General features: G+C 41.8%; 2 protein-coding genes and 1 pseudogene across 2 annotated transcripts in view; 1 reads left to right on the plus strand and 2 right to left on the minus strand.

The window, feature by feature from the left end:
- Positions 1-21,572: 21,572 nt before the first annotated feature.
- LOC100950124 (cytochrome c oxidase subunit 5A, mitochondrial-like) lies at positions 21,573-22,214 on the minus strand. Its single transcript, XM_012807856.2, has one exon. It carries the CDS (start codon positions 22,208-22,210, stop codon positions 21,758-21,760), a length of 453 nt encoding a protein of 150 aa, XP_012663310.1. The 5' UTR covers positions 22,211-22,214; the 3' UTR covers positions 21,573-21,757.
- A 12,328-nt stretch (positions 22,215-34,542) lies between these two features.
- Positions 34,543-35,264, minus strand: LOC100941994 (annotated as a pseudogene).
- Positions 35,265-61,671: 26,407 nt separating this feature from the next.
- GALNT17 (polypeptide N-acetylgalactosaminyltransferase 17) overlaps positions 61,672-66,823 on the plus strand; it is a 457,848-nt gene continuing 452,696 nt past the window's right edge. The window contains exon 1 of the mRNA XM_003794210.2: positions 61,672-61,909. Coding sequence (XP_003794258.1) covers positions 61,672-61,909 — 238 coding nt within the window. The remainder of the gene's footprint in view (positions 61,910-66,823) is intronic.

The following is a 66,823-nucleotide window of genomic DNA, read 5'->3' on the forward strand; positions in this document are numbered from 1 at the left end:
ACATGATAATTCACATTATATAAAATAAATATATATTACATATAATAATTCACAATTTACAGATGAGGACATGGAGTCAGTAAGAGATGAAGAGATTCGTCCACAGTTGGGTAGAGAGGGAATCAGGAGAGGAACACAGGTGGTCTTATGCTACAGCATTCTCCCCTCTCTACAGATCTTGTATTTAGCCTTAGCTTCTTACTCTTGAGAGAAGTAGGAGGACTTCATACTTTAGACCCTGTTACAGTGATGTAAAGGAAAGCTCTGGAAGGTAGTAAAGAAGGGCAAGGGTTTGCAGCAACTGAGGATTCTAATTAAGGGCCCAGGCAATGCCCACCTGAGAAATGTGTGAACCAGCAAAACCTGCTGCATGATTGAGATGATGCCTAGCGTGTGTGCCCCTAGGTTGTGAGTGGCAGTAGCAGCCGTGGCTCTGAGAAGTCAATCTCCTGCAGCTCAAGGTTGGAGTTGGTCAACGAAGATGGGAACAGGGCACAGTCAAGGGCAGAGGCAGAAGTGACAATAGTTACAGCATCCTGCACAGGGTGACCTGACTCAGGTAGGCTGGAGGGCTCAGTGCCCACGCCCTTGGGCAGGAAGGCATTGGCGAGCCCTCTTGTGCCTACAAGTTGGCATTTGGATTGCATCTGTTCCCCTCTCCCCACTTGTCTATGCCTACATGGGCTGCATTCCTGGTGTGCTGCTTGCATTTATCTGGGCTACTCTCACTGTGTAGTGATCACCACTTGACCCTCAGCCATAAACATTAATGCTGTGGGGAGTGGTTATTAATAGCCCAGAGTTGTCACATGGCTAATTTAGGGGAGATAAATGACTTGCAGCTCTCATCTTCCCCAAATGAGAGAGAAAGGGGAAATAATGGCAGGTACCAACATAGATATTTGGGGGTAACAGCTCCTAACATGAGAATGATACTGAAATTTTTCATTTATTTTATATGCTATAACATCAAATTGTTTACAGGCAAAAACAAACACATTACTGAATTAAAGAAAAACACCCCCCAGGTTATTAATAAAACAGTAACTCTTTATGTGTATCTGGCAAAACTAATTGAGCTTAAAGAATGCGGGGGGAAACATGACTTTTATGTTTCAGAGGATGCTAGGCCTGGGATGGATGGTGTCTTTTGGGATAGATGGGTCTAGAATGCACCATCTACCCACATTACTCCTGGGCCTCAGTCAGCTATTTGGCCAGTCAGCTCATCACCTGCCACAAGCTGGCGCTAAAGAATCCAGCAGGATCTTGCCATGGGGTAGGGACCCTAATCCATTACCTGCTAGAGGCTCTTCCTCTGAACACTGTATGCCTTAGTTGCCAATGGGGAGAATATTTTTTCCTTGAAGAGAGAAATCAATGCACATGAGCTATGTGAATCCACAAATGACCCACAGGAGTTTGTTATTTCTCATTAGAGTGGCGACCTTCCTGTTTTTGTGTTCACAGCTTGCTGCTGTAGGCCCTGTGGACGACTTAACCCACCTGCTCCCATTTGCTTCCCAGGAAAATAATTTACTCATTAAAATGAGAGAAAGAAAGAATGGGTATGGCTGACGAGACAGCAATAGGAAGTAAAGGGGGTTGAACTGATTCATTTCTGAGAGTAAAGATGGGCATGGCCACATTTTAAACACAGACGGTGTTGCTGGGTCAGGAAACAGAAAGCACAGCTATCTTATTATTTCTAGACTTTTCAGCAGGAATGTGATATATTCCACAGGACTCACTTTAGAGAGCAGATGAGGGGCTTGCGGAGGACTTTCATGGGCAACTGGGTTCTGCAGGCATCCTGTGATCTGTGTGGTGTGCAGTCTACACTGCTGCAGGCTTGTGTAATCACCTCTCTAGGGTCTTAGTTGAAAGTCTTGAGATGTGAGCCTGTTTCAGACGTGCCCACTATGGGAGCCAATTCTGCCAGAGCAGATTAAAGGTGTGAGTAGCAGAACAAATCTCTTCTCCTATTAAAGCCATCTTATCCTTGCCTTTGGAAGATGACATGTCCAAGCCACAGCCATCAGCATGTAAACTAAGAGCTGTTTCCCAGGAGTGGAAAGGATTTATCCTGATATATCCACATGCTCTGGCCTGCTGCTCCTATAAGAATTATTAGGCACCAGGCCAACATCAGGAGACTGGGATATAGCAAACTGGCTAGGGAAGGAAGTGACGCTATGATGCCTTCTGCCAGCCAGGCTCATCAAATCCCAGCAGTGGAGGGGAAGATGGGAAAAGGGAGAGCCCTTCAAGAAAATACTATCTAGATTTGCTTTATTGTAAAGTTCTCACAACAATTCCTTTTAATCACAGCATTCTTTACGTGGTTTTTAATCAATGGATCTATTCTTCCATTTAATAACATTCTTAGCACCGTCTCTGGTGAGAATGCTAAAGAGATCGAAGAATAGAGAGAGATGCGATGTTGCTGAATGCACAAGACAGTCAGCACTCAAGAAATATAGATAAACAAATAAAATTGTACACATATACAAACACACAGCCCTCATGCCTCATTCTACATAGGCTCTGAGAAGGCATACAAGAATATAAATATTTTGATAAATAGGAAAGAACTGTTAAATTATGACATAGGAAAATATAGAGACATAATAAAGAGATACATCTGGTGGATATCCAAGAGCTTTATATGGTTCAATCAGGCAAAAGGATAGCTATTAAAACTATAATGAGGGAAGTGTCCTGGGTACCAAAATAAATCAGGATTGTGGTTTATTACAAATACTCATTGTTGTTGTATATTCAAACTATATTAATTCTTTAGGATAAACCAAAATTTTCTGGACCAATGAATGTAACGTTTTTTTCTTTCACATGGGCTTCATAGAAAAGACAAAACAATGGCTTTCATACCATGCCTCAGCACAGCAGGAGAAGTGTCTGCATAGACATTTCTTACAGCATTCCTCAATGTGAGGGGAGCAGCTACACAATACGGAGCTCCCAATACAGAGCTACACAATACACAGTGATTGCATTTGATGGTCCTTAAGCTTTGATATAGATTAGAATTATCTGGGGAACTCATTAAAATATAGATGCTTAGGCTCCTTGCCATAGACATCTGTATTTTTAATAATTTCTCCAAGTGATTATCTTTTTTTTTTTTTGAGACAGAGTCTCACTGTCTCACTCCTGGTAGAGTGCTGTGGTGTCATAGCTCACAGCAACCTCAGACTCTTGGGCTCAAGTGATTCTTGCTCCAGCCTTCCAAGTAGCTGGGACTATAGGTGCCTGCTACAATGCCCGGCTATTTTTAGAGATGGGGTCTCACTCTGGCTCAGGCTGGTCTTGAACTTGGGAGCTCAGGTGATTCACCCACCTTGGCCTTCCAGAATGCTGGAATTACAGGCGTGGGCTACCACACCCGGCCCCAAGTGATTCTTGTGTCTGCCAAAACCATTGTTGACTTTGTTCCCATGAGCCTTGCCATACCCCTGGGTCCATCAGCCAGCATTCTTTTCTAGGGCTTCTTTTTAGATTTCTTTAACATGTTGAGATACATTAGGCAGTTGCTTATAGGGATGCCCTACTGGACTTCCCCAAGTAAACAACCAAATCAATAATCTCCAGACATTAAAGCTTTATCTTTATATACCAGATCAGCAAGTGCAAGGAAACTTCCCCCTTGTCTTGGGTTTTAACAGATTTCAATTATATAGCATGAATTAAAGTTGTATTCATTAAGCACCAGGAAGGTAATTATGTCTGGGAAGATGTAAGTGCTTTCCCCTGTGGCTAGGAAGGAAGGCATATTAGCATCTCTACTGGATTCATTCCCCTTTCTCCCTGTAACTTTTCATTTCCCAGGATGTTTTGTTTGTGTCTACAATTTCGCTAAAATAGCCGATTGAAAATGGGTCAATTTGGTTAACAAAAAGTTAATTAAACTGGTGACATCAGCGAAGTGACAGAATAACTTTCCAGCTTTTGTCCTCTCACAGAAACATTAATTTGAACAACTATTGACACACAGAAATACCTTCATAAGAGTTAAGGATGCAAGCTGAGAGATTATAACACCTGGGAACAACACAGCAATAAGAAAAGACACATTGGAGAGGATGCAAAGGACAGTTTTACATTACCCACATCACCCCTTCTCTAAGCCTGGCAGCATAGCACACAGAGAGAAATATCCTCTGCATGGGAAAAAGAGTGAAGTAAGCACCAGACTTTTCTTTGGACTTCAACACTGGGTCATTCCAGTAAAATGCCATGTCAGGAAGACCCCCGCAGCCTCAGGCTCTAGGCTGGTCCCATATATTTTGTTTCGGGGTCCACCACAATGCCACCTTAACCCCCATAGACTCAGGTTCTAGGGCCCCCAACATCAGGCTGTCCCCCCAGACTTAACCTGTCCCATTGGAAGGCCAGCCACTGAAGCCCTAGGTTTCAGGTCAGCATCCACAGACTTAGCCTCCATACTTGCTCACAATGCCAGGCCAACCTTCAAGACTACAGGCTCAGGATTGGTGGCACCATCACTCCGAGACTGAGTTTCCAGGCCCATCATAGCACCAAGCTGGCCCCAAAGACCCAGGCTCTAGGCCTCCTGAAGGATCCAGGCCCACCCCACTGCCAGGCCAGTCACAGAAGCTCTGGTATTCAGATTATCCCAGCAGTAGGTTAGCCTGCACAGTAGCAGACTCCAGATCAGTATCCACCACAATGCTAGGTGGCAACTGCAGAGCCCAAATCTAGGCTTGTCCCCATAGACACAGCCTCTAGGTTGGCCACTATGGCCTCAGGGTGTAGCAGACTTAGGGTTTAGGCCTGACCTAGTAGGCTACAGCACTGGTCTGGCTCACCTTAGAGCCATGCCAGTCCCCTGGGCTCCTGGACACATCAACCCTCATGGACCTAACTTCTAGGATTGTATGTGCACACCTAACCTCTAGCCAGGCTCCTGAAGACTCAGACTACAGGTCTACTCCAGTGCTAGGCAAATCCCTGTGGACTCAGTTTTCAGGACTAAACAAAGAATTCAAAACAATCATCTTAAGCTAAATGAGCCACAAGAGACTACATATGGGCAAGTAAACAAAATCAGGGAAACTATGCATAAATGAGAAATTCAGCAAAGGGATAGAAAAAAACATAAATAAATTCTGGAGCCAAAGAATATAACAACTAAACTAAAAATTCAACAGCAGACTTGATCAAGTAGAAGAAACAATCAGTAACTTCAAAGGTGAGTCATTAAAATGGCCCAGTCAGATGAACTTAAAGGAAAAGGAATGAAAAAGAGTGAGGAAAACCTAAGGAATTATAATACATCCACAAGTGAACCCATATACAGGATGGCCATAAAGTTCATGTGCAATTTAAAATAGTGACTATTTTACTATATACTCTGGTATCCCAGAACATAGAAAGATAAAGGGAAGATAGCTTACCTAAAGAAATAATGAGAGAAAAGTACCCAAATGTAAAGAGGGAAATAAACATCCAGATTCATGAATCCCACAAAACAGTAGTAGATTAAACATAAAGAAATCTGCGCCAAGATATAATAAAATGCTCAAAAGTCAAAGACAAATAGAGAGGTTTGAAAGCAACAAGAGAAAGACAACTGATCACATATTTCATAAGACTCCTCAGGGGATTTCCCAGCAGAATCCTTCTAGACCAGGAGAGAACAGGATGGGATTCCAAAGTACTGACTAAAAAATAATGCCAACCAAGAATGCAATACCTAGTAAGTTTGTTCTTCAAAAATGAAGAAGAGATAAGGACTTTCCCACACAATCAAAACCTTTGGGAATTTATCACTGCTACGCTTGCTTTATAAAAAAATGCTAAAGGGAGTTATTCAAGATAAAAGAAAAGGACATTAATAATATAAAACATACAAAAATATAAGATTCACTGGTAGAAAAGTAAGTTCATAGTAAAATTCAGAAAACTTTAATACCATACTGGTGATATGTAAATCCCTCATATCTTTTTTTTTTTTTTGAGACAGAGTCTCACTATATCACCCTTGGTAGAGTGCCATGGCATCACAGCTCGCAGCAACCGCAAACTCTTGGGCTGAAGCAATTAAGTGATTCTCTTGCCTCACCCTCCCAAATAGCTGGGACTACAGGCACCTGCCAAAATGCCCAGCTGCAGTTTTTCTGTTGCAGTTGTCATTGTTGTGTAGCTGGCCTGGGCTGGGTTAAAACCCTCCATCATCAATGTATATGGCCAATGCCATAACCACTGTGCCATGGGCACAGAGCCAATCCCTCATATCTTTAATAGAAAGGGTAAAAAACAAGATGATTGTATACCAACTAAAGCAAATAGAAAACCTTTGGAATGGGAGATGATATTTGTTTGCTATGAAACTGACAAAGGGCTGATAACTAGAATTTATAGAGAACTCAAATTAAGAAAAGAGCAAAGAATCCCTTTTATAAGTGGGCAAGAAACTTAAACAGAAACTTCTCTGAAGAAAACAGACAAATGGCCAACAAACACATGAAAAAAATGCTCATAATTTTTAATCATCAGAGAAATACAAATCAAAACGACCCAGAGATATCACATAATCCCAGTGAGAATAGCCCATATCGCAAAATCCTGAAGCTGCTGATGCTGGTGTGGATATGGAGAGAAGGGAACACTTTGCACTGCTGGTGGAACACTTTGCACTGCAAACTAATACAACCTTTATGAAAAGAAGTACGATGAATTCTCAAAGACCTTTCATTTGATCCCACAATCCCATTGCTAGGTATCCACCCAGAAGGAAAAAAATAATTTTACCACAAGGAAATTTGCACTAGAATGTTTATTGAAGCTCAATTCACAATTGTCAAGATGTGGAAGTAACTCAAGTGCCCGTCAATTCAGGAATGAATTAACAAACTGTGGTATATGTATATCATGGAGTACTATTCAGCCAAAAGATGGAGACTTTACATTACCTTTGTATTTACCTGGATGAAGTTGAAACACATTCTTCTTAGTAAAGTATCTCAAGAATAGAAAAGCAAATATCCAATGTACTCAATACTAATATGAAGCAAGTAGATGATCTGATACATGCCCGCATAAAGGCAAAACTCAATTCCATTAAAGTTGGGGAAAGGGGAACAAAGGAAGGGGGAGAAGGAAGGAGAAAGGGGATTGATGTGCTCCCACTTAATGCACACAATGTAAGGGTATATAGCACACCTTTTGGGTGCAGGACACAACTACAAGAGGGACTTTACCTAATAAATGCAAATATTGTAACCTAGTTGTTTGTGTCCTCATATTAACCTGAAATAAAAAAAAGAATGGAAAAGAAAGTATCCAATATACTCAATAATAATATAAAACCTATATATATAAACAATTACATGCCCAAATGAAAGAAAGTCACAAGTATATTTAAGTGAGGGGGAGAGGAGAGGAGGTAAAGGGGAGGGGGAAGGGGGATCGGCACGTTCTCACCTAATGTGCACAATGTAAGGGTATACAGCACACCTCCTGGGTGAAGGGCTCAACTACAATTTGAACTTTACCTTGGAAGCAAAAACGATGTAACCTCAACATTCATACCCTCATATTAATCTGAAAAAAGATAAGACAATTAAAATAATAGGTACAAGAATTTGTTCAGGGATATATAATATAAGAAGATGTAAGTAGTGATATCAATGTAAAATATGTGTTTTTGTGGGTAAAGGTGTAAGAGTTTTTTTATGTAATCAAAGTTAAGTTGTTATCAGATTAAAATAGTCTATTAAAACTATAATATGTTTTATGTAAGCTTTATGGTAACCACAGAGCAAAAACCTATAATTGATACATCAAAAATAAAAAGCAAGGAATCAAAGCATACCACTACAAAGAATCACAAAGAAAGACAAGAGAGGGAGAAAAGAAAAGAGCATTGGCAAAACAACCAGAAAATAATGAAAAATATTTCAGCTATATAAAATATATATAAAAATATTACAGCTATAATAAGTCTGTGCCTATTAATAACTATCTTAGATGTAAATTGACTAAAGTCTCCAATCAAAAGACATAAAGTAGGTTAAAAAACAGAATCTAACTACATCCTTCCTTTAAGAGACTTACTTCATCTTTACGGACACACATAGATTAGAAATAAGGGTAAGAAAAAATATATTCCATGCAAATAGAAACCAAAAAAGAAGCAGAGGTAACTATATTAGTATTAGATAAAATAGACTTTAAGCTAAAAGCTATAAAAAGAGACAAAGAGGTCACTATATAAGGATAAAGGGGTTAATTCTTCAAGAGGATGTACCCAACATTGAGAGCACTTAAATATATAAAGCAAATTCTAATAGAACAGGAGGGAGAACTAGACTGAGATGTGGTAATGGTAGGGAGCTTTAATACCCAACTTCCAACAATAAACAGATAATCCAAACAGAAAAATCAATAAGGGAACATTACGCTTGTACTATGCTTTAAACCAAATAGACTAACAGACATATTCCAAACATTCCATCCAACAAGAGCAGAATGAATGTCTTTCTCAGGTGCACACAGAACATTCTCTAGGATAGAGAATTGTGTGTTAGACCGCAAAACAAGTTTTCTTAACACATTTGAGAAGATTAAAATCATATCAAGTGTATTTTCTAAACGCAATGGTATAAAATCAGAAATGAATAATAAAAGGAATTTCAGAAAATTCACTAATATGTGGAAATTAAATAACATGCTCCCTAACAACCAATAGGTTAACAATAACGTTAAAGGGGAAATTAAGAAATATCCTGAGGAAAACGGAAACACAACACATTGTACCAAAATTTATGGGATTTAGCAAAAGCAGTTATAACAGGAAAGTTACAACACCTATATCAATAAAGAAGAAAGCTCTCAAATAACATAATACCACAACCAAAGAAAAAAAAAAAAACACAAGCTAAAAAAAAAAAAAATAAAAGAAAAAAAAAAAAAAAGAGCAGAAAAAAAAGAAAGGAAAAAAAAAAAAGAAAAGAAAAAAAAAACTGAGTTTTTTGGGAAAAGATTAACACAATTAACCAACTGTTAGCTAGACTAAGTCTCCAATAAAATAAAATGAGGAATGAAAAAGAAGACTTTACAAATGAGACCACAGAAATGCAAAGGATCATATGGGGCTACTATGAATAATTATATTCCAAGAAATTGGGTAATCTAGAAGAAATAGATAAATTCTTAGAAACATAGGATATACCAAGACAGAATCATAAAGAAATAGAAAATATGAACAAACCAATAATAAGTAAGGAGACTGAATAAGTAGCAAACAACATCTCAGCAGAGAAAAAGCCCAGGACCTGAGGTCTTCAATGCTTTAAATATCTGACCAAATATTTAAGGGACTAATACCAGCCCTTCTCAAATTACCTCTATAATAGGACGGAATACTTCCAGATTCATTGAATGAGGCCAGCATTAGCCTGATATTAAAGCCAGGCAAGAACATGAAGAGAAAATTACAGGCCAATATCCTTGATGAACATGCATGCAAAAACCCTCAACAAAACAGTAGCAAACTGAATTCAACAGCACATTAAAAAGATCATTCCCATGATCCAGTGGGATTTATCTCTGGGATGCAAAGATGGCTCAAGATCATGTAAATGTGATATACCATGTTAAATGAAAGGAAGGGCAAAAATCATACAATCATGTCAATAGATGCCAGAAAAACTTTTGCAAAATTCAGCATCCTTTGAGGATAAAAATTCTCAAAGCATTAGATACAAAAGAACTACATCTCAAAACAGTAAAGGCCAGTTATGACAAGCCCACAGCTAACACCGTCCTGAATGGTGAAAAACTGAAGGCTTTTCTTCTGAAATCAGAAATAAGGCAAGGACGTCCACTCTCACCACCTCTATTTAATATAGTACTGGAAGGCCTACCTAGAGCAATTTGGCAAGAAAAAATAACTATTAGGAGTAACAAATTGAGTAGAATTATAGGACACAAAATCAACTTCTAAGGAGCAATAGTGTTTATATACTAACAATAAACTATTCAAAAAAGTAATAAAAAATAATCCCATTTATAATAGTATCAAAAGATAAAATACTTAAGAATAAATTTAATCAAGGGATTAAAGACCTATATTCTGAGGGCAGCACCTGTGGCTCAAGGAGTAAGGGAACCCCATATACTGGAGGTGGCGGGTTCAAACCTGCCCTGGCCAAAAAAAAAAAAGAAAGATCTATATACTGAAAATTATAAAACATTGATAAAAGAAATCAAAGAAGACAAAAATAAATGAATGGAAAGATATTTTGTATTCATGGATTAGAAGAACTAATACGGTAAAATGTCCACACTAACCAAAGGAATCTACAGATTCAGTATAAGCCCTATAAAAATTCAAAGCAATCCCCAAATTCACGTGGAACCACAAAAGACCGTAAGTAGCCAAAACAATCTTGAGCAAAAAGAACAAAACTGGAGGTATTACATTATCCTATTTCAAAATACACTGCAAAGGTATAGTAATCATATCAGCATGGTATTGGCACAAAAAAGGACACACAGACCAATGGAATAGAGTGTGAACCCAGAAATGAGTCCACTCATATAATGTCAATTGATTTTTGACAAAGATGACAGAGCACAGGATTATTTGGAAAAGGATAGTCTCTTCAACGAATGGTGCTGGGAAACCTGGATGTTCACATAAAAAAGATTGAAATTAGGGGTGGTGCCTGTGGCTCAAAGGAGTAGGGCGCTGGCCCTATATGCCGGAGGTGGTGAGTTCAAACCCAGCCCTGACCAAAAACTGAAAAAAAAAAAAAAAAAGTTTGAAATTAGGCACTTATCTCACGTCCTATTAAAAAATCGATTTTAAATGAGTCAAAGATTTAACACCTGAAAATGTAAAATTATTAGAGGAAGGCAAGAGTAAAAGCCCCATGACATTATTCTGGGAATGATTTTTTTGGATGTGACCACAAAAGCACTGGCAACAGAAGCAAAAATAGACAAATGGCATTGAGTCAATTTCAAAAGGTTCTGGGGTTTTTTCTTTCTTTGGTTTTTTGAGACAGAGTCTCATATGTTGCCCTTGGTAGAGTGCTGTGGTGTCGCAGCTCACAGTAACCTCAAACTCTTGGGCCTAAGTGATTCTCTTGCCCCAGCCTCGCAAGTAGCTGGGACTACAGGCGCCCGCCACAATGCCTGGCTATTTTTATGTTGTAGTTGTCATTGTTGTTTAGCAGGCCCACGCCAGACTTGAACCCACCAGCCCCTGTGTATGTGGCTGCTGCCCTACCCACTGAGCAACAGGCACCAAGTCGAAATTCAAAAGCTTCTTGCACAGTAAAGGAAAACAGTCAACAGAGTGAAAAGATCACCTATGGAATGGGGGAAACATATTTGAAAACCATATATATCATAAGGGGTTAATATGCAAAATATATAAGAAACTCAACTCAATAGCATGAAAACAAATAACCAAGTTTAAAAAGGGGTCAAGGAACCTAAATAGACATTTCCCAAAAGCAGACATACAAATGGCCAGTATGCCTGCATGTAAAATAGGCTCAGTAGCACTAATAGTCAGGAAAATGCAAATTAAAAACACAAAGAGATTTCACCTCACATCTGTTAGAATGACTGTTACCAAAAAGGTGAAAGATAATTAGTATGGGTGAGGATGTGGAGAACAGGGAACCCTGGTACACTGTTGGTGGGAATATAAATTACTACAGCCATTATGGATAATAGTATGAGTTTCCTCAAAAAATTAAAAACAATACTACCACAAGAGCTAGCAATTTTACTACTGGGTATATATCCAAAGGAAATAAAATCAGTACGTCAAAGAGATTTATGTACTTACATTCATTACGGCATTATGCATGATAGCCAAGATACAGAATCAATATTAAGTGTCCAGGAATGGATGAATGGGTAAAGAAAATGCAAAATATATATTTCTCTATATATATATAAAATGTGAATACTATCTAGCCTTAAAAGAAAAGAAAATCCTCTTACTCGTGTTTGTGACAACTTGGACAAACCTGGAGGACATTACGTTAAGGGAATAAGTTGGACACAGAAAGAGAAGCACTTCGTGATCTCACATGTGGAATCTAGAAAAGTCAAGTTCATAGAAACAGAGCAGAACGGTGATTACCAGGGCTGCAAGCCGTGGGAGGGGAAGAGAAGAATTGGGAGATACTGGCCAAAGCACACAGATGTCACTTGGACGGGAGAAGTAGTTTCAAGAGATCTGCTGTACAGCATGGTGACTAAAGTTCATAACAATGTAGCATGTACTTGAAAATTCTAAGAGCATAGATTTTAAGTGTTTTCACTGCAAATAAATGAATGGTAAGTGTGTGAGGGAATGCATATGTTAATTAGCATGATTTAGCCATTGCACAATGTGCACCTATTTCAAAATGTCATGCTGCGTTCCGTAATTATATACAATTTTTGTCAATTAGGAATCAATACAAATAGTAATAATAAAAACGTTAATTAAGTTTATTGCTTATTAATTACATAAACAAATGCCACATATGTTTAACAACAACTGGCCTTCTAAGCCTATAAATTTGCTTGCACATATGCACACAGTTTATTCAATGAATCATTAAATGTGTCAGCAAATACATTTAAATGCCCGTGAATAAGAGGTGGCTAATTAAATTACATTAGCCCCACAGGGTGAGCTACTATGCTATCGTTAAGGCTAATCCATTCACCATAAAAAAAGAACGAAGAACTGATACATGTGACAACATGGGAAAACCTCCAGAGTATTGTGCTGAGAGAAAGAAGCCAGGCACAAATCACGAAATCACGGATTTTATGATTCTATGCCTGTGAAATGTTCAGACTAGGTAGATTCCTAGACATAGAAAGCAGATTGCCAGGAGGGGGAGTGACTGCTAATGGGTGTGGAGTCTCCTTTTGGGGTGACATTAACGTCTGAGAACTAGGTAGACAGAGGTGATGCCGGCACAACGGGGGGAATGCACCACATGCCACTGAGCTGTACACTTTAGAATGACAAATTTTATATTGTGGGAATTTCACCTCCATTTATAAAAAGTAATCCATTCATTTCATTTAAAAATACCAAATCAAGGACCTCTTACAAGCTATGTACTGAAGTGGACACAAGAGAAGAAAAAGATAGACATACTTCTAGCCTGAATGAACTGACGTAGGAAAGTCTCCAAATCAGAAGTGAACAAAAGCAATTGTCTATGTCGTCCCACGGGGGCCCATCTCCCGTCATCTCCCGTGTTGAGATGAAGTTCTACTAACTTAAAACATAATCTTAACCAGACGAGCTTGAAATGCAAAGTTCTCTTCTTTGTGCCCCTATGGTTCTGTGCTTTTCCAACGATTCATACCACTTGCTTATTGTTTGGGTAAGCATCTCTCTTTCTGCCATACTGTGGGTTCTAAGAGGAAACAGCTGGGTGTGACTTCTATTAAAGTCACAAAGCTCTTGGCACATAGTAGATGTGTGATAAACATTTCTTGAATAAATGAATGAGCAATTTCTTTCTATATATCTCCAAGTTGGGCTATTAGGTCTGGAGTCTAAAGCTTGTGGCTTTGACTCTTCACCCCTCCCATCCAAACACTAATTATAACAATAATAATAAACAGATAAGGAGCCCACATTATTTTATTGAGTTGAGTATTTTGTCAGCCACTGTGCTGGGTCTCTGTAAGGGTTACAGATAATATTGTTGACCAGGTTGCAGGAACTTGGCTTTATAACCAAAGAAATCAAGAGTCAGATTAGAAAAGTAACACCCAATTTTTATAGGAAGATTTGGTGGCAGGGTACCCAGATGCAGAGTCAAACCCATGTATGAAGCATTATGGGAAAACCAGAGTCTTTAATGTCCAAATGTTTGGGTCTGCCCACAGATCCCAGGGCAAACACCAAGTTGGCCCTATGCATAAACAACCATGGGCAAATGGACTGAGGAGATCACTTCATGACTGATGTCATGTAGAAAAAGACTAAAGTCCTTCTAGGACATAGATTCCCTGGCTTTTACCTGAGAGTCCTTGGAGGTTCTAAAATATCATTCTCACCTGCCAGGTTATGGCTTGGGGCCTGGGAAGACCCTCTCAAAGGTAGGATCCTTACCATGACCACCCAAAGTACAGATGAGCTTCCAAAATCCTTCCGGCCTCATTTCTTAATGGTTAAGTTGGTTAAAAAATATTTAAGGAGCTGAATTTATAGAGGAAAGAGTACTACATGGGAAGTGTATTAGAGGTCTACAGAGAAACAGAGCCAATAGTGTGTGTGTGTGTGTGTGTGTGTGTAACGGGAATTGGCTAATGCACTTAGGGAGGCTAAGTCCCACTACCTGCTGCAAGCTGGAGAACAGGGAAAGGGGGTGGTGTAATTCAGCCCAAGCCCAAAGGGCCAGAACCAGGGCTGTGTTGGGCAGGAGAAGACGGATGTCCTGGCTTAAGAAGAGAGAAAGAGAATCCTGTTCCCCTGCTTTTTTATTCTATTTTGGCCCTCAGTGGATTGGGTGATGTGCAACCCACCTTACACATAGAGAGAGGGGATTTTTTTTTTTAATTTAGTCTATGGATTTGAATGCTAATCTCTTCCAGAAACACCCTCACAGACCCACTGAAAACCAAAGTTTTACCAGCTACCTGGGCATCCTTTAGCCCAGGCAAATTGATGCATAAAATTAAGCATCACAAAGAGTCAGGTGGCCTAGGTTCTGGAAAAACAATTGAGCACTGCAGGCCTTGGCTTCCTTTCTTATAGAATGACAAAGTTAGAATAACTTACCTATAAAACTTGCTCTTTTCAGAACCAACCTGTGATTCGAACTCCATTGCCCAGAGTGTCCTGTCGACCCTGGTCCTAACTTTATCCCTCATTCTTTCCTTTACCCACTGGAGTTGAGAAGCCTGCACATCTCCAACAGCAGTTGCCATGCTGGTTTCTGAGCCTTGCTGCGTTCTCGTGGGCATGCTGGCTTTTCATTCTTTCCAAGTGTCTTTAAAAGGAGAAGAGCCCATCATTTGATCTGATAGCCCTTGCGCTGCTGATCTCAAACCTGCTGCTTGGAAAATCACAGGTAAAGCCTCTATCAGCATCATTAGTGAGTCAGCAGGATGCTGTTCAGATCCAGCTTTATTGAGGGAGTAAAGGGAGTTATTTGCTTGAAGACACACAATCTCCTGTAGAAGAAATACTTTGCAACCTATACATTTTGGGGGGCCCAGAATTCATCTTGAACTAAATGCGACCTTTTTTGTCATTTTCTGTCTGAAAAAAGATAGCAGTACATAGTCAGAAGTGGCAGTGTGAAAAATAAATGGAAAAAGAAATGATGGAGGGAGGCAGGATGATTTTTGTATCATTAGCTGCTCAAAGGCTTTCTCTTCCATTGGTATTTGGAGGTATCCACCAGCTTCATGGTTGTGAATGTTGATATAAGTCCAAAGAGGAGACCTCCCCAGCTTCTGCGCAAGGTGGTAGGGTGGAAGGAAAACACCAGTGCCAGTGGAATATGAGTATTTCCCCTGTGTTTGTATCTTCCTTCCTTTGGATTCTACCTAAGGTTCCTGTACCACCTTGCTTTGTTACCACCTCTGCTGTACATTACGAATTAGGACTTGGACTCACCATACGATTATGAACTTACAATTAAGAGCTGAACTCACCATAAAGGAAATTGCTCTGCATGGGGAGTGAAGGGTCCTGTCTCCTGGTTCTGATGGTTGACCTTGGGAAAGCAATTAGCCCCTCCAGGCCTTGATTTCCTTTCTTGTCAAATGGTAAGGTTGGAATAAAGGGTCTGTGAAATATGTCCTTTCTAGAGCCAACTTTCTGTGATACTATTGCTAACTCCATTTTCCATGGTGTCCTGCTAACCCTGACTCCTCATCCCTTTGTAACTATGTCCATTGCGGTTAAGAGGCCTACATGTTTGAAGACATCAAAGTTATGCCACTATTGAAGACATGCCATTGTGGTTTCAGTGATTTAACACAATCCAACATACACATACAGAAAATACTAGCCCCGTGAAATTATGGCCATTATGCTTTCTTTGCTCTTTGTATAGTAAGGACTATTAAGCTTCCATGCTGGCCTTAGCTTGGCAGCAGGCACTGTGGGAATGTGACTTGGCGCCTTAAGCTGAAGGCTCTCTTGAAAGTATTCAACCCTTACAAAATAAGGAAGGAATAATTGAGAATTCATATATATGGGATGACACGTGAGAATAAAATAAGTTCAAAGAAAGAGAAGGTGTGAGTGGGCAACAGTGGAGAGAAGGGTTTGGGAGCACGGTGGGGCTGAGGCTGGACCTTCACAGATGGATGAAGGCTGGATAGATGGAAAAATTTAGGAAGTGGAAGGGGAGGAGGAATCCCTCGTGTTGAAGATTCCATGCTGTAGGGAGCAGAGATTACATGCTGAAACTGAGGTAAATAAATATGGAGGTGGTTATAATTATACCAATGTGGCACTTTCTCATTTAAAAAACCCTCTCATCTGAGTTACCTTATTTAACTCTCATAACATCCTTTGAGTTGATCTTATTATCTCTATTTTACAGGTGAAGAAATTGTGACTCAGAGAGGTTAAGTAACTTGCCAGCAGTCACAGCGCTAATTTGTTTTTTTCTTTTTAAGTGGTAGAGGCAAAAACGTATGGCTTCTGAATTTAAGTCAATGTTTCTTTTACTCTGCAATGTTTTAAAAGCCAGCTTATAGCACGCCTTAACTGACAGGCCAGCCATCAGGGAGAAAGATCCGCGACTCGTCTAGACTCACAAACATTGCCATCATTCGTCACTGTAACTTCCATTTTCTCAAGTTGTCTCAACAAATTTTCCCTGGTCGTCTGAGCCCGCATCTATCTATGGGGTTCGGCAGGAGCTGCAGGCGGGCAGACGGGGCTGGGAGCTCCTAGAAAGTGAAGGATGAGGTTGCCTTAGAGCCTCAAGGTAGGCTGGAGCAACGGTGAAGGGGAAAATTTCAGCTGGTGGAGGTTAATTCATATAGAATTTACCACTTCAAAACTCTTTTCTCATATCAGGCAGTTTATTGAGTATCTGCTATGCGATGGGCTCTGAGCCAGGTACTAGTTATCCTTTTCCAGGGTCCTCATCAGCCATTTTAACAAGGACTTTATTAGTCAGCACCTAATAGAACTTGGCCTTTCACTGTTTCGACCTTCCATTATAAATTCATCCATTAAATAGCTGTGGAGTACCTATAATATAACTGGTCCTATTGTAGGGTAGAGGAAACACACACACAAAAGATGTTTCTAGCTGCTGGTGCAGCAATAACAAAATTAAATAATAGAATAGAATTAAAATATGCTCTGAAATAGAAACAAAGTAGATGTTAAAATTTGATAAGGAATTGGAATGGCATTTAAAATCGTTGGATAGTGCTGAGCTAATTAATTAGTAAACAGTTCAGAAGGCCTTAGACTTTGATCCCTGCATGCACAGTAAATAGATTCCAGCTAGATTAGAGAGTTGAATAGAAAGAAGAAAAGCAGACATAAGAAAAAATTGTAAAATCATGTCTCTCTCATCTTAGATTAGGAGATAACTTTCTAAGCATAAAAGCAAGGGAGGAAATCATATAAAAATATTGGATCTAACTTCACAATTATTTTTAAAAATGTTCACATACACAATATATATAGACAATGTCAACAGAGGTCTTTCAGGACAGCTTGATGCTGTAAGTTTGCTGTTGAATGATGCTCTTTGCTGGAAACTCAGAAATGATGGATAAAACATAAATGGAAAAACTAAAAGACAGGTGGAGGCTCAAGAACCAGAGAAACAACGTCATGGATTGGACACAGCAGGAACACAAGATGAAGCCAGGGCTTTCTGGACCTTGGATTCAGAATTAGGGAAGGGAGATATCCAAGAAAAAAAAATCACTGGTGTGTTTAAAGATAAGGGCTAAAGAGAGAGTTACTGAACGTGCTCACAAGGGGGGCTGGGATAATTGCTGCAAAATCCTGCCTAAGAAAAATATATTTAGATCATATGTCTGATAAAAGGATTTTTATGCAGAACATATAAAGAATTATTATAAGTCAATAATAAAAAGATGAATAACCTAACAAAAATGGTAAAGAATGTGAATAGATATTTCTCCAAAGAAATGTCCAATAAACACAAGACAGGTGCTCCACATCATTAGTCATTAGGGAAACACAAATCAAAGCCACAATGAGATGCCGCTTCATATCTGCTAAGGTAACTATTTAAAAAAGAGATGGACAATGACAAGTGTTGGCAAAGATGTGGAGTAAATGGGGGAATCCTGTACATTGTTTGAAGAAATGTCAAATGAGGCAACCACTGTGTTAAAAAAAAACTGGGCAACTTCTGAAAAGGCTAAGTGCAGAATTCTATATAACCATGTAGGTAATTCCATGTGGATATCTACCCAAGTGAATTGAAAACATGGCCACATAAAAACTTATTCAAAATGGTTCGTGTCTGGTGTTATGGACTGAACTGGTATATCCCTAAAATTTCAAGTTTGAATCCTTAACCCTCAATGTGATAATATTTGGAGATAAGACCATCCTGAGGTACTATAATTAGGTTTAGATGAATTCTTGAGGGTGGGGCTTTTATGATGGGATTTAGCACCCTTATGAGAAGAGACATCAGAGAGCTTGTGCACTCATATTCTCATATTCTCTCTCTCTCTCCCTCTTTTTCTCCACCAATGAGGACAAAGGGAGAATCTGCCACCTGCAAGCCAGGAACAGAGCCCTCACCAGAAACTGTCCATGCCAGCATTGTAATTTCAGATTTTTAGCCCTCAGAACTGTAACAAATTTCTGTTGATTTCAGTCTTCGGTATTTTGTTGCGGAAGTCCAAGTGGACTAATACAGTAGGATTGTTCATAATAGTCAAAAATTAGAAATAGTCCAAACATCCATCCATTGATGAGTAGATAAAAAAATGTGGTATAGCCATACAACAGGCTATTATTTAACCATATAAATAAGAATGAAGTCCTGATACATGCTTCAAAATGGATGAACTTTGAAAATATTATGCCCAATGAAAGAAACCAGACACAGAAGGCTATGTATGTATGATTACATTTATATAAAATATCCAGGCTAGGAAAATGCATAAAGACACAGAAAGTAGAATAGTGGTTTCCAGGGTTTGGAAATAAGACAGGATGTGGAATGACAGGTAATGGGCCAGGGTTTCTTTCTATGATGATAAAAAAAAATGTTTTGGAATTGGATAGTGGAGATGGTTGCTTAATTTTTTGGAATTGCACATATTATAAATATAAATTTTATAGTATGTGATATGTGAAGCATATGTCAATGAAACAAACCATTCTTAGGCCAGGCATGGTGGTTCATGCCTGTAATCCTAGTACTTTGGTAGAAGGAGGTACCAGGACTGCTTGAGGCTAAGGGTTTGAGACCTGCCTGGGCAAGAATAAGGCCCCATCTCTACAAAAAAGAGAAATTAGCTGGGCATGGTGGTGCACACCTGTAGTCCCAGTTACTCTGGAGGCTGAGACAGGAGAACTGCTTGAGCCCAGGAGTTTGAGGTTGCAGCTAGCTGTGATGACTCCATTGCACTCTAGCCTTGGTGACAGAGCAAGATCCTAACTCAAAAAATAAACACATGAATGAACAAGCCCAAAAACCTCACCTTTCTTTTAAAAATGCTGCTTAGGCCTACAGCTCCTGGCCAGCTGCAGGCCTAGGTGAGCACTGACCTGGCCTCCAGACTAGGAGCCTCACCAGGCCTGGAACAGGCCCTGTGACTGGATACAACAGTTCCAATATCAATACAAGGCATGGTTTTGAACTGAGGACTTCAAAGACCAGGTGGAGAAAATGGCAAACCACTGGACAGAGAAGAATAAATGAATGATAATTAAACAAAAACAAGACCCATAGGAAATGAAACTGTAACCCAAAATACCAAAATGTAAGAAAAATACTATCTCAGTGGAAGACCACTGATGAAATCAACATTCAGAATAGAGCACGAATCTGCTCAGGCAATCTTAATTTATACAACAGTCCAGCAGAGACTTTAACACTTATATTATTAGGATGCTCAAAGAGAAAAATGAAGACATTTTCCATTTTAAAAACAAGACATTACAAAACAACAAAGTAGAGCTTTAGATGCAAACAAAGAAAGATACAATTAAAATAATGAAATCCTAGAAAAGGAAGATCATGGGGACTGGAATTTTGCAAGTGGGAACAAAGGGAAGATTAGCTAATTGGAAGACAGGACAGAGAAATTCACATGAAATGCATCGTGCAAGGCAAAGAGATACAAAACATGAAATATCAGTTAAGAGACATGGAGGGTAGGTTGAGATACTTCAGCATTTCCACTGGTCGGAATTCTAGAACTTGTAGAACAAAAGAATGGTGCAGTGATGAAGAATCTGTTTTTGAAGAAATAATTCGTATAAATTTTCTAGAACTAGATAAAAATAGTCTTACACTTGTAAATGCACTCCAAGTATTCAACAGGGTGCAGCTGAATAGAAAGCTCAGGAACATACCCTTGGGTACATGAAACTCAGCATATAAACAAGACCCCATCACAAATTAATAAGAAAAGAATGTGGAGGAATATAGACAATATGTTCTTACGACATACTGTAAATAAAGCAAATTCCAAATGGACTAAAAATGCACACTTCCAAGGCAAAGCTTTAACACTTTTAGCAGAAAATATAGAAGAATATCTTTGTGATCTGTTAGGGAGCATTTCTTTAAAGAAAGGCATAAAATGCAAAGGAAAAAATTGATAGACAGACTGCATTCACATATAAAGCTTCTTCACAACAAAGATGGGGAAAAGAAAGTTAAAAGACAAGTCCGAGAGAAGGTATTTGTAAGACACAAAAACTCAGTTATTTATGGAACATTTAAGGGGCTTCTACAACAAATACTAAAAAGACAACCCAATAGAAAAATAGGCAAATAATATGAACAGGCAATTTATAGAAGAAGAAACCTGAATGATCAATGAACTTACAAAAGGATTCCCAACCTCAGGAGTGATCATGGAAGTACAAATGAAAACAACAATGAATGTCAATTCAGTTATCTGATTAGCAAAAATGAAAGTGCGACAGTCCAGAGTGTGGGTGAGGGCATGTAAGAACAGAGATTCTGGCACACTGCTAGTGGGAGTGTAAATTGGTGTAACAGCTTTAGAAGTCAATTTAATTATATTTAGTAACACTGAAGATTTTTGCACTTTATCATGCAGGAAACACACTCTCACATCAGGGATAAAAGGGAACATTTTGTGAATATTCATTACAGAATTATTTGTAATAGCAAAGAAAAAATATCAACATTCATTCACAAGAAAGATGGATGAATAATCTGTGGCACGTTAATATAGTAAAATGTACTGCAGTTAAAATGAATGGACTACAGCTCCATGAATCAATATCGAGCAATGCTGAAAAAATGTTGAACGAGAAGAGGAAGACATATACACTTTATATGGGCAGAGCGTTTATGCCAAATACACTTTATGTATGTTTTATTTTTTTCAGTTCAAACTCATTTCCCTTTTATTAAAGCCCAAGTTACCATTATGGTTTGGTACTCAATAAAGGAAAACTTGTCTGAATAAGGTAATATGTTATCATCAGTATTTCCAGCTGACTGTTTACAATCAAGTAGTATTATCAATAAATCCTTAGGAAGCCCAGCCATGGGGTTCACACTTTGTCAAGGCCCAGTTCCTCTGGAGTGGAGATTCCCAATTCATTTAAAGTTGGTCTAAGTTCCTGGATGACATAGGGGTCGATTTCCTTATGAGGTCCTGCTTTGTCCTTAACAACCTCTAGGATGCGAACTGCACTAGCCAAATCATTTAATCGTCTGCATGCCGGCAAAGCAGCATCAATGATTTTGGGTTCCAGAACCAGATCATAGCCAACAAGTGTGTTCATTCCTTTCCGCAATTCCCAGGCATCTATATCTGGCTTGTTGAAGTATGTCACCCAGCGAGCATCAAACTCTTCATCTTTCTCATGTGACCCATGGGAATAGCAGCGAATTGACTGGATAGCGGCAATAGGGCCGGGCACCAGGGCGGGGTGCAGGAGGCCTGGAGGGCCAGTCCGGGAGGCTGCGGCTAGAGCGCAGCAGCGGAGAGCAGTGCCCTGCATGACCGCGACGCTAGTGAGGAGGAAGAAGCTGGAGAGAAGGGGGCAGAGAGCTCGTGGGGGGCAGACTCACCTACGTATGTATTTATATAAATTTAAATCATGGAAAGATCACCTATATTTCTGTCTAACAAGGGTACAAGTGAACTTTTCTAGAACTAGAATGTAAATGTTTTGACACAATGACTATGCAAATGACATGAAATTTATGTGAACAATCTTGATGAAAGTATTTCAAAATGTATATGAAAACTCTACACTGTACCCCATGTTTGCATTAATGTATACAGCTATCATTTAATAAAATAAATAAATAAATAAATAAAATAAATTTAAATCATGGAAAACAATATCTTTGAAAGTCTGTGGATACCTAAATTCGTAGCAAATATCTGGAATGCAATCCACAAACCTGTGATGGTAGTTAACTAAATGGAGAAGCAGGGAATGGCTTAAGATTGGGGAGGGGATATACACAGAGCTCAAGTTTATCTACAAGATTTCATTTCTTTAAAATAAATCTGAACTAAATATAGAATAATGTTAAGGTTTTGTAAAGCAAAATAATAGATGCCTATTATTTAAAAAATATTCCTTATATTTTAGATGTTTTATAATGAAAATGTTAAAAATCCAAACACTCCAGCACTGACAGACAAAATATAAATTGACAAAAAATGGTTGCAACATGTGTTAGGCATGACTGAGTATCTTATCATATAAACTCCTCCTATTCAGCAATGAAAATGTGATGAGAATCCCAGAGAAAAGTTGGACAACAACATTCACAGGTAATTCACAAGAGTCAAATACAACTTGTGACATTATGAAAATTCAATATCACTGCAGCAATAAGATACAATTTTTTAATCTATCAGATTCTAGGAATTTGCCTGTAGGAAGTGGCCAGAGATTCTCATAAAACCTTATTTTCAGGGATCTTCTTCATTGCTGGTTATACTAGTAAAAAAAGAAAAAAAAAAAAAGTAGTGTAGTAAGGTGTATGCCTCTGTCCAAGCCAGCAGTTCAGATGAAATTGTTAATTCATTTTATCTTTTTATTTCCCATCAGCAAACACCAACAGTTCTGTTTCTTAAACTTGATGTCACACATTTTTATGTTGACATTTTAGCATCTTTGAAATTAAGATGTGTCTTAGGATTATTGCTGGCCAGGGAGCAGGCATGACATAGCTATTGTCTACACACGCTCATCGTAACTTATAGAATAGGAATCACATTCTTTTTGAAATCTTCTGAAGTGATAAACTTTGTAGGTACAAACAAGCTTGGACGTATGCATTCATCTCAAAAGTACCATCCTAGTTTAAGAGAGCAACCTAAGATGAAGGTAACTTCTTAAGGTGATAGAGTGAAATGAAACTGAACAGAATATTTGAAAGCAAGCAGGAAATGACACTTATAATTTAAGTGAAATGTGAACTAGAGGAAGTTTAGACAAAACTAAGCAATTTATGTCAAACAAGCACGGAATTGATTATTCTTTTAAAAACTAATTTCTTGAAAGACATTAGAGCAAATCTAGTTAATACTAAGCAGTTTATGTGAAAACAAGCTCAAAATCACTTGTTCTCATCAAACAAATGTCTTATTTCTCATTAGGGCTAATGAATATATAACCAAATAGTTCATATGAAACCAAATGAAGGCTCAAACATTCCTCTCAAAATGAACTTCTTACAATTATGTACCCATAATATTTAAAAATTTAAAGAAGGCTGGGTGCAGTGGTTCACACCTGTAATCCTAGCACTTTGGGAGGCTGAACAGGGCGCATTGCTTGAGCTCAGGAGTTTAAGACCAGCCTGAGCAAGAGTGAGACTCTTTCTCTACTAAGAGTAGAAAAACTAGCTGGGCATTGTGATGGGTGCCTATTGTGCCAGCTACTTGGGAGGCTGAGGTAAGAGAATCACTAGAGCCCAAGAGTTTGAGGTTGTGGTGAGAGCTATGATGCCATGACACTACCCAGGGTGACAAAGTAAGATTCTGTCTCAAAAAAAAAACAAAAACAAAAACAAAAAAATAAGTAAACAAATAATAGAAATGTAAAGAATTGACTTCTTAGGATGAATTAGAGTATTTGTAGTTGAAACTTAGCAGTATATGTGAAATCCAGCTCAAAATCATTCATTCATTTTCAAACAAAACTCATAAACTTTATATATATGAACCAGACAAATGTTCTTGCTGTGGTTATCAAGGCATCATTGGATTACACAGTGACCATTTGTTTACCAAACCCTTTTGGTAGATTTGGGTTGCTCTGATTGAAAAGGATAATCTTAGCATCTCTTTGGGGAAGGCATTTTAGGAAGATTTGTGGGTACTCTAAAGGAATGCAGAGAGAGTGATAGGGGATGTAGAGATACCCTCATTGTGTAAGCCTGTGAAAATCAGTAAGATACTCCCTAAGTCTCCAAAAGATGAAGGGGCCAAGAATAGAGAGCAATCAAAGGATAGAAAACAATTGGAGACAAAAAGAAACATTTGAAAGATGCATAACTTCTCTGAAAGTCAGAGAAATGCACCCAGGGAAAAGAAGTTGATTTTTGCCTATCCAGTTACTGAAGATTTTAAAAGATAAACAACTGTCCATTATGCTTGGATTGCAGTATTACAGGAACTGTTACGTTCTCTTCAGAGACTGGTAATTGAAGCAGGCTTTCAGGAAGGTAATTTGTCAACATGTAAAAAGAGTTTTAAAAATACCCATACCTCGGGCGGCACCTGTGGCTCAAAGGAGTAGGGTGCTGGCCCCATATACCGGAGGTAGTGGGTTCAAACCCAGCCCCAGCCAAAAACTGCAAAAAAAAAACCCCCAAACCATACCTTGCTCATTGATGCAACAAAAAGTAGGAAAGATAAACCAAAACTAAACAAATTGATGATCTATGGAAGAGGAGGGATATGAGAAGTGGGAAGATGTATCAAATAGCAGGGACAGAGAGGGCGTGACATGTGTCTTATATACGCAGGGTGGGCATAAAGTTCATGTGCAATTTAAAATAGTAAAATAGTAAACTGTATATCCCGGGTACATAGTCCTGAGTTTGAGAAACATAGTAATGTTTTACATGCACCCCCAAATAAATAAAAAAATCATAATCAACCAGGCTGTTGGTGAGAGGGACTAAAAATAGAGTAGAGAAAGCAAAAAAATGAACCTAACTGTGTTATAAATGATTAACTACATTGAACTATATTGAGGAGAGTGTGGAAGGAAAGAACTAACCTTAGCAATTTTGGAAAATTAAATTTATTTATTTATTATGTGTTTTAGAGACAGGGGTCTTACTATGTTGCTCAAGGTAGCCTTGGACTCCTGGGCTCAAGGGACCCTCCTGCCTCAGTCTCCTGATTAGGAAAATGGGATTTTGACTGGATATTGCAAGACTGAAAACAAAGAAAACTGTATACAAATCCAGTGCTCTAGTTAGTAAATGTGCTTCTGACAGGGATAAGAGTTAGTAATTCTGAAACTATATTTTGTGTTTATTTGGATTGAATAAAGGAATAAATACATCATAGATGAAGTTGCTGGTTTCCTCCCTGTCAGATAAATAAATTGCAAATAAGGAAAAAAGAAAGGCTAGAATTAACTCTATGGGTTTGGATTATAACAGCAAATATCAATATGAACTCATGTTTTGAAATACATGCACAGAAAAAAGTGCAGAAACAAACATCAAGGTGTTTGCACGTGTGGATTAGAAGGTATATATATGTGTGTGTGTGTACACATATATATACACACATATGTACACACACACATACATATATACACACACATACAAGGTCTGAAAAATAAGTTCATGGACTCATCCTAGAGAAAGTGCTATATACCTCATTGTTGAATATCTACAGTCACCTACAGAGTGTTCCCCTTGTCAGGCTGTGAACCAATGCCAGCACCTAGTGCACACTTCAAAGCAATTTGGGAACTCTTTTTTTTTTTTTCCTGGAATGGCCATCAGAGCTGTCTTCATATTGCCCTTGATATCCTGAAAGTCATCAAAATGTCTTCCTTTCAACATTTTCTTTATCTTTGGCTAAATAAAAAAGTCAACAGGGGCCAGATCAGGTGAGGAGGGAGGATGTTCTAATACAGCTATTTGTTTACTGGCTAAAAACTTCCTCATGGTCAGTGCTGTGTGAGCTAGTACATTGTCGTGATGTAAGAGCCCCCCCCTCCTCATGCCAATATTTTCAGATTTTCTAACTGTTTCTCTGTCAATGTGTTCTTGGTCTGCTATGCTTCTCACAATCAGACGAAGATTTTGACACAGAATTCGATGAATTGTTCAATTTTTTTTTATCAGTTCTGCTAGTTACTGGCTGCCTGATTTTCTTCATCAGTGATGCTTTCTCTCCCCTGAGCAAAACATTTAATCCATTTGTACACTGCCATTTTCTTCATGTCATTATCCCCATAAACTTGGACTAACATGTTCCTGATTTTGCTTCCACTCTTGTTAAGTTAATGAGAAATTTAATGTGTGTTCATTGCTCTAATTCAAGCTCTGACATTCTTGTGATAGCACTCAAAAACACACAACAATAATAATGAACACCACTCAGAAAGACACCACCACACATCGACCTGAACACAGCTGTGAGACAATAACATATCAAGGTTATGAAACCTTACCAAGTTGTTCCTACAGTGCTGCCAATGTAAACGCTCAGTGGCAAGTTCACGAACTTAATTGTCAGACCTCAGATATTCTACCTATGTCTACGGAAAGGACCAAGGGTAGGGACAGTAGTAGCAATGAGGATATTTAGTACCCAGACCTTTGCTTCTAAATGCCATTCCCAATAAAAGAAATGGGTCTACTTGGAGAAGTGGATGATGATTCCAGAGCTGGAGGTAAGAAAAAATGCAAGGTAAACCAGAAATACCTTGAGTTGCCAGAAATCAAGCATTCAAGAAAGAATGAGAGTACATCAAAAAAACACAGGGGACAACACTGGAGGAGATACCAATGCCCAGAGCTAGACTAGAGCAAGCAGCAAAATAAATAACTCCATTATTGGCTTCAAACCCACAAAGTGAAAAACAAAACAAAGCGTGAAGAAAAGAAAATCCACGAGTCTATATATGCAGAGCTGTTGTCATATTACCCCTGATATCCTGAATGTCATCAAACCCAGCACATAGGCAGACCCTGGGTTACGAATGAGACAGGTTCTGTAGGTTTGTTCTTAAGTAGAATTTATATGTAAGTTAAAATAGGTACAGCTACTTATTACCTGTAATAGTCTCCATAGGTGTGTCATATTTCAGTCAGATGTGTGTAACTCGGAGACTGCCTGTAATAGCATTTTGGTCAACAGTGGACTGCATATATAATGGTGGTCTCATAAGATTGAGACCACTAAAAAACTCCTACCACCGAGTGACATCATAGCTGTAGTGATGTTGTAATGTTGTGCAACACATTACCTTTTCTATGTTTAGATATGTAAAGAGATATACATATTTAGCATCATGTTATAATTGCCCACAATATTCAGTACAGTAGCATGCTGTACATACTGTATAGTTTGTAACCTAGGAGCAATAGGTTGTACCATATAGCCCAGGTGTAAGTATACTCTACAATGTTCAGACAATGTCAAAATTGCCTAGTGACGTGTTTCTCAAAATATATCACTGTCAAGGGTATTTGGTAGGACCTCACCTGATGTGCATAATGTAATGGTACATTTCAAAACTACTAAGAATATAATATAAATGTCTTACCACAACAAAAAAAAATATACATCACTATCATTAAGTGATACATAACTGTAAAGAATAGAATAAATAAATTAATAGGCACAAAGGGATAGCTCTTCTTTAGAGAAGAATTCTAATCAATAAATGTAATAGGATGAAAGAAATAGAAAATCACAATAATAATTACTATAAGCAAGTTCTATCAACAGATGCTAGAAATTACTATAGTATTCAAAAATTTGAAATCACTTGTTTCTATACATTAGCAAAAAACATTCTAAAAAGGAAATTAAGGCTGGGCACAGTGGCTCATGGTTGTAATCTGAGCACTTTGAGGGGTTGAGGTAGGAGGATTGCTTGTGCCCACAAGCTCAAGACCAGGCTGGACAACACAGTAAGGCCTCATCTCTACAAAAAGCAGAGAATTAGTGGGGCATGGTAGCACATACCTGTAGTCTCTCTCAGCTGCTTGGGAGGCTGAGGTGAAAGAATTGCTTGAACCCAGGAGTTCAAGGTTGCAATGAACTGTGAACACTCATTGTATGCACTCTCCAGGCTGGATGACAGAATGAGACTCTGTCTCTCTTAAAAAAAAAAAAAAGAAGAAGAAGAAGAAGAAGAAGAAAGAAAGAAAAGTAAATTAAGAAAAATGTTCCATTCACAATAGTATCAAAAGAATAAAATACTTAGGAATAAACCTAACCAAGAAGGTGAAAGATTTATACACTGGAAACAATGAAATTTTGCCAAGAGAAATTAAAGAAGACACAAGATGACATCTTGTACATGTGGATTGAAAGACTTACTAGTAAATGTCTAGTAAATGTCTATACTACCCAAAACAATGTTCAGATTCAGTGCAATCCCTGTCAAAACCCTAATGACACTTTTTGCAAAAATAGAAAAATTCATCTATAGAATCTCAAGGGACTCCAACCTTCCAAAACAATTTTGCAAAAGAAGAAAAAAGATCATAAGACTCACACTTCCTAGTTTCCAAACATATTACAAAGCTACAGTAATCAGAACAGGATGGTATTGGTATGCAGACAGACATTTAGGACAGTGGAAGAGAATAGGAAGCCCATAATCTCTTGTATATGTGGTCAAATGATCTTTGACAAGTGTTTCAAGACTGTCCAATGGGGGAAAGGATGGTTTCCTCAACAAATGCCACTGAGAAAACTGGATAAATACATGCAAAATAATGAAGTTGGACCCTTATAATACAGAGTCTACAAAAAATTAACTCAAAATGAGTTAAAGGCCAAAATACAAGACCTGAAACTATAAAACTCTTAGAAGAAATTATAGGATGAAAACTTCATGACATTGGACTTGGCAATGAGTTCTTGGATACAATACCAAAAGCACAGGCAAACAAGAGCAAAAATAAACATATGGGACTATATTAAACTTAGAAACTTTTGTGTATCAAAGAACATAATAAATAAAGCAAAAAGATATTGAGGAATGGAAAAAAATATTTTCAAATCATAAGTCCCGTAAAGTGTTAATACCCAGAATATGTAAAGAACTTAACAATAACAAGATCAAATAATCCAACTTAAAAGTGATCAAAAGGATTCACATAGGGACTGCAAACTAATACCACCTCTGTGGAAAGTAGTGTGGAGATACTGCAAAGAGCTAAAAGTAGACCTGCCATTTGATCCAGCAATTCCACTACTAGATATTTACCCAAAGGGAAAAAGCACATTTTACCATAAACATGCTTCCACTCAAGTATTCATAGCAGCACAATTGCAAGGATATAGGAACAACTCAAATGCCTATCAATACATAAGTGGATGAATGGCTCAGCACCTGTAGCTCATTGGTTAGGGCACCAGCCACATACACTGGGGCTGGTGGGTTCAAACCCAGCCCAGGCCTGCTAAACAACAATGACAATTACAACAATAACAAAAAAATAGCTGGGCATTGTGGCCTAAAGTCCCAGCTACTTGGGAGGCTGAGGCAGGAGAATGGCTTAAGCCCCAAAATTTGAGGTTGCTGTGAGCTGTGATGCCACAGTACTCTACTGAGGGTGACATAATGAGACTCTGTCTCAAAAAAACCAAAAAATACATAATGGATGAATAAAATGTGATACTTGTATGCCATGGAGTACTACTCAGCCATAAAAAATGGTGTTCTAGTATCTTTTGTAACAACTTAGATAGACCTGGAGACCATTTTTCTAAGTGAAGTATGATAAGAATGGAGAAACAAACACCACATGCATTCAGTACTAAATTGAAACTAGTCCATCAATACTTAATGTGCACATAGTGAGTGCGCACAACTCACTGGGATTCAAGTAGGTGGATGGGGGAAGGTGGGGTAGGGATAATTCACACCTAATGGGTATAATGAACTCATTCTGGGTGGAAAGGGGCACACTTAGAACTTTGACCTGCCAAACAAACTATGTAACCAAAACACCTGTACCCCTATAATATTCTGAAATAAGAAGGACTCACAGAGACATTTCTCCAAAGATGATATACAAATGGCCAACAAGCATATGAAAATCTGCTCAACATCACTAGTCATCAGAGAAATGCAAATCAAAACCTCATGTTCATTAAAATGGCTACTATTGAAATAAAACAAAATAGAAAATAGCATGTGTTGCCAATGAAGTGGAGAAATTGTGCACCCTGGGATTGTTAAATAATGCAACTGCTGTGGAAAAGAGTACAGTGTTTTATTAAAAAATTAAAAATAGAACGACCATATGATCCAGCAACCCCTCTTCTGGGTATATGTACAAAAGAATTGAAACAGGGTCTCAAAGAGATACTTGTACACTTTGTGTTCATAGCAGTACTAATCACAGTAGTCAAGGGGCAAAAACAGCCTAAACATCAGCAATGGATAAATGTGATATATGCACACAATGGAATATCATTCAGCCTAACAGAGGAAGGAAATCCTGTAACATGCTACAACATGGATGAACTTTGAGGACATTATGCTAAGTGAAATAAGCCAGTCACAAAAAGGCAAATACTATATTATTCCACTTATCTGAGGTACCGTGTTTCCCCGAAAATAAGACCTACCCACAAAATAAGCCCTAGCAGGATTTCTATGCATTTGTTAAATATAAGCCCTACCCTGATAATATGACCTAGTGATGGGTGTGGCTATGCATGCCCATATCTGCATAGCCACGCCCTGCATTTCAGCCCAGAGAGAAAGACATCCCCTGAAGATAAGCCCTAGTGCGTCTTCTTGAGAAAAAATAAATATAAGACAGTGTTTTATTTTCAGGGAAACACTATATCTGCAGTAGTCAGACTCAAAGAAACAGAAAGAGGAAAGTGTTTATTGGGGACTTGGAAAGGGGAGAAAGGGGTGTTGTTTAGTGGGTAAAGTTTCCGATACCACAGTAAAAATAAATGGCTAAAAATTTGAGAAGAAACAGAGTATTTGCATAGTCTGAAAGAATCATAACTCCTTCAAACACTTATTAATGACAAAGAGATATGTAGTAACTTCGTTCACAATGTAGAAGCTGGTCAGACAATAGACATCACTTTAACTTAAATGCTCTGCCTTAACGTCACCAAAAATAACATGTATCGACCTAGGAAGCCCCTCACGTGACACGCGAGAAGGGCACAACAGCAACTTCTGAGGTTTTCTTAAGAAAAATGCATAACCTGAGTCCAATCTGTGCAACCATCAGACAAACCCACATTTGGGGACATTCTAAAAATTTCTGACCAGTACTCAAGGTCCTCAAAAGGACAGGAAGGACTGAAGGACTGTCACAGGTTGGAGGAAATAGAAAAAAATGACAACTAAATACACCATGTGACCCTAGATTGACTCTTGGACCAGACTCGGGATCTAAGTGGGAAAACTGGTAAAATTTGAATAGAGTCTGTAGTTAGCACCAGGTGAATGGTGCTGTACCAGAGCCTACATTTTGTTAATTGTCCTATGGTTAGGCAAGACCTTAACATTAGGAGAAACTGGATGAAGAGTTTATAGAAATGCTCTGTACTATTTTTGTAACTTTCTATAAGTCTGAAATTATTTCAAATTGCCATTTTAAAAAATCCATACACATTTTCCCCTGAGGAACTCCTTTTTCATCTTTCCTAAAGAAATAGTCTGAAATATAAAACTGTTTACATAAAAGATATTTATCACTTCATTATTCATAACAATAAATCAGAAAGACTCTATAATGTGTTCACAAATAGGATGATAGCTAGTCAGTTATGATCTTTTCTGGGCTCTTGGATTTACATGTAACCTGTATGCTAATGACTTCCCCACGTGCAGCCTGTTCAGACAGGCAGCCGGCAGGGGCTTCACATTAGCACTCAGGGACGTCTAAGAGGCACGCCGACTTAGTATAGCTAAAAGAGAGTTCTGGATTCCGTCCCTCACCCCACCCTCACTCTTCTCTGTTGCTTAGGTGAGATCCTAGAAGTCATCTTTGATTCCTTTCATTTACTCCTCTTCCATACTTACTCCAGAAGCGAACCCCTTAGCTTTTGCTCCAAGATGTATCACTGGTCCATTGTTTCATCCTGACAGAGCCCACAGACATCTCTCCCAGACCACTGCAGAGCCTCCCAGCTCATCTCCCTGTTTCTTCTGTTCTCTTCTTGATCATTCTCCATGCAGCCATCTGACTGATGTTAAAAGACGCACATCAGCCTATTCCTCCTCTGCCCAAATCATTCCCCATTGCACTTACTATCCAACTTCCTTGCCATCTCTTGTTACGTCTTGCAGCAGCTGGCGGGGTCTTCAGCCGGGACCACCCCCCTCTGCTTCTCCCCTCCTCTCTTCTGAGTTCTGGAACTGTGTTCTCATTTTCTCAAACAGGCAAATTATTTTCCTCTTCAGGAATTTTGCTACTCTGTTTACACAGAAGGTTCTGTGTCCAGATCTTCCATGTCTGTTCCCTTCTTGTAGATCAGGACTGGAATGAACTGTCACCTCCTCAGAGAAACCTGCTTAGGCCACTCCATGTCAAGCAGCCACGCCCATCCCATCGTCACTCTCTGTGCCAACAATGTCTTTTACTGATTTCTGAGCAGTAGTAACAACCTAAAATAAATTAAGTGCCGGACACTATGGCCCTTCACTCTTAAATACTTCCTCATACATTTCTTAAAAATAATGACAATTCTCCATATAACATTAATATCATAATCACAATTGAGAAAATTAACAATTCCGTAATTTCATCTAATATACAGTTTAAATTTCCCTAACTGTCCTACAAATGTCATATATGTCAGTGTTGTCTTCCCCTGACTTGGGGAACCATCATGTCTCATGTGCTGCATTTGGCTGTGATGTCTCTCTAGTTTCTTTTACTTATTTTGCCTCTTAATTTTTTAAGACATTGCCATTTTGTGAAGACTTCGTCTGTCCTATAGAATGTGCTGCACTCTGAACTTGCCTGATGACACCCTCGTCATGTCAGCTGACTGTATTTCTGTGTTTCCCTTTAACTAGAGGTGAAGTCGAGAACTGCACTGTCCAAGTGGGTGGCCACTAGCTGTGCGTGGCTGCTGAGCACTTGAGATGAAGCTGGTGGAACTGAGGAACTGAATTTGTACTTTTACTTAGTTTAAATTAATTAGTTAATTATTTTAAAAAAGAGGGTCTCTCTGTGTTGTCCAGGCTACAGTACAATGGCATTATCATAGCTCACAGCAACCTCAAACTCCTGGGCTCAAGGGAGCCTCCTGTCTTAGCCTTTTGACTAGTAAAGACTCACCCTCTGTCTGGGCCACTGTCCCTGGGAAAACCTTCCTCAACATCACGGCCACTGAGGTTGGTGTTCTGGTTGGCAAAGATGGGTCAAGATTTTTTGTGAATGGGCTGATAATTGGGGGCCAGAAATGTTCTGTGATCTGGAACTCGCTGCTGCAGGATGGGGAATTTACCATGAATCTTCATACAAAGAGCACTAGAGGAGCCCCCACTTTCAATGTCACTGTCACCATGACCGCCAAGACACTAGGCCTGCTGATGGGCAAAGAAGGTGCCTATGGTGGTTTGATCAACAAGAAATGTTATGAAATGGCCTCCCACCTGGGGAGATCCCAGTACTGACCTCCTCTGTCCCTTTCCCCCACCATTCCCCACGGCTTTTGCACCCCTCTCCTTCCTGTTCACACATACACACCATTTCTATTTGGGGGGCCATTGCCCCATACCCCTATCACTGCCCAAACCACGTGGGCTGGGGACCAGGACTGGATGGACAGATACTTCCCCCCACTCATACCCCTCCTGTGTGTGGTTGGAAAACGTTTTTGTTTGGGGGGGTTTTCTTTTCTGAATAAAAAAGATTCTACTAATTGAAAACAAACAAACAAACAACAAACAAACCCACTGCTTTGATGTCCTTGACCTCCACTTTCTTTGCGGCCTGCGGTGCAGCATCGTCATTGGGATGGTGTTCACTGGGACCGATGTTCACATTGCCGCGCCGCCTCTCACAGCGGCTTCTGACCCAGGTGGCTGATGCCTGGGGCGGGGAGCTTTTTTTTTTTTTTTCAATTTTGCCAAGTTCAGTTTTATTTGGTTGCTGTTCTGAACCGCTGTCACTGGAATTCATAGATAGGTGTGCTGCGTTCAGGGACATGGGTTAGATTGAGAGATTGATACCATCCTGAACTCCTATGACAGTGTTGCCCTCCATGGAGGCTGCTGACTTCTGAAAGCAGATGTGGTAGAACCCAGCAAAGGAAGTGCCACTGATGTCTTTGATTGTGCGATCTGGAACCAGGAACTGCTCCTTCCACCTCATGAAGACATAGTCCCTGTTCTTCAGCTCTTCATAGTCTTCAAACTCAGAAGTCACGTGAGTTAAACGATTTTGCATACTGATCAAAAGCCAGCAACTTTCTCTGGTGATTCCGATCAACTTCATCTGCATCCCACTTTTGAGTGAAGAAAGGGTGTTTTTGCTGATTATTTGTCCTTCAAAGAAGGTTGTAAGTGTTGGGTACTCCCCTGTAAGGCCTTTAATCTTCAGGGACCCACAAAGGCAGGAGTTCCCTGTGTCCACATGCTGCAGCACCACCTCTACGTCGTACCAGTTCCCCTTGCTCTTCTGGTGGCCACAGAACTTGGAGCTGCTGTGGGGCAAGCTGGTGGCCAGGGCCGGCTGCTGGGTGTTGATGGGTGGTGGTGGGATGAGTGAAGCCACGGAGGCAGCCAAGGCCCCAGTTGGCGGGGGACAGTCAGTATGGACCAGCATTGTGGGGTCCCCTGGAGCCATGGCTGGGGGAAGGTGGAGAGGAACCGCCACTGCTGTGTGGGAGCCGAGAGGGTGGTGGGGAGGTAGATCACCAGGCCCAGATAATTTTTTATGTTTTGTAGAAATGGGGATCTTGCTATGTTTCTCAGTCTGGACTCGAACTGCAGGCTTCAAGCAATCCTCCCACCTCGGCATCCCAAAATTCTGGGAGTATAGGCATGAGTCATTGCACCTGGCCCAATTTAGATTTGAATTTAAAAATGGATACTCTTTTTAGCCTTGGAAACTGAATATTTTTAGAGTAACTTGGGTATGTGATTTACTCTTTAAACTGTGTGTTCTGAAATCTATCTGGTTTGAGATCTTCTGTAAGTGTATAATATGAACTGAATTTTGAAGACTTAGACTAAAAAAGGAGAATCATCCATTGCACCCATCTATTCATTCACAAAATCTGAATTCAGACTGTGTTTGTTTCTCTAAAAATAACAGCACACACATAAGATATAAAAAGTCAGAGAGAGGACTAGCCAAGGGCACACTGCAAATGCCTCACCAGGGTGCACATTCTCCAAGGTGGGACTCCTGTATCCCCTGGTGCCTACACAGTGCCTGACACAGACTGGAGGCTTAATAGATGTTTGTTGAATAAGACTGTTATCAAAAATTTTATATTTGTCCCTGAGTCCGAAGGAAGAAATAGACAAGTTGTTTGAGGAAAAGGAAAGACAAGTTCATTAATTTGCTGGCAAATGAGGAGGATGGCAGACTCTCATCTTAAAGAACCATTATCTTCCCCTTAAGTAGAAATGGAGAGCTTTTAAAGGGGGTTTTCAGTTTCAAGCTGTTGCTGTTTAACTGTGGTTGGTGGTCATGAGTGGCCTTATCATTAGTGAAGATGACATTATACCCTTTGCCCAGACAATTCCAGTGATCCATCTCTTGTGGTTTAAAACAAAGAACAAATAACACTCCTCCATCCCTCTGATTACTGGTCCTGAGCAGGAATACAGGTTTAATTCCCCTAAAAGAATAGGGGAGGTTTTAAAGAAACTTATAGTGCATTTTGACCTTTTTCAGACCCTTACTTCTGTTACAAGTGTGAGTGAATGAGTGAATGAACCAGGCCTTTGGCCAGGGAGCTGAGGGGGCTCTTTCCAGCAGACCAGCAAGTATGACTAGGCAAACAAGGGTGCCCCAATATTAAAAATATGGCAGAAAGGGCCAAGAAGACTGAATACAAACCCAGGGCCCATTTAGAAGTCCTGGAACTTCCTCTATAGAGATGGTGGGCTGCCATGGACAGCAAAAGGAGTGACAGAAGGACCCAGGGCCCAGGCATTGCTCTTTGAGAATTCTTTGCATAGACCTATTTTTAGCTAAAGAACCTCCTGAGGGTAGCAGTCTGGCTTGGCTGTCCTCTGTGGAACATGGCTCACAGCGAAAGGTCCTGCTGTGGTGATACTTGCGTTCGCAAGTGACCAGGCACTGGTATGAGGCCTGGGCAGCTGCATGCACACAAGTGTCACAGAGAGAGAGAGAAACCTTTCTGCCTTTTCTGGGTACACATCTATCTTTCTTGTGTATTAGAGGATTTGGCAAGCTGGAAGCAAATATATTTAATCACCTGAGTTTATTGTGCCAAGTACTTTCTGTATACTATTATAACTGGGGTCCTCATTAACCAAATCAATGACCTCTATACAATCCTCTTCCTTAACTAACTATCTAACTTCTTTAACTAACCTTACTTTTGAGTCATTTCACAGAAATAGTGGATTTTCTGCAAGACAAAGGAGCTGAGATTCTGAAGAACCCAGGGCAGGGCAGACTTCCTGAAAACTCACTGCCCCTCACCTGTCCCCAATGTGCATGGACACCCTGACCTGTTCCAAGGCATGTGACCCCTCCTTTAAGAGACTATCATCTCCCTTAGTCAGAGATTTGGATTTCAGGTAGCTTCTCCAGTTCTCTTGGCAAACCAAAACCACTGAACTCCTCCTATGGTTTCAATAGAAAACACTATTCAAATCTTGATAAACACTTCATAGGGTAGGTATCATTTTTCCCAGTTTCAATGTAAAGAAACTTGGTTTCAAGTAGGTTGAATAATTCACCTAAGGCCACTTGAAAGTCAGTGTCTGCGCTGGCTTCTGAGAGTAGCTAAGCTCCAACTTTGCATTCATCCCCATTCTACTTTTTTCCGTCAGCCAATGAGATTGTGCCGGACTCTCCAGGCTTGCCCTTGGACAGCTGTGAAATCCATGCCCTGCAATAATCATATTTTATTAAGTGGTACTGCCCTAGAGGCACATTCAAGGTCAGACAATTAAGTTCTCAAGCTCATCCTAGAAAAAGTGCTGCATACCTCATTTCTGAATATCAATCACTATGGTCATCAAATGGCCAAGGGAAATACTTCAAAGTTGACCATAGTCATATATTCTATGGCAGACCTGACCAGTTTAAGAGGGAAAACTTATAGATACTGACACTACAGACTTATCCTCAGGTGAGCTCATAGTCAAAGTCACCTAGTCCCATCCACGTGCCAAGAGCTGCCAGTGAGATTCTCATTTCTCAAATCCTGGTCCTAAACAGACATCTGAGCAAAGCCTCTGAGATGAAATATAGACAAACAGCAAACAAACAAACCAAAGCAATTTTGAAGCCATATAAAGTAGACAGGGAGGAAGGAACAGTTAAGAAAAATCAGCTTGTCATTAATATTTTTTAGAGAGGTAGGGGGAATGTTGCATCTGTGAAACAAAAAAATTTGGAGAACACACATGAGCTCTTAGAAATGAAAAACATGACAGGAGAAATGAAAAATCCCACAGGCTTGGAAGAGTGACATGAAAAATGTCACCCAGAAGGCAGAGCAAAAAGACAAAGAAATGGAAGCCAAAGAGAAAAGGTTAAAAAAAGAAAGGAAGAAAGAAATGAGAAAACAAAAGATAGAGGTGGAAGATGACATCAAGTAATAGATATCGTATGTACACATCATAACACATCGTATGAAAAAATTAGCAGATAATAACCTGAACTTGAAGAACCACGTAAAAATAGCAGCTATTCTTAAATATTTAGAATCACAGGGCCATGAAAATGCCAGAAGAAACCACCACTGGGGAAAGAGTGGAAGTGTTGTAGAGCAAATAGCGGCCTTATTTTAGTAATAGTCAACATTTCAAGCACATGTACATGTCCCTTTAATAAAAGACAACAATGAGTATGAATCATATTAATAAAACAAAATTGATTACAAGACAGAGTAAGGAAAAAGATCTCCCCATGTGATTCCTTCACCTTATGGAAGACCTCCTTAAATGCCACCACTGTGCTAGGCAAGTGGAAGAGGCTGGATACAAATGGGATTGCTCTTGTTTTCTAGAAGTTCCTGGTTTAGTGGAAGAGACTGATGCTGTGTCACACGTGTTGCTGAGTAAAAGCACAGGGAGGCTCTGAGTGTATTGGGAACAGAGAAGAGGGCTTGGTGGTAGAATGGAAGCTGATTTGGGAGCACTTTCCTCGTGGGGTGTCACATAAACTGAGTCTTAAAGGACAGGCAGGTTTAAAAGTCAGAGGAAAGGAACTGAGGGCATTCCAGGGAGAGAGAGTGTCGTTAGAGTGTGATGTGTGAGGGCATCCCCGAGGCTGGGGAGGCAGCAAGGGCCGTCATAGAGGACCAGGAGGGACATGCACCAATGTTTGGACTTTATTCTAAGGGAAAGGAGGCTAACAATGGCCGTTAAGCAAGAGCCAGATGTGTTCAATTTGGTCTCTCAGATCATGAGGCTTCCTGGGTGAAAAGCTATTTGGCTTATATAGACAGCAAAGAGACTCGTCAGACTCTAATTCCCCAGGTGAGAGACGATGGTATGGTAGGGACTGAGAGGAGGCAGCCAATTGTTTGGATTTAGGAAGTAAAATTGGTGGGACTTGCAATGAATTTAATGTTGAGACTGGGGGACATAGGACAGGTGAGGGGGAAAAAGCCACAATTGCAAAGACATGGAATCAACCTCATATGTGCCCATTAATTCATGAGTGGATAAAGAAAATGTGGTTTATATGAGGAGTACTACTCGGCTATGAAAAGGAGTGAAATAACGTCTTTTGGAGCCACTCAGATGGAACTGGAGACCATTATCCTAAGGGAAGCATCTCAGGAGTGGAAAAACAAATATCACATTTGCTCTCCAATAATCGGGAGCTAAACAATGGGCACGAATAGGCTCCAAGAGATGTAAGGATGTTGTTGGAAACCAAGAAAAGGGGGTGAGGGGTAAAAACTTGCCTATCAGGTACAATGAGCAGTATTCTTGTGATGGGCACACTAAAAGCCCCCCCTTAAGCCTTATACAAGGTATCCATGTGTATTACGGTTCCTCCTTAAAAGTTTGAAATTTTAATAAAAGAAAGAAAAAAAAGGAGTCTAGGGAGACTGCTGAGCTTATGTCTTGGATGGCTGAACAGATGAGTGGTCTACAAAGCTTACGTGGCTGCGTCTTCCTGTGGAGACAGGGGGACTGGAGCAGGGGTCCGAAGGGAAGAAAGCAGAGAGAATGGCGCTCTGCAGCCCACTTCCTGGTACTGTGGGATCCAGTTCCATCTCGGGAAGGTTTAGTGAGGAAAAGCCTTATGCATCCCTCTTCCAATTGCCTAACATGAAACATTTCAAGTTAAAATTATTTAAGTCAATATCAAAAAGTCAACAACCCGAGGATGCACACTGAGTGAGAATGTGTGGATTCATAGTGCCTGGACAATAATTAGGGGTTTTTTTGGGCTCTGATTGAACTAAATTCTCCCACTTTGTGCATACCCGGATGATAGGAGGCGAGACATTTCTAAAGCATAGTGCCCTGTGTAATGACATCCTAATTGTTTAGAGCTAAAAGCTTACTTCGTCCGAAGGTCCTCACGGCTTCTGAGACACAGACTGTCAGGTCCCTAGAATTTATTTCTTGCCACTTACTGTTATAAACACCTTGGAGTTACACATTTCTGAAACTCACCAAGAATCACCTTCTAGAATTACACTGCAACAGGCTTGTCTGAGCTTAGTGTCTTCATTTTTCAGCTATCTGAACTCAGCTCTCGGTCAGAGGTAGCAACTTGCCAGTGTGCCAGCACCAAGGTTATTATAAAATCACAATGAAATAATTTTATGACAGGTGTGTGTAGTCAATAGAGAGACAGTGTAGCAATGGCATTTTTCCATTTTAACCAAAGAATCTCCTTTAAAGAAAAATAAAAACCTCTCATCCCTCTAGCATTAATCTAAATTATTTTTTATCTGTTACTGAAACAAATGCAAGCATTAAACAAGACGCAAATTCCTTATGTGTACACCTCTTATACTATAAAATCAAAACAGATATGCAAATTAAATTTAAACCAAAACAAAATGCAGCAAAAATAAAAAACTTTGAAATGATAAGAATGAGTCCCTCAATCATTATGATATAGAAGGTCATGGTAGATTATTGTTCCTGCTACAATGCCTAGAAATTAACTGGATAAAGTGAAATTTCACATATTTTTAAGGATATCAGAGAACTGTTAGTGGAGATTAAGGATAAGATTAAAGGAATAAATTTCAGAAAGGAGAGATTCCTTCCTGGGTGAGTGGAGATCAGCAAGCTTCTGACCGAGGGCAGAGTGTGGCACAGACAGAGAGAGGTTCAGACTTGCAATAGGCAGAAAACTCTATGAGAGAAAGAGAACCCACTCATACGGAGGTTGCTGCACTTGACCTTGAGTGTCTCTCATAGAGCAAATGTGTTTTATTGGCACCTGGTTCATTTTGGCCCCTTGCTTCTATGCAGGGACCTCAGCTCTGGTCATCATAACCACACCATCAACAAGGAAGGCAGATGAAGGAAAAAAAGAGAAAGAGAGAGAGAGAGAAAAATCACACGGATACAACTGAATTCAGGTAGTGTACTTCTACCTGCTTGAACGCTATTCTAAGTGTACATCTACCCATACCTCTTCCCTGACTTTTTGTCTTATATTTTAAGCATCTTACTCTAAGCCTTTCTGTTCTGAGCCTCCAGAAGGTCTTACCAGGTAGTGTACTTGGAAGTTAATCATTGGCACGAAGGTAATTTCCTACTTGGTTAGCTACATTAAAACCACAAATGATCTGTGATTCTTTTTTTGAAGAACTGAAGAGAATTTTGAGTACGCTATAAAATGAATGAACATTTCAGACTCAAGACAATTTTGTCCCCAAAAGCCGTGGGGAAAAAATCTTATTGATTTGTTCACCATTATTGTGTGTTTCACTTCTTTTATCTTTACAATCTCATTTTAAAAGTTGAATAATTTCCCAAGGTTGGAATTAGTTTAAATATGTAGGTCACTATGAAGGTTTTGGTCCATTATTTCACTTCTAAGAAATACAGTCAACAGTGTCCTTTCTGATTCACCCGTGCACGTTTCAACTTGCTCGCCTTACTGGTGTTCCTGGGACACCAGTATGTGTTTTTTATGTTTCCTGATTTTTGTATATCTCGAAACTTTTGTAATGACCCTATGTGTAAAATGTAGTTAGGTTATATTAAACCCATATTGCAAGAGTATTGAGAAGATGGATGTAAAGCTCAAAACTCTGTTTTCCTTTTCCTTTTCCCTTCCCTTATCTTCTTTTCCTTTCTATTTCCTTCCCAACTTTGTTCTTCCTTTCCCTTCTTTTGATTTCCTACACAATTCTGTCCCAAAGCTAGTCACTGGGGCAGAGCAAGAGAGGTGTCTGTGGTAGGACTCACTGCGGCCCAGGGTAGGGTGTCAGAGCCCAGGCTGGGTGGATGTCTATGCCGGGATAGCCAGAGTGGGAGATTGGAGCCATAATGGATTGATCATGTCAAATATAATATTCAATTCTAGGTTGATTATAGAACTAAATGTGAGAGGCAGAATAAAACATTTTCTAGAAAATAATACAGAAGAATTTTTTTTGACTGTGGGGTAAGGAGAGGTTCCTTAGACAAGACCATGAAAATCACTAATACAAAAATTATTAAACATTAAAAATAAGAACTTTGTTCAAGAAAAACACCATTAAGAGAATGAAAAGGTTCCACAAGCATGGTGGCTCATGCGTATAATTCTAATGCTCTGAGGGCTGAGGCAGGAGGATCCTTTGAGCTCTGCAGTACAAGCCTACACAAGAGCGAGACCTCATCTCTACAAAAACTAGCCAGGCATTGTGATGGGCATCTGTCTTCCCAGCTACTCAGGAGGCTGAGGCCGGAGGATCGCTTGACCCCAGGAGTTTGAGCTTGCAGTGAGCTATGGTGACGTCACAGCACTTCAGCCCAGGGTGACAGAGTGAGAGTTTGTCTCAGTTAAAAAAAAGAGAGAATGAAAAGGCAATCAACAGAGTGGAAGAAGGTATTTGGGGTACATAGAACCAACAAAGGACACATTTCTATGTGGGAGCTAAGCTTCGGGCACACATGGTCATATGTAAGGTGACCAGATTTTAACATTGGTAAAGTGGGACACCATTGAACAGGGTGGGAGGGTTGTTAATTAAAAATTTGGTCTATATGGAGCAACAAAAATTTTCATAGAATGCAAAAATAGTATTGTAATATGTATTTTTTAATTTCAACATAAGTATAATTTACAAAAATAATACATTAAAAAAATTATGTATAGGGCAGAGCCTGTGGCTCAAAGGAGTAGGGAGTCCACCTGGGTGACCTTGCCCAAGAGGGGAGTAGGGAGTTTACATTAGCCTTTTCATTTCCAAATGAAGTTACACTAATCTCTTCATTCCCAAATGGAGTTACATTAACCTTTTCAGCCCCCCAAAACTGTATATTCCCTTCCTATTGTCCTGCCGTTCCCTAGCTTGTCGTACATTCTTTCCAAATATTGGGACTTTTTAAAAACACCATAGGATGTGGGACAAACTGTTAAAAATCAGGACCAAAAGCGGGACATCTGGTCACCTTAGTCATAGGGTAAGCTGTAATAGACACTGGAGAATTAGAAGAGGTTAGGATGGGAGAGAGGTGAGGGATGAAAAATTACCTATGGAATACAGCGTACACTATTCAGGTGACAGGTACATGAAAAGCCCAGATGTCACCACTATATAATTCGTCTGTGTCACAAAAATCCACTTGTGCCTCTTAAATTCTATTGAAATAAAAAAAAAGTATAAAAGAACCAACAAAGGGGTTGTGAAAAAATCTATTAATAACTTCTTTAAATCCGTAAGAAAGGGACAGACATCAAAAACTAAAACTTGGGCAAGAGACTTGAATAAGTATCTCAAAACAGAGCATATTTAAAATCCAATAATCATATGAAAAGGTATTAAATCTTATTAGTCATCATGAAAATGCAAATTAAAACCATAAATTTATGCCACTACTCATTCTGTCAACCGGACTACAATTTAAAATGCTGACAGTAACGAGTTTGTTGGCAAAAACGTGGAGCAAAGGGAATTCTCATGTATTAGTTGTGGTGGTGCAAATTGTTAAAACCACTTTGGAAGATAATTTATATTTTATTCATTAAAGTTAAAGACACACAAAGTCTATGAGCAAAATATTCACTCCTAAAATTTCTACCCAATGTGAATATATCCTTGCACCTGGTCAAGGATGTGAAGAGTCATGTTTTTGACAGCATTAGTAAATCTATGTCACCAAGAAAGAAATGATAACTAAAAACTCTTACAAACTGATAGGGAAACAACCAAAAGAACTATGGACACGAAGTATGGACAGTCACTTTATAGAGATATCCAAATGACTGACCAACAGGTGCTAATTTCATTAATCACCAATGAAATGCAAACTGAAACTGCTATTCAGTAACCCTGGATGTACATCTAAATAATTAAAAGCAAACAAACAAACACTGACAACTCTAATGATTGGCCACAGTGTGGAGTAATTAGAACTCTCATATACTGCTAGGGGGAGTTTAAATTTTTACAACAGCCTTTGGCTATTTCTGTGAAAGTAAGACATATGCTTACCCTGTGACCCAGTAATTCCTCTGCTCGGGTGTATACCTACAAGAAATATGATACATGCATCAAAAGACATTCATAGCAGCATAACAGTCCTAAAATGAGACCATTCAAGTTTGTAGATAAATAATTGCAACAACTCAAGTTCATGGTTAAATAATTGGGACATATTTGTGCACTGGAATACTTTGCAGCAACCAAATTCACAAACCACAATGTTGAAATATGCCCAGCACAAAGAAGGCATACTATGTGATTCTGTTTGTGAAAGTCAAATAGGAAAAATGGAAATAGAAGGATTAGGAGTGTGTAGTTGGGTAGCAAAGCTATAAGAAAAAAGCAAGGAAGTGCTCAACAGGACAGAGACTCTGTTCTTGACCAGACTCTAGCCAGGCTCCACTGAGTCCTCTTCTCAACTAGGCCTCAACCTTGGTCTATTAAGACTCTACAGACTCTCAGCATAGATTCTTTTTTTCACTGCCACCCCCCACGTTAAAAGACTTTAAACATAATTAGGTATGATGGCTCACCCCTGTAATCCTAGCATTCTGGGAGGTGAGAGTGGGAGAATTGCTTGATGTCAGGAGTTCCAGACCAGCCTGAGTCAGAGTGAGACCCTATCTCTACAAAAAATAGAAAAATTACCTGGGCATGGTGGTGAGTGCCTGTAGTCCCAGCTACTTGGGAGGCTGAGGCAGGAGGATCACCTGAGCCCAGGAATTTGAGGTTGCAGTGAGCTATGATGATGCCGCTATACTCTATCTAGTCTGGGGAACAGAGTGTGATTCTGTCTTTAAAAAAAAAAAAGACTTAAACACAAACATAGTTTCTAACAACTTAAGATGGCATCTCTTGCATGATCTCTAAGGACACCTCCCCCCGCCCCCCCAGCTTAAAACATGTGCCTAAGAATGCTCAAGGCTGCTGAATGAACTTGCTGTTTGTTGTAGCCAACATCTGACCTTAGGCCCCTGACCACGCTTTCTTACAGCATTTACTAAAAAGACCTTACAGTAGTGAGCCCTTCCTCTGTCCCTTGGAGACGTATACACATCTTCTACAACTCAGGAGTGTCTTTCTCAGAGACCTGAAAGCCATTCCTTTAAAAATGTAGTCATCGGAAAGGATGAGGCCTCCACTGTGGACACAAGGGTGGAGCCCTAACTTTGTTCTTGCTGGCTAGCAGAGGCACGTGGTCTAACCAGCACCTACACTGACCAGCCCTTTCTAATTTCTCACTTCCCTGACTCCACTGAGCTTCACAGGCCCCTTGAAATGCCCAGCCGCCTCTGTGCAAATCAAAATTGAGTTTAGCTCATGCTCAACCTTCTTCCCTACTGCAATAGTTATTACAGATTAAGATCTTTCCTTACTCTTTTAACTCATGTGTGGCTCTGTAGGAAGGGAAGGGTCAGGGAGGGGGCTCCCAAAGGGGGCTTTGGGGCACTGACATTCTGTTTCTCCAACTGGGCATTGGCTGCACAAGTGGTCGCTTTGTGTCAAGCCCTTGAGCTGTCCACTTCTTGATGTGTGAACACTTCTGCAGGTGTGTTGTCTTGCATCACATTTTAAAAGTGTTCAAAGAGGCCTAACTGGCCCTGCGTCTCCCCAGAGGCTCACGTCCAACTGATCACTTTCTAAGAACGTGAATGAAAAGTGCCTCTCGTTATTAGCTGTAAGATAAAAACTGCAGACTTGGATTTTGCCAATAACATTCATCATAGGAAGAACATATATTTTTATGTAGTAGTAGCTTTTGGGACACCCTTTACATTAGATTTTAAGCTTTGATATTGAATCTTTCTGCATACTTAATGGTTTCTTTACTTTTCTTGAGGAATGTGTATTATAGCATTGGTAACTCCTGGAGAGTAGTATCCTGGTAAATCTTAGGCTTAAAATGATGTTCTATCTTGCTGGCCTTTTTAAATGTAATTCTTTAAATTTTAACAATAAGCACTTATGAAGTGCTTACTATGTGGCAGGCCTAGGTAATTTACATGTATATTAACTCATTTGATTCTAAAAATAGGTCTATAAGGTGGGTATGATTTTTATCTCTGTTGTATTGACTATGAAACTGAGGCCCAGAGAGGTTAAGTTATTAGCCCCAGATCACACAGTGGATTTTGAAGTGGTCTGACCTCAAAATCCATGTTCTTAACCAGTATTGTATATTCCCTTGTAAGTGCTAAGTGAACCATTTGACTGCACATGGTTCCAACAATGTTAACGCATCGTGCCTTTTGAAACAAATATATAGAATCAAGATATGTGTGAAGGACTGAGTATACAAATGGACAATGGGCAGACCATATACAAAAGTAGAACTACTGGTAGCAACTAGTCCAAGAAAACCATCTCATTATCTACAGTCGCCAGCCCAAGGATTAAGCCTGCTATCTGTAAGTCAGACTTGGCGAGAAGTTAGAGCACTATCTCTAGAAGCCAGTCAGGGGTGCCAGACAATAACCTTTTAAACATGGCCAGAACTTGTTTAATATCTGACAGCTTCTCTAATTTTTGTCCTTACTTCCAACTTAGGACCAAGCTTAGAAAGCACAATAATGTGCCCCTCACTGATCACATAGGACGTCCCTCTTCTAGTTCATTTTCTCCAGCTGCCCCGAGGCCAGTGGCTTAATCAGGGCACACCTGAAGCCTTTCCGTTTTTCCACTCTAAAGCTTTTCGACTCCTCTGCCTGCCTTTGAGTCTCTGCCAAATGCAAGGGATGGTGGCTGATTCCCTTGCTACAGCAAGCTTTGGGTAAATAGCCTTTGCTTGCTCTCCTTTGGGTGGTCCTTGTTTATTTCCATAAGCAACAACAATGGCCTGACATCTGAAAGGGAGTGGTTCTATGATTAAAGGGAATGACCACCATCTGCACAACTGACATACAGTTCTGAGTCTCTAACTATATTGATCACGCCTTCACCTCTGTGGACACACGATTGCAGCCACGACCTAACTACTTCCATCAGTCTGCCCTAAAGTTTAAGGAATATTAGAAATTGAACCCATTGTAAGAATTCTGGGGCACCACATCAAAAGCTTCCTTCTTCATGCACCCTCCTTCTCCTGGACCGACATTTCTCTTTTCATACTTCATCCCCTCCTTACAGCCGCTTTTCTGCATTCTGATGCTTTCCAAGCTTCTATCCAATGTTCATTTTCCCCTTTTTACTTCCACGGTCAATCTTGATCCCCAGGCCCCAACAATGAATAAACTGTGGAAGAGGTTTCCAAGAACAGCTTTGGATTTTCCTTTTGGGACGTAGTGCTGAGCTGTATGAGTGGGGAGACCTAGCTGTGATTGGCTCTGCGAAGATGAAGGAAGAAAGTCTATTTGACTTTCAAAAGCCTTGTTCCAACTGTGAGATTTTGTAGTTTCCTGATTAGACAGAATGAGGGATAGAGCCCCGGCGTTTACCCATTAAAGCAATGACGAGTAGGTCTAATTTGTGGTATCTCTAACTGATAGTTTGCATTTTAAGGTTAAGATATTTTATTGCTTCCAGATGGTCAGCTAACTTCTAGCCAGAAGAGCATTACAGCAGAGTTTAAGAACAGCTATGATGCAGAGAGAGATTTTAATTATCATGTAAAGGATCTAATTAAAAAGACATACAGTAGTCGGCTTTTCACATGCTCAAGCCTATAAAAATCAGTAGTTTAAAAAATTACCTTAAGGAGGAAATCGGAAAATTATTCAATTTGAAGCAGAGACACTTGAGGAGTTTCTCAAATTAGTGAACTAGAATTAGGTTAACTGCTTATTCCTAGGCGCCTTGGTTTTCGTGTTGTTCCTTCTGTCTGTTTTATGGCACAGACTTTAGAAGGTTCCTGATGTTTTTTTGCTTCTTTGTTAGTTTTTTGGGGGGGAAGGAATAGGGCAGATCCTTGTGAATCAATCAATCAATGAAGCAAACAAGTGATAACTTTCTTGAGTTCTGAACTTGACTTCTATGTTCAGATCCTGATTCTTCCACTTACTGGGTGAACTAGGGCAAAGTAACATCACCTCTGTGAGCCTCAGTTTTCTGATCTGTGAAATGGTAAGCCCTGGCTGGCGGGTTTTGGGAGCGTACAAGGCAAGGAAAGTTAGCTATTGTTATCTGGGGAGTTTTAGAATGTGCATATATTGACAGGCCAAAGACTCTATGGAAGACAGATGACCAGTGGGGAGAAGTCTACAAACATTCCACATATGCCCTGTCTTATCGGTAACATCCACTTCCTGACCCCTGAGCTCTGCAGCACACACACATTTTGCAAGAGGAGCAGAGTTGTTTGTAGGAGGGCCGGGGTGCAGAGTCCTGCTGGAGGCCAACCCCGCTCTTTGGATTTAATGACCTGGGACCAGGAAGCTTCTGATGTGTGACCTTGAACATTCAGTGTCTTCCGACCTCCCTGCATGATGACACCAGGACCTCTGATCCTCTCCTCCCCTTTTCCTCTGCTTGGCTCCTTGGGATAGTGCTGGAATGAAAAGCTGAAAAAGGCCAGCGTGACTCAACTATCCCTGCTCTTTTCTTTTGTGGCCTCCGGTCTTGTTATAATGTCCCCTTTCTCTTCTGCTCTTCCTTCCCTTCCTCCTTCCCATCTGAACTTGATCCAGGGGATTCATCTGATTAGAATAAACTTGAGGTTTCCGAGTATGTTAATCCTGTTCTTGGAGGTCTGATGTTTTCACAGCCTGGTCTCCTTTATAGCAGCGAGCCCGGGCCAGATGCTGGGAAAGAGGAAAAACATCCTCCTCCTGCTGCTCTCAGTTGGGAGCCCTAATTTATTTGGCACCAAGACTGTTCCCCTTGATAAGCATGAGCCAACCTGACAGCTATCCACAGACTGTGGGATCTTTAAACTTCTGTTTTCTACCTTCAGTTGTTGTACCTGTTACTTGGATTAAGGGGAGATAGATGAGACTTGGGATAGGGGAAATGATGAGAGACTGAGGCATGGTCTCCTTTCTTACAAATCAATGGGTAGCAGGACAGATACTCCATTTTCTGGATTCAGTAGGATTTGAAAGGCAGGAAGTTGGGCCAGGTCAAGGGCTGTTTAATTTGTTACTTGTGTGATGATAATAGCCTTGTCTGGTCCTGACAGGAATTATAGGTGTCCAATAACTTCCTAGAGTATTCTTTCCTTCCCTCCCTCCCTTCCTTCCTTCCTTGTTCAGAAGTCAGATTTAAAAGAATGGGAAGAAAGTTTCTAGACCATGCCTTTTTTCTTTGAGAAACAAAGCACAGAGCACTAACTAAAGGCAAAAGATGTCAACCACATTCAGAGAAGCCCAGGCTAGTTACCAAAGCTGTTGTGGACACTAAGGTTCTAATGATTAGGACAACTGGTCCCAATACCTAAGATAGACCAAGTTACTCTCTACCACAATTTACATAGAAAAGGGGGACCTGTGCTCAGAATGTCGACAGAACAGTTACAACGCAATAAAATATTGAATAATCCATTCAAAAACAGGAAAAAGATTTGAATAAATACTCTGTGAAAGTTGACCTGTGAATGACCTACAAGCACATGAGATGTTTACCCCCATTTGTCGTCAGGGACATTGGAAATTAAAACTGCGATGAGATACCATTTCACACCCACTAAAATGGTAAAATGAAAAGGACTGATCACAGAAGTCTTAGTGAGAATGCAGAAGACCCCGGATCATTCATGTATTGCTGATGGGAATACAAAATGGTACAGCCATTCTGGAAATCGGTTTGGCAATTTCTTATGAAGTTAGACATACGCTTACAAGCTCTCTCTTAGGTGGTCACTCAAGAGAAATTTTAAAAGTATCCACATAAAGGCTTGTGCATGGATGTTTCTAGCCATTATTCCATATTTCAGACTAGAAACCTAAAGAAAGAACACTGTAGTGCAGTATTCATAGTAGCAAAAACTAAAAAAAATCTAATATCCATCAACATGGAAATAGGGAAACAAATGGGAATATTTTCCTATGATAGCGTGAAAAAAGAATGAACTATGGATACGTTCTCCAATGTGAATAATTTGCAAAATAATTATTCTGAAGGAATGAAGCCAGTCAAGAAAGAGTACCTGTTGAATAATTTCATTTATACAGAAGGCAACTCAGTGTTTTTTAGGGGACAGGAGTTGAGAGAGACTGAATAAGGGGGTTAGGAGGAAACTTTTGGGGGTGATGAAAATATTCTCTGTCTCAAAAGTCGTTATTGTTAGCTTGGTTGTTGCATGAGTGAGTGTGAAAATGTATTGGAATGTATGTCTAACAGAGATACATTTTATTCTATGTAAATTACATCTCAGTAAAATTGATTAAAGAAAGAATAGGAAAGCACAACTCTAAATTGAAACCAAAGGAAAAAAAAAACACAGTAAAAAAATATTCCAAAGACTTCTGAGTGAGCTGGGGAATTGCACTGTGGAGCTGTAATCCAAACTCATGGCAGAAAGACAAAGCAGCTAAGCCAATTCAGAAATTTTTATGTTCCTTCAGGAAGAATATTTTTCCCTGGGGGGAATTTCCTGTCCATAGTAGTTTGCACACAGCTGTGTTTCTCTACCACAACTGCGGTCTGACTGGGGACTATTGAAGGGCAGATAGTGGTTAGGTGGTTCTCTATAAAATCGCATTTATCAAGCTGAGAGTAAAGCCAAGTTACTTGTAAGTGGAAGACAACAATGAAACATCAGGGGTTTCTGAACTTAGAAAATGCCAGCTCGCACGTTTTTATAGGTCTGTGTTGAGGCATGAATATTCTAAGATTAATGAAGCTTTTATGGGTCTAGAAGGCACAGGGCAGATGTTTCGATGTTGGCTTTATGGATACCCCTAGAGAAGTTTTCCTGTGTATTGGGGACAAATAAGCTTTCTTCTACTATCAGATTCAAAGATCGCCTTTATTTCTTTTAATAGGAATAAAAGTCTGTATGTACAGCAGCAAACACCAACCAAATCCCCCTGGAATTATTCCATATTTCAGACTAGAAACCTAAAGAAAGCACACTGTAGTGCAGCCTCATGACCCGCCCAGACCAGAGACTGTTCAATTGATTTCTTCCGTTCACGAGGTCACTCCCTACTCAGCCAGTGTTCATTGTCAAGCTGCTCCATGCTCGGTGTTGAGGACACAGGACATGGTTTCTGATTTTAAGTCTCACACAGTCCACTGTATGAACAAACCATTACATTGCACTGTGACAATCGAAGTGAGCGTTAACAGTGCTGTGGGGGTGCAGACAGAGAGTCACTGCCACAGTCCAGAGATTTAAGGAGGACTCTGCACACACACACACACACACACACACATACACACATACACGCACACTCACACATGCACACAGATACTTAACCTCACAGAGATGCCAAGGGCCAATTTGGTAAGAAGTTGCCTTCCATCAACATTTCCTTAGACAATCCACAATGACCGTATCGTCTGTGGATTTCTCTAAACCGAAGGTTGAAAGCAACTACAGAATCAGTGAAAGAGGAAAGTTGCTTAGTGTGTCTTCATTCTGGGATGAAGAGGATGGAGACTCTTCCTTCCTTCCTCCTACTAAAATATAATCTTCTGGGCACGAGGAAGAGACTACCACTTGGGTATAATTTATTTACTTATCTCATTTATTAATGCATGTAGATGTGTTTATTGATGTCTAATATGCAATTATGCAGATACATTTCCTCCAAATCCATGAGACGCTTGGATTTGGTTACATCATTCATGATTTCCTCTCTTAGTTCTTTCTTTTTTCCTTTGAGATACCTTCAACCTACTTGTCCTTCTAGGCAAAAAGATCAATAAGAAAAATATGTCATTTGTGAATTTTGTAATGACATTCTGGAAATGCAGTTTAATAATACAGCACTCTGGGCTGACTATATAATAAGAAAGAGAGAGAGACGCCTTTATTTCTTGCTCTTTGATTTGCATTCGAACCAAGTTGGTGTCGGTTAACTCATTAGTACCTGAGATGCGATGGGGTCAGGCTCTGTAACCTGCTTTCTCCAAAGAATCCCTTTCCTTCCAGTTGTGAAGGCTTGATGTCTACACACATCAACTCACACCCAGGCTCAACACCATTCCCTGATCTGGGAGCCAGCCTGGCCTTACCCAGTGGGAGGCTGAGACTTAGAGAGACAAGATCTAATGATGCTCAGGGACTCAGCATCTGGGTGGGCCAGGCTGCTGATCCAGCTCTGACCATGTCGTGCAAGGTCAAGACCTGTCTTTGCAGCCTCGTTCTCTCTTTGGTTTCTTGTACCTGAGCCCCTCTCTCAATCCTTTGCTTGAGAGCCATTGGTTAGGTGCCATCTTTTTCCTGGTCACTGTCTTCTCCCAGGAAAGTAGTCAGGTCCTTGTACCTCACCCTGTGGCCTCTCTATGAGCTAATGACAGAGCCACCTGGTGTGGATCAGATCCCTGTATATCTCCTGCCCCCGGGGGGGTTCTGAAACTTAGTTACCTATTCCTGGCTCTCTCTCCTGTTGTTGCTCTTTGGGTACCACATTCCACTCGCCTGCCTGGGCTTCCTCCACTCCCCACCCCCTGCCTGCTGTTACCACCTCCCTGCTCCCCTAGCACCCAGCCCCACCTCCCCCAGGTAGGCTGCCTTCAGTCCTCCCAGATCCCTGTAGTTGGATCCCTCACCTGTAGTGAAGATGACAAGTGGTCATTTCCAAGGCTTTCTTCAGTTTGCTCCAGGTCATTTCCAAGGCTTTCTTCAGTTTGCTCTAGATCATTTCCAAGGCTTTCTTCAGCGTTTGCTAAAGCATGTTACCCTACCCCAGGTGGTCTATGGATGGGCATATTTTGTAAAAAGTTACCCACTTACTGTGTGTTGTGAGCAAAAATAGTTTTCAAAACAAACCCATGAAAAAAGGCAGTAGTCTTAGAACATGAACTCTGGAGCCAGATTTCCTGGTTCAAAGCCTGGCTCTGCCACTGAGCAGCTGTGAGGCCTTGGCAAGTTACGAAACATCTCTGTGCCTCAGTTTCTTCACTGGTTAAATGTGCGTGATAAAAATAGTACTCACCTTATACGATTCTTCTGACAAGAGTGAGTTAATGCGTGTGAAGCATTAAATAATTTCAAACATGGATATATAAAGCGTGATGCACGGTAAACACCTAATAAAAATTTGCCTTAGAACGAACTCTGGGAACATGATTGTCTAAAACATAGCTAACTGAAAAGGGAAGTGCATTTTTAAAATTAAAAAACGTAGATAATAATGCAGTTGGTACTTAAACATAAGATACTGGTAAATATACCCATTAGGGAAGGCTAAGTTGCTATAACAAACAGATCTCCCAGAACCAGCGGCTTAAAATAAAGGGAGCTTATTATTTTCTTAACAATAGAGGATAGGCACTTCCGGGTAGCAGGTGGTTTTCCTCCATATGTTTCGGGCTCTCAGGATCCCTCTGTCTTGTCATCATTATCTGCATGCCCAGGGCTGGGTTATGACCTTCACATTCTAGAACACACGAAAGGAGAAAAAGGGTGGGGAAGGACACATGAAAGAGGCCCACAGCTGTCTGAAAGTCCCTTGCCCAGAGGGGCCCATGTCCCTTTAGCTCACGATTGACTATTACTTACTCATATGTTTACACTTAACTATAAAGGCACCTGGGAAAAGGAGTCTAGAGTATTCTGAGTTTGGGTGTATGTTAACTCTGAACGTAAACAACTGAAGGCTGGGAAATACTATCATCTGGGGTGGTGGCAGGATTCTTCTTAGGGCCAAGGCCACGGAGTGAGATGGCAGGGACGGAGCATGAGAGGGAAGGGGCGATGAATTCCAGCCCCGCTGGTACTGAATGCTGAGTTTTACTTTTCCTTGTTCTCCATTGCAATTCCTGTGATATCCTCTGCTCTTTCATAAAATCGGTTACACACAACTGTCTTGCTTTGGAGGTGGCTGGGGCGTGAAGGATGGGATTAGACAGAATAATACCCACCCCCCACCCTAATCCCCCAGAACCTATGCATATACAGTATTAGCTTACATGGCAAAAGAGACTTTGCAGATGCGATTAAAATTAAAGGCCAGGGAATGGGAGATTATCCTGGATTATCCAGGTGGGCCCAATCTAATCATTTGAGTCCTCTTAAAAGGAAAATCTTTCCTGGCTGTGTCAAAGAACTCGAGAGATGGCAGCAGGAGAAGAACTCAGCCCCTCGTTGTTTGCTTTGAAGTTGAAGGAAGGGGCCCTGAGCCATGAGGAGTGGGAGGCTTCTACAAGCTGGGAAAGGTAGGAAAGCAGATTCTTCTCTAGAACCTTCAGTAAAGGAATACAGCGCTGCCAAGACCTTGATCTTAGCCCAGTGAGATTTGTGATAGACTTCGGACCTCCAGAACTGTAAGACAACATATTTGTGTGTGTGTGGGTTTTTTTTTTGAGACAGAGCCTCAAGCTGTCCCCCTGGGTAGAGTGCTGTAGCATCACAGCTCACAGCAACCTCTGAGTCCTGGGCTCAAGCGAGTCTCCTGCCTCAGCCTCCCAAGTAGCTGGGACCACAGGCGCCTGCTACAACACCGGGCTATTTTTTGGTTGCAGCCGTCATTGTTATTTGGCAGGCCCGGGCTGGATTCAAACCCACCACCTTAGGTATATATGGCTGGTGCCTTAGCCACTTGAGCCACAGGTGCTGAGCCACATTTATGTTGTTTAAAGCCACCAAGTTGGTGGTAATTTTTCATAGTAGCAGTGGAAAATTAATATGGGGAATTATATTAGTCCCTGTTTGAGAAGAAATGCTGAAGAGGGGAGATGGAGACATGGACAAATGTTGACTGGGCAACCAAGGGTGAGCATGAGGGGGTGAGGATGGTGAGGGCGAGCCATCTCCCACAATCCTGCTCTCAGGGGTACCTGGGAGGGCATTGTACTTCCTGTAGCAACTAAGATGGAGAACATTTGGGGAACTGAGAAACAATCAGTTTACATATCCGGCCCTGAAGTATTTTAAAGATGGCCAAGACAAAATCCCGTGACCTTCTATTCATCCCAGAAATTCCACCTGCTCCTCGAGAACTTGGTAGTCTCGCTCATTTCCAAAGTACTTGCAGATGCTTTGGGCTGTTCCAGATAAACCATCAAAGTTACGCTTTCCTGGGTGTTTTCCCCAAACACCTTGTCTCATTCAGCAAAACAGCCAAGAATGGGCAGTTTCAAAGGCCACCCCCAGAGGCTTCATGAAACCACTCAGGGTAGCTGCCTTGAGCCTGTGCCACTACCTGTCATAGAGAGGTTGTTGTCCCACATCAACGAGAAAATATATGAGAAATGTATGTGTGCGGGGTACATACATTTAATGTGATTCTGGTGTGGAGGTTGTTGGATATGTGCTGTGGACAAGGGAAGCTCAGTGCAAAACATCCACAGGCAGAATTCAGGTCCTTTGGAAGGAATGCGGGATGAATGTCAATAGCTTGACAAATGCCTCCAGCTCATCTACCTCTGATTGGAAACACCCACGGGTATTCTTGTTAATGAGGGACAGGACTGGCTAGGCAGAACAGAGCTGCGTGGAGACCATTTGGGTCAGGGAAAGGGGCTGAGTGTGGAGGGCCTCCATTGCGGTCCCTCTTGTGAATGATTTCCCTTCTGGGTTTCAGTTCCTGGTCTTTCCCTGCCTTTCCCAGATGGCTCATCCACTCAGGCCCAAGGCCTGCTGAGCAGGGTCAGCATCCCACAGCGCCTGAGAGGCCCGGGACAGCAAAAGCCCAGTCTCTCAGCCTCTGCTCTCCTCCACACGCTCACCCCAAAGCAAGCACTGATCCTCAGTTACAACGGGCAATGAACAGGTGAGACAGTCACCTCCTACATTCCTCTCCTGCGCTTTTCTCTTCAGGCAGTCTTCTTATTCTATAAACCTGTTAACAGACAATGAACAGATGTATACATAGGTGCCTATGCACATTTCACAAGATCCTTTCTAGGCACTGCCAGGGGTGCCATCCTAGGGAGGAGGGTGGAGGTACTGAGTGCAAACTAAATGGGGTCTAGAGACAGGCGAGAGGGAAAGGGCATCCCCCAGGCAGCTGGTTGGCCTGGATCCCCTGACCTTGCTATGAGTCTACAGGCAAACAGGACAAGCCCAGCCCACCTGATTCCCCCAGGGGTAGACCACATTGTTTCTCCTGGCTACAACTGAATAAATTTTGACATTACTGTATATTTACTATTTGTCTTTCCGACTAGATGTGTGCTCACCATGCCCTGCAGAGAATGCCCATTGCAAGCACTCAATAAATGTTCGATCAGTGAATAAGTCAATGAACAGGTACTTTGTAGATAAGTAGATGAATTTGGGATGACTTGTAGACACAAAACTGAGCATGTTAGGAGCTCTTTGATAGAGCTCCGTGGAGGACTGGGATGCTCGACTGGGCCTTAAAAGGGTCTAAGTTTTAAAGGGAATCTAGCAGGAGAAAGGAAGCATTTTTGTTGAAATGCAACCCCAGGGCAGCCTGGCAATTCAGCTAGTAGGTCTCACTGCTTTTTCATCCTGGACCTATGAGGAAAAGATGTGAAACATGCATGCCCATTATATGGATACTTATTTAGAGATTATGGACATGTGTGCCTGCACATATTACTTGCATATATTAGGACATAGACATTCTAATATTTTCTTCCTGTATCCCAATGAGTTGTCTTGTGCCTACAATGTAAAAGTCACTGGTGCTGGCTGATGAGATCTTGCTTGGAGGGTAAAGGAGGTGTGGCCTGAATCTCAAAGACAAGTGGATTCTGACCTTTGTTTCCACTAACTGTTACTTGCCTTTCTCAGTTGTAATGATTTTAATGACAACAACAATAATAACTAATTTTTATCAAGTGTTGAGTGGCTAAAAGACAGTCAATGGCCAGGCCATATATGACAATAGAACTCTAACCACAACCTCTGTAGCAAGCAGCATAAAGTGGCCAGGACTTGGTCAATAGCTGTCAGCTTCCTTAATTTTTGCCCCACTTCCAATTTAGGACTCACCAAAGAAAGGCTAATATGTTCTCCTCACTCATCACATGGGATGCCACACTTCTATTAATAGTCTATAATAATAGACTAATAGATAATAGATAATTAATAGTCCCTTCCAGCTTCCCCAGACCCACACCTGTCTCCCATGATGCTTTCTCTCTCCTCTGCCTGCATTTCTGTTTCTGCCAAACACAGTGATGATGGCAGACTCCCTTGCAATAGCAGGTTGAATAAACAGCCAGCCTTTGCTTGTTCTTACTTGGGTGGTCTTTGTTTATTTCCACAGTGTTTACTATATACCTAGCTCTGAGCTAAGTGATTTACACAGACTAGTTTTATCCGTACAGCTTCATGAAGCTGTATAGATATTAGTTCTGTTTTATAGCTGGGAAACAGATAGTACACAGAGAAGTTAAGTAATTTGCCAGGGTCACACAGTAAATTTAGGGTAAAGCTAGGCTGACATGTGTGCCTGACACGCAAGGCACTGAGCACACTCAGCACAGCTTGGTCTCTCCCATTTACTTATACCTCCATTATACCTTGTGAATTCTTGGGGAGGGTAGGTGTATTTGTGTCTCTCTTTTATTTCTGAAAAAAACTTTAGTATTTGTTGCCATGTTCAAAGTCTTATGGAAGTGAAGGCTTTGTCTCTCTGCCTCTAGTGAGAGTAAGTGGGTTGGCAACACCTCTGTAGAGAGATGAGTGGTTTTCCTTGGTGAACTTCCAAGTATTTTTAACTCCTGTGATAGACTAGAATGAGCTATGAGAGATTTTTAACAGGCAACAAAGGGGATAGAGTCATGTCAGAAGTGTATGTTATATGAACCACAGTTGATGAGCAAAAAAAAAAAAAATGTATTTGAAATAAAAATCCTTAGTGACCTATGAACAGAAAAACATCGGTCTCTCTAAAACAACAACAACAAAGAAGAAATACGTCAGTCTCCTTCCTTTCAATTTGCTTAGCCACCCACCCACCCACCCACCAGAGCAAACTGACCAACCCCCTTGCTAAAAAGCTTTTGTAGTTTAACTGAGTTTTATGATTGGGAAAGATTTTTTTAGAACCATTGAAGATCAATCATTTTTTTCTTATGTCAAGAAATTATTTGTTCTTTGATGACAGAAATGACACTAAACCCCAGACCTCCTGGTGGGCAAGCCACATAGCCACCGAAGTGTAGTTCTGTTGATTTCAGAAGCAGCTGGCAGACAATAAATCTTTAGCTGATTGTATTTTTGCACACATAATGTGTGAGGCAGGTCCTTAAAGTTTTAGGGTCAATGACCACATTGAGAATATGATAAAAATGATGATTCTTTTCCCTGGAAGAGTTTCCCTCTCTCTCTTTCTCATAAATTCTTGTATCTGAGAGTGAGGTATTCAAGGAGTCCTGAAGCCTACCTAGAATGCCTGTGGGAAGAGGTTTGTGGAATAGTGTTTTTGAGTAGAAGAAAGGACCCAGCTAAAGTTAGACATGACCAATTGGTAATGGAGAAATGAGGGGACATGGTTTTCCCTGGGTACACTTTCTTGCCTGGGTCCTTGCGTGCAGAAGAAAGAGGCAAGATTCAGAATTGGGAATTGCCAGGTTAGGGGAGTGATGATACATGCATGTATATGAATTGTGGATGCTACTAGGGATGTTTGAAATAAACGAGTAATAGTGAACTCAAGGAAGGGTGGAGAAGGGACTCAAGAGGGGATAGAGAGCCGCAGATACCGGGAAAGGTGTGAAGGGTTCCTGGTGGCTGGAGAATGTGGTCCGTCAGAGTTCTAACAGGAAAGCTAGGGAGCAGTGATCCTAAGATGGGATTTTAGTGCAGGATCATAGTGGTGGAGCATTCTTGGGTGACAACAGGGCTCAGGGTGCAACCATGACAGTAGGTCACTCATTGAGTCTAGAGTGCTGAGTGCCATTTTTGCATATAGAGGTTGGCTAGGATGTATGTGGAGATGCCTGTATAATGCATGTTAAAGTCATCAGTTAATTCAGGGCAAGGACCTGTCTGGATTTAGAGAGAGCAAAGAAATTTTTCTGAAGTTGAATCTTGCCTGGAAACTTCCTCATTATTCTGAGGCTGTTTTCCTCTATTTTCCTTTCTGATCATTTTCAAATATGCACATGCTTGTGACTTAGCCCTTATGCTGGGGAGCTTAACCCAGTGCTTCAGCCTCCCCAGCTCCGGTCCTGCAGCTGAGTGAATGTTCAGAAATTATTTTTGCAGACGCTTCCATTGATTTCGCTAGCTTCCATCTGTAGCGTGATAATAATAACACCCAACTCAACTGGGTATTCAGTGACATAATGCTCAATAAACCAGGTTCTTCCCACTCAGCCTCCCTCTTGCCCAACATGTGTGGTTAAAAATTGTCCCTTGTGGCTTTTGATGTGGCTTTTCATTTAACTGTTTTGTATCCACTTTTTTGGGTACATTATACAAAGCAAGCATCCTAAGGATCCTACTGAACCTAGGAAAAGAGTTCCAAGGGAATGAAATTAAAAGGTTGTTATATTTTTAAAGATACTTTTCTGTGTTAAAAATAAAAAACTTAAAATAATAAATAAGCAAACACAAAACAAAAACAAACCCTTATCAAATAAAACCCCATAAAAACAAACCCAAAGAAAAAGAAAACTTTAATGAAATCGAAATAATGAGGTGGGAACCACCAACTTCATCTGGCTTTGCTGCAATTTTTATTAGTTGGCAGCCTGGTTTCTATTTTAGGCCCAAGGAATTAAATGGATCAAAGAGGGGGTTTGAATTCCAGTATTTTGAGCTCCTCGGTTTTGGGAAGAGAAAGAGGTCGTGGAATTCCAGTAGCCAAAATAAATATGCTTCTTACAATTTATTTGTATTTTAATACAAACAGAGGTGCGGGTGGATTCAGAAGTGACTCGGAGGGTTAGAATTTGCGCAGAGAGCGAGACTCCCTGGTCCGCTAACGCCCGGCCAGGCCCCGAAAGTAACAGAATCCGAGTCTCCAGGCCAGATTTTCCCTCTAGCCATTCCCGGCCACGCAAAGCGGAGCAGCGAGCACACAGAAAGGGATGTCTTCATCGGCAGCCAGGATGGAACAAACCCGCCAGCTCCGGGAGTGCTGAGAACCGAAGGGTCCCTCCAACGCCGGCAGCAGCCAGCATGACTTGACTGGCCCCATCCCGCGCTGTCCTCACTCTCTGGGCGCCCCTACCCTTCCCGGTGCGCGCGCACGAGCCGGCCAGCCAGGGAGCTGTGCGCTTGGCAGCCTGCGGGCGGCGGCGGCCGACGGGCTCGCGGGGAGAGGGTGGCCAGGGGCGGCGGGGGAGGAGCTGGCGCCGCAGACGCTCCCCTCGGGCTGCGCCCCGCCCTCCGCCGCCACCTGCGCGTCCCCTCCGGGCTCCCGAGCCCCGGGGCCGTGTGGCTCTTGCTGCCGCAGCGACTGTGTCACTGTGTCCGCCAATAGGGAGACCGGGCGTCTGGCTCCTTGGGACGCGGGACCAGCCGCGCGATCCGTTCTGAGGATCGGAGGGTGCGCCGGCGCGCGTCCCTCCCGGCCGCTCTCCCCGCGACGTTTTGGTAGGAGGGCGGAGAAGTGCTGTGACTTTTGAGGTGCGACTCCTCCTTCTGGCCAGCCTCCCGCCGCGCCGACTCCGAGACTGGCCAGTGTGCCCGGCAGGCCCCGAAGGCTCTCCTCGCGGTGTTGGGACTTGGAACGTGTCCGGGAGCCGGCGGCGCTGTGAGCGCTGGTGAGTTTGCGGACAGGGTGGGGTGGCCCCCGCTCAAGGGGCGGAGAGGACGTAGCGCTCGGCCCCCTCGCCCGCCCCCAAGTGCTACCCCCACTTTGAGAGTAATCGAGACTTGAGCGTGACTGCAGAGCGCGGAGGATGCGGGCGTCCGGCGCAGGCTTACCCTCTGCCCGGCGTGATGGAGCGGGTCGGTGAGCGGAACAAAGACGTCCGCCAAGGAGAACCGGTCCTAGGCTGAAGACCGCTGGCCTTGCATCGCGACGGCTGCCTGCGGGCGAGGGTGGTGGCTGTGCGGCTCCAGGCGCTGCGCGTTCCGCTGCGGGCCAGTAGACACCCCTGAGCCTGGCACCTGTGCGCCGCTCCATCCGCGGCTCCCCACTGGCTAGTCCTGGGGTCCGTGGCGGTGGCGCCAGAGGTACGAGGTGCAGAGGCGGAGCAGTTGCAGGAGCAAAGGAGAAGCCCTGGCTCTTGGCCTTTAGACCAGACGCCTAGAAGGGGCCGCGCGCGGTGAACTGAGTAGGCTTCTCTGGGAGCAATTCTGCAGACCTGCGGCTTTCCTGTGAGCGATTCCACTGTGCCCCTGACCGTCCCGTTCTCCAGCGGTCTCAGCCGCCGGAGCATCGGCGCTGTGGGGCGGACAGCGGCTGCGATTATCGCGGGCCGTCTGGTGTGTGCGCCTCGCCGGAGCCGGAGGGGGCGCGGGTCCGGGGCGAGGGCCGGCTGGGCTGTTTGATGGCTTCACTGAGAAGAGTCAAAGTGCTGCTGGTGTTGAACTTGATCGCGGTGGCCGGCTTTGTCCTCTTCCTGGCCAAGTGCCGGCCCATCGCGGTGCGCAGCGGAGACGCTTTCCACGAGATCCGGCCGCGCGCCGAGGCAGCCAACATCAGCGCGCACAGTGTCAGCCCCATCCAGGATGCGGTCCTGAAGCGCCTCTCCCTGTTAGAGGACATCGTCTACCGGCAGTTGAATGGTAAGGACGCGCGTGCCAGAGACTGGGTATGGCTCAGGGGGTCTGGGCACTGGGTGAGCCCTGGGGCCCCTGCGCACTGTGCCGGAGAGCTGGCACCTCTTGGCTCCCGCGCGCAACCCACCCTGCCCCATTTCGGGCAGGAGGCAAGGGCTGCTACCTGCTTTTCTGTACCCCCGCTGCAAGTTTGCTTTCCTGGAATCGTGTCGGTACAGTTGACTTCAGGTCCCCGCGTGAGGGCAGGAAATCGCTTCCTGGCGACTCAAGCCCGAGTGAGCGCAGAAACTAGTGGAGCCGGCCGAGTGGGACTGGAAGTGCGGCCGCCGTCTAGGAGAAAATAGCTCTTAGCTCTTAGAGTTTGGTCCGGGCAATCCGAGAAGAGGGGGAGATTGGCAGGCTTTAATGTCTGCAGAGAAAGTCAGGGCTCCGGGTCGCAGGGCTAATGCGCATTAGTAAGTTGGACGACTATGTTCATCTCTCAGTGAGGCGGGCTGCACTGCTAATAATGAGGACTCTTCCTTTCCCGCCCCTTTCCTGGAGGCTATGGGAAAAAAAACCGCTCCCGGTTTCTCCCCGTGTCTGCTGCAGGAGGGATAATCAAGTTCGGGGTGGGCTTGGGAAACAGGTGTTTCCAGAGTGTGCAAAGCGGTGTGTGGTATCTCATTGGTGACAATTGCCCTAATCTGTTCCACCTAAAATGTTCTCAGTGCTTCAGAAGAAGAGGGACACTTTTAATTTGCCCTGGTCACACTTGGTCTAGGTCACTGGACATTCTCTGTCCCCAGGGTCAGAGTGAGTATTATCTACTTAAGTACAGGTGGCCTTCCAGGTTTGCTTGGGGTTATCAAAAGCAGGTACAGTAAGTACTTTAGGTACAGGCTGCCTCCTCCCTTCCTGAGCCATGTCCTCATGCTAACTGGAGATAATCTTACGGATCAGGGTAATAATAACGGGTGGAATTCTTGCTGTGTGCCAAACGATGTGTAAAGACATTACAAGTGCATTATTTCATTGCAGCCAAGGGAAGTTCCACCCCATCCCCAGATGGAAAATGAGGAACAAGGGGAGAGGAGGTTAACTAAGTTGCCAGTGTCCTATGGCTAGGAAGTAGTAGAGTTGGGAGTCAGAACCCTGGATGACCACAGAGCCTGTGTTCTTGGCTACTATGCACAAACTTCTGTCTGTGGTTTCTTCCTAATTATAAAGAGTATTAGGTCTATGGAAAAAAGAAATGTGTGGAGCTGCAAATACAGTTGTATCCCTTTGTACGTTTGAGGACCAGACTCAACTGTCTTCACTACAGTGAGAATGTGAGACCATCCCGGTGACAGGTGGCAGGGAAAAGGATGTTGTCCTGCTGCTCAGGCGACCCTTGTGGGTAATTGACTAGGGTAGGGGGTAGCAGTGTGTGTAGTCAGATCTCTGAGACCAAGAGACATTATGATCTCCTTGATGTCATAGGACATACAGGGGATGCTTTGAACTTGAACCTGCAGTGGGAAACTGCATTCTTCCCCATACCTTGCAAGGTACGTGGCCTGGCTGTCAGGGTAGCTCATGGAAGTCACGTGGAAGCTCGTCTCCTGAGTGTATGAAATCTAAGGCATGGAATGAAACAAAAACCCATAGCTCATTTCTGGAAGAATTAGAAGCTTTGGGCTTTATTATTCGTCGCAGATTCCTGCTGTAGACACACCCTGGGTTCCCTCACTCTCAGGCTGTTTTCAGGGGCACAGGTCATTTGGTCATTTTAGTATTAGTTTCAAGGAACTAATAGGATATAACTATTAGGAACATTAAGTAGGATATAACCACATCCCCTAACCCCCCTACTAGATTTAATAAAATTCTGTGTGACACAGGCACACATGAACCCATCGAGTCTCTGTAGTGACCCTGACGGATAAGTGCTCTTGCTGCCCCTGCCCAAGTAACTTGGGAACAGTCACCCAGCCAGTGAGCATCAGAGCTGGGAATTGAACCTGGACTATCTGGCTCCAGAACAGAGTTTCTTGGCTACTGCACCAGCATGTCTGGGTCTTTAGTGTGTGCATTAGAATCATCTGGAAGGCCTGTTAATACACATATTTCTGGATCCCACACCCAGAGTCTCTGATTCAGTAGGTCTGAATGGGGCCTGAAGCTCTACTGCCTATACTAAGCGAGCAAAGGCAGAAAACCCATCTGATGACCTGGTTGCTGGGCAGACTTTAGAGAAGCTGAGAGCTTGCTTCATTTGGGCTGGGGTCTGGCTTCTTTCTCTGTGCCCTGTGCCAGGTAAACACTTCCCAGACTTGTTGGGTTGGGTGCTATGGGTTGGGAAGGCTGAGTTTTCCTGACTTGCACCCTCTGAGGAGGAGCTGGCAGGAAGGCCCAGTTGAGAGCTTTTCCTGGGCAAGCTAGGAATTCAAGCTGTAGCTAGGCAGATGTCATCTTCTTGTCTACCTAGTGTCATTTGTCATGACAGGAAGCTTACAGGAAGTGAGCAGGGAAAGATTGTGAAATAGAGAGGACCCTTTCTTTTTCCACCCCTCTCCCCAAGTATTCTGTCCTTGGCCTGTGCCTTTTTCGGGTAACACATGTCCCATCTGTTGCTGCATGTAGGCCTGCTGAGGCCACTTCCTGCAGCTGGAGGCTGGAGACTGGGGGAGGCAGGAGAGGGCTCCCAGTGCCTGGGAAGATGGGGCCTGGACTTCACACGTCCTCTTGCTCTGCAGCCTGTCTCCATCCATTGCTACCAAAGGAGGAGCAGGAAACCTTGACCTTAATGTTCTTTAGTCCTTCTTTAGGAATTAATGGCTCTGGGCACAGTGCCTGCAAGGTTACCAGGTCTAGTGCCTCTGTGCCAAGTAAGATGTGGCATTTTAAGGGTTGCTCAGGTTTCCTAGACCTTTGCTCTGGCCGCCTGTGAGATTTGGGAAGGAAGGACTCCTGGAGGGCTCCACCTTCCCCACCGCTGAGCCCAAATGTCCCTGGTGCTCTCTCACTGACAAAACAGGTTTTTGTGAAATGTTCTGCATAAGTGGCCCACTGGGACAGCAAGGGAGTGACCCACACTTCTGCTAAGACTTGGTTCTGAATTCTGCCTTTTGAAAAACAGCCATATGGGATGGTGCCTGCGGCTCAAGGAGTAGGACGCCAGCCCCGTATACCAGAGGTCGTGGGTTCAAACCTGGCCCTGGTGAAAAACTGCAAAAAAAAAAAAAAAAAAAGCTGTATGTTATTGTCATTTTGTTTTGTTTCTCTTAATACAGGCTGATAGGGACATTTGAAAGAGGTGGAGGTTGCAGGTATAGAGGAGAAAGCAGCCAGAGATGGATTCCTTTTTTCCCCTCCAGAACATCTTTTGCAGCTGTTCTTCCATTCCTTTCAGTGGATGAGTTGTGGCTGCCCCTTGCCCTTATTTCCTGTGTCTGGATGGTTGAGCCACTGTCCTTTAACTGGGTGTCCTGCCTCTGACCAATTGAGCACGCACTAGCTCCAGCTATTTGGGTGGAAAGTACCACTTCCAAAGGGCCCAAATCTTCCAGTGGCTTCTGACTTCCTAAGGAGTCCTGGTCCACCTTGCAGGCTGGCAGGCAGGCCAGCTGACACAGCCAGCTCCAAGGGGCATCTGCAGTGTTCTCACTGGTGCCTACTCCCTTCTGCCTCCTGTGCCATACCCATGCACATTCTTGCTGCAAGGCCTCACATGTGCCTTGGGATTTTTGGCCACCACAGTTCAGCCCCAGTCTTTGAGAAGTGCCAGTCGCCTGGTTTGTGTTTTCCCACCCCATCCCTACATTTTGTCTGTCCTTTAATGGACACTGCCGGGGACAGGGCTATGGCAGGCCGCACAGCCTAAGCTTTTCTGGCGGTGAGTTGCTTGAGTCTTTGTTGCCCTTTGGTGACTCTTTTCCCCCCCTGTCCTACACTCTCATGCCTCCACGGATTTATCTTTTGAGTCCAGAACTGAATTGCAGGCTGTTTAAGTGCTGGAACTATATTTTGGACTTTTAAACACACTCTCAGCAGGTCATAACACCTCACACATAATGTGGTCACTTAAGGTTTATTAATTGATTAATTGGATGGGAGCTAGTTTTAGAAAGTAAATCATAGACAAAGAGGAAATAACCTCAAGATCGTAAAGGCTGGGTTGGGTAGAGAGGATGTGGTGGGGGGGAGGGGCTGGAAGGACTTAGCTCTCAGAAGAAGGCTGAGTATGAGGAAGCCATCTTGCCGGTGCCATCTTCATCCTCCTGACTGAAGGAAACCTGATCCTTTGACGAGCTTAGAGTGAAGCAGTCAGCTAGATTAGGAACCAGCAAGTTTCAGTGTGTTATGGAGTGTGTGGTTTTATGATATGCCTATGGTTGATCCTTGAACAGTGTTAAGATTAGGAGTACCAAACCTCTGTGAAGTTGAAAATCTGCCTGTAACTTATGACTCCCTCCAAACTTAACTACTATTAGCTTCCTAGTGACTGGAAACCTTACCAATAACTAAGCAGCCAGTTAACACATATTTGGTATGTTATGTATGTTATATACAATCTTCTTTTTACATATATACAGTATTCTTATAATAAAGTAATCAGAGAAAAAAATACAGAGGGTGCCCAAAAAAATGTATACACATTTTAAGCAAGGAAGACACTGTATTCAAATTGTGACAATACATCAGTGGCACCTGTGGCTCAGTGGGTAGGGCGCCAGCCCCATATACAGAGGGTGGCGGGTTCAAATCCTGCCCTGGCCAAACTGCAACAACATAGCCAGGTGTTGTGGTGGCCACCTGTGGTCCAAGCTACTCGGGAGGCTGAGGCAAGAGAATCACCTAAGGCCAGGATTTGGAGGTTGCTGTGAGCAGTATGACACCAGGGCACTCTACTGAGGGCGATAAAGTGAGACTCTGTCTCTACAAAAAAAAAAAAAA

This window comes from Otolemur garnettii, unplaced genomic scaffold, assembly GCF_000181295.1.
Source record: "Otolemur garnettii isolate 467f Iridium unplaced genomic scaffold, OtoGar3 scaffold00077, whole genome shotgun sequence".
In the NCBI taxonomy this organism is placed as follows: Eukaryota; Metazoa; Chordata; class Mammalia; order Primates; family Galagidae; genus Otolemur; species Otolemur garnettii.

What these genes read in the sequence shown, in the direction of transcription:
- LOC100950124 (XM_012807856.2), bottom strand. Translation starts at nt 22,210, where the DNA reads ATGCAGGGCACTGCTCTCCGCTGCTGCGCTCTAGCCGCAGCCTCCCGG.